The sequence below is a fragment of the Dipodomys spectabilis genome, unplaced genomic scaffold (genome assembly GCF_019054845.1).
Source record: "Dipodomys spectabilis isolate Male_0828 unplaced genomic scaffold, ASM1905484v1 ptg000205l, whole genome shotgun sequence".
In the NCBI taxonomy this organism is placed as follows: domain Eukaryota; kingdom Metazoa; phylum Chordata; class Mammalia; order Rodentia; family Heteromyidae; genus Dipodomys; species Dipodomys spectabilis.
In genome coordinates this window covers 2486434-2558522 of record NW_024870882.1, presented here as the reverse complement: position 1 = coordinate 2558522, position 72089 = coordinate 2486434, and positions in this window count along the sequence as shown.

Below are 72089 nucleotides of genomic sequence, written 5' to 3'. Positions count from 1 at the left end.
AGAAAACAGTGAAGTAGGTTCAAGATAACATGGAAAAGACACATAATAGCCATAACAGGAGATGAGAGTGTGAAGGAATTGTTGGTATAGGTCCATTTACTATCTGAGGAGTGACCTTGGATAGGAGGCTTTTAGAATAATATCTAAAAAAGAGGGACTTGCTGGGCACTAGTGACTCACACCTGTAATCCTAGCTACCCAAGAGGGTGAGATCTGAGTATTATGATTCAAAGCAAGCCCAGGCAGAAAAAGCCAGAAGTAGTGCTGTGGCTCAAGTGGTAGAGCACTAGCCTGCAGCTCAGAGATACTACCTAGGCCCTGAGTTCAAGCTTCAGGATCATCAAAACAACAACAAAACCATAACGTTAAAAAGAAATAAAAGAAAGACTTAAAGATATACGATGGAATGATGATCCTGTGTAACTGTCTAGGGAACATAAAAGGAGACAAAATTTGGAGGAAAATGATACCTATTCATTACTAATCAAGGATGCAATGCAAATGCCAAATTCCTCTTCTCCAAAACTTCCAAACCTGGGATCAGAACATGGCTCATTGGTTGAGTGCTTGCCTTGCAGGCTTGACGCCCTGGGTTCAATTCCTCAGCCAGAAGTGTTGCTATGGCACCAGTGGTAGAGCACTAGCCTTGAGGTGAAGAGGTGAGGGACAGGACCCAGGCCCATAGTTCAGGCCCCATGACCTGCCAAAAAAAGACCCAAAAAACAAAACAAACAAAGCTTCCAAACTTATCTTTTCTCATAATTGAGGAGAGGCTTTTTTTTTAAAACAGGAATTCTTATCTAGTTCAAGGTCATCAGAACTTCAGTAGAGGTTTACTGTTGAGATATAATGCACCTAACTCTGCTGAACTTAATCATGATTAGGAAAGTATGGACATTTATGTGTGTATTACATTTTTCCTTATAAATATATAATTCTTTCAGCTATTATATGTAATATATATTGTACAATATATTATACGTTATATAGTATAATAAATGTATTATAGTATATCATATATTATATATTAACAGACTTCTTAATTTTAGAGTTAGGAACAAGCAACATATTGAAAGTCAAATGCTTGAATCTCTGAGTAATTTCTCTACCACTGGACGATTCCAGGTTTCATTCTTATTACCCAAAGAGCATCATAGGCAAGTGGTGCCCATGGAGGTGGTTCTCTGGATTCTGGAAACTGTGATCTGCACATATATATATGAAATATTATTTTATACTAGTTAATGTGTATAACTATAGCAACAGATAATTAAGTCAACATCTATGTGCACACACACTCAATCACTTTCAAGTATAAGAATTTCTTTTCGGGCTAGGAAGATTGCTCAGTGGTAGATAGCTTGCCTTGCATGCATGAGACCCTGTGTTCAATTCCTCAGCACCACATAAGCAAAAAGAAAAAAGCTGTAAGTGGCACAGTGGCTCAAGTGGTAGAGCACTAGCCTTGAGTTGAAGAGCTGAGGGACAGCACCCAGGCCCAGAGTTCAGGCCCCATGACCGGACCCCCTCAAAAAAAATGTATTTTCTATGTTCCTTACGCACCTACACAGAGAGTACTTGAGTTGCACTTCAATTGTCCTGGGAGTTCTTTATCTGGCTACTGTAGATTCACATCCTTTGTTCTCTTAGTAGCCATATGTCATGTGTTCAACAACAATACTTGTTACAAGCAAAAGTATCTACCTTGGCACACACAGGAACTTGGATTTCAGAAATGCCACAAATAAGTAGGAGGTACAGCAGTACTTTTAAAAATTAAATAGACTACATATTTATTAGGAAGTTTGTCAGAAAAATAAACTTCAGTGCAGAATGAAATACTTGAAGAAAACTACAGTTGAAATTACAAATAGCTAGGTGCTGGTAGCTCATGCCTGTAATCTTCACTAATCTGGAGGCTGATTTCTGAGAATCACAGTTCAAAGCCATCTTGAGCAGAAAAGTTGCCATGAGACGCTTATCTCCAATTAATCAATCAAGACTAAAATTGATACTGTTGCTCAATGTTGTGGAAAGATAACCTTGAGCCAAAACCTCAGGAACAGTGCTCAGGACCCAAGTTCAAACTCTGCAATAGAAAATAAATAAAAATAAAAAATAAATTACATATAATTTATTACCAACTCTGTACAAGGAAAATAGGATATGGCACATGGCAACATTTGACTTCAAGTTACAAAGTTCCAAAGCATTTCCCCACTCGTGAGAACTAGGAGTAATCCATATTGAAAAAATAAAAACATATACCAAATTTCAAAACATACTATATGTTATACAAAGGAAATGCAATAAACATGCATTTCACAATTTAGTAACATCATATAGTAAAAAGAATCTGATTAACTGATTCATAAAAATCAATATAATGCTGATAAAACATCCAATATCTCAGGGATCAAATTAGCAGAATACTTTCCATCTATGATGGCTGTTTTGTAAATTATCCAGCCCTCTCAATCCCACAATTGCAGAAGTCTCTTCCTGAGAATGTCCAGACATCTGTCTACTGTGAGTGCTCAATGTAGACCTGGTCCCATTCTCTATTATTTAGACATGTGATAGACGGAATATCTGATAACTTAATGACATTTTAGTTCTCAGAAAAAAAGGGAAATTGAAGACAGTGGGAAAATCTACCAGATCCCAGAAAGATTTCTATCATTGTGCTAAAACTGTACCCTTTTATTGACACTTGAACAAACTGCAGCAATTTTCACTCCAACAACATGTCCAAAAAATAGCTTTCCAAATATTGAACCACAGTGCCACTTCCAGTTTTCTGGTGTTTAATTGGAGGAAAGAGTGTCAAAGATTTCCTGAAAGGGCTAGATTTGAACTAAGATCTTCAGATCTCAGCTCTTGCATAGCTAGGATTACTGGGATGAACCACTGGCTCCCAGCTAAAATGTGACTTATTTTAAGTTCGATGATTTAGTTGAGGCAGTAGCATGAGTGTGTAGAAAGGAAACTTTCAAGTCATCTCTCTAAATAATTTCAGTTTAATTTTCATAATATTTATTGCAGTGATTAATAATAGACGCTCCCAAAGTAACAGAATGATTCTTTATTTTCTCCTTCCCATAGGTATTATTGGAAGATGAGTGAAATCTAAGTATAAGGCAATATGTACTTGAAACTATAAAAAAATATGTTGATGACACATAAAGAGCCATATTACACAGCTTCTTTTCATTTCATAAAGAAAAGAATGTCATACAAGTGTATTTATTGGCAGGGTTTTACATCTGAAAAAAATATCATAAAAAAGCAGGAGGGGATCAGCAACCATTTAAGTGTGATATAGCATTGGAGACTATAAGACATGAATTTATTCATTAAATAATTATCACTAAATTTATTCATTGTAAATTTTTCTTTTTTTGGGTCCGGTTGTGGGTCCTGAACTCTGGGCCTGGGCGCTGTCCCTCAGCTCTCCAGCTAAAGGTTAGCGCTCTACCACTTGAGCCACAGCGCCACTTCCGGCTTTTTTCTTTTTGCTTATGTGGTTCTGAGGAATTGAACCCAAGGCCTCATGCATGCAAGGCAAGCGCTCTACCACTGAGCCACCTTCCCAGCCTCATTGTAAATTTTATTTTATTTACATGTCACTTAATATATAAATACATACATGTGTGAAGATATATATATATATATAGATATATATGTATATACACACATATATATGCATATATATGTACATATACATATATGTATATATACATATACATATATATGCATATATATATATATATATATATATATATATATATATATATAGCAGCAATATCTGTCCAGTGAACTGCCTGGTTAGGGGTTAGGTAATTTCATCATGTCAAGTTCATCAAAGGGATGGACTTCCATAAACCTTAATAACCCTGCAACACCACTGCACATGCAAACTTAAGTGTTCACAATTGTAAGCCAGACCTGTGTTTTACCAAAGCTTTGTATATAGTGTGTTATTTTTTTCATTTAGGCTTGACACAAAATGTGTTTGCCCTAGAAATAAATGATGGCATTATAACAACAATAAGTTAGTGTAAATCTTTACATTGAACACATGTTCAGTATGAGTTGTTCTTTCTTTCATTTTCTTATTTTTTTTTTAGGATATTGATTTCAGTTTTGATGTAGTATTTGCCAGACAGGTACTCCATCACTGGAGTCACTCCACCAATCCTTTCTTGTTTAAGTTACTTTACTCATAGAGTAGCAATTTTTGCACTCAGCCCCAAAAGCAGGGACAATGATTTCATTCCAATATACCTACCTAGTAGGTTGATATGGGTGATACTTTCCTTCCTAGACTGATTCAGAACTGTGATCCTCTCAAATTTCTACCACTTTAGTTAATAGTGTGTGCTCCAGTTCTGCCTACCTCTAGAAGATATGACAGGAATTAATGATTACAGGTAATTTGAGTGAATCATTGGCTCATAGGTGATTTGATATTAAAATGTAGGGTGAGTTTGAAAGTACAATCACAGTAGTCAGATATTTTGCTAAGTAAATTTTGCTTCACACTAAAAAACACCTCGACCAGAATTCAGGACTTATATTGCTGTCTGTCAACTTGTATGTCATTTGGGAAAATAAACTTGATGTCTTCCATGCGTGGTAAAGATCTTTGAATGGTCTGATGTGCTGGTTCACATCCATAATCATGGTTTGCAATCAGGAATAAATAGATCACAATTTGAACATAGCCTAACCAAAAATTTAGGAAGTCTCAATCTCAACAATCTAGTGGATCATGTTGAATTATGCCATTAATCTCAACACTACAAGAGGCTAAGTCTCTGCCCAGTACCTGTGTCACCTAGGTAACTGGCTCACTTGGAGGCAGTCAACTCTCCTGATGCAGAAACTGGGCTGAGATATAGCCAAGAGGAGGGTGGAGTCTCCCCCACCTTCCCAGGGTGGGCCTCCAGAATGCAGTGAATGTGCTTGCTTTCCTCCTCCAAATGGTTTGAGATTCTGTGCTGCTGAGTGCTCATTATTTGATTCCAGTGACCTGTGGTAGAGGTATAAGGTAAAAGTAAATTAAATTTCACATTTGCCAATTGAGATGTTCTTCACAGCCTGTGAGTTCAACTCACCAATTGTCCATTTTTTCAGAGTTGAGAATACTGAGGTAGGGGAGAGAGGGAGGGTGAGTGAAAGAGAGGAGAGATAGATAGAGGGAGAGAGAACAGAAAGGAAGAAAGGAAGGAAGGAAGGAAGGAAGGAAGGAAGGAAGGAAGGAAGGAAGGAAGGAAGGAAGGAAGGAAGGAAGGAAGAAAGGAAGGAAGGAAGGAAGGAAGGAAGGAAGGAAGGAAGGAAGGAAGGAAGGAAGGAAGGAAGGAAGGGAGGAAGGAAGGAAGGGAGGAAGGAAGAAGAATCGAAGGAAAGGAAAGAAGAAAGAAAGGAAGAAAGAGAGAGAGAAAGAAAGAAAGAAAGAGAGAGAGAGAGAGAGAGAGAGAGAGAAAAGAAAAGAAAGATAATGATTGAGAATGAACGGTTTGGAGTCAGGAGTTACATGGCAGAGGTGCTACCTGTATTTGGTATTAGGTCTGCCCAAGCCATGCAGACCCAATGCAGACACTTCCCCTCTTCTTGGCTAAGTTTCCATCCTTTATGTGTTACCCAGGTATCTAGCATGCCTGGAGGCAGACACTTCCCCTTCCTGCTAAGTCACAACTTGGTCAGCCTCTGGTCATACTTTCCATTTGACCAGAGGAGATTCCCAGACCCTTAGGTTACATCCAGTGTGGCCAAAATTTTCCCCCACCAGGCCATATGTAATCCGGTCCTTGGCCTAGATATGTCCTGGCCCGAGGTTGGGTCAATCCCCTTTTTTACACATGCCTCTCCACCACATATTGCATAGGCAGCAGTTCAGTAAATAAACTATTTTACCTGACTGAATACCATGTGGTTTTCTCTTCATTGGTTACCTAATGAAACTTACCTCATTAATATACCTTACACTTCATAGTTTCTAGTTATGAATTAATGGATATTTTTCTGACATATGTGAGATTAGTATCTACAAAATATATGTACTAACTCATCATTTAACAGTATAATTCTGCCTGGAGTCTTTTTTTTCAATTTTTTAATTTTGAAAATAATATACAGAGAAGTTGCAATTACATTTGCAAGATAATGAGTACATGTCTTATTAAGCATTGGTGCCTCCTCCTTTGTTTCCCCTTTTCATCCTTTCCCATCTCCCACTTCCTCCACCAAACTTGTAAAGTTCCTTTATTGACATAATGTGTTGTACATCTCATTGTTGCTATGGATCCACCTGTATCCCTATTTACATAATTTGTTTTTTCCCTTCCCCTCCACAAAGACTACCAACATCTGAACTTTTAATAGCAGCCTAATTAACCTTAAAGTCTATTTTGTTTGCTTTGCTTTGTTTTGTTTTTAGCTTAAAGTAATCAAAGATTTGGTCGGATAATCTGAAAAGATCTCTGCCATCATATTTTCTAATCACCCTGGGCTACAACCTGTGTCCTACCAGTTCAGATGATGGGACTTTGAAATAATAGAAAGCAGATGCACATTATAAGGTCCATGGCTTTGGGATTTCTCAGATTCTTTTTCAAATGTAATTGTTACTAAGGTGTGTAGAGTGAGTTTACCATATCACAATTCATGTAATGTGTACATTTGCCTTGTAGGCAATGCCATCCTTTCCTGAGCTTTCTCCGAGTTTTTGTTTGTTTTGTTGAAGTTTGTTTTTGTTTTTGTGCCTAACCATCAGCTTCAACTCAGGATTGGTTCCTGCACCTGAGATTTTGTAATCAAGGCGACTTTAACTCTGGAGTCTCATCTCCATTTATGGCTTTTTGGTTGTTAATTGGAGAGAAGAGTCACAGATTTTCTCACTCCTGCTGTCTTTGAACTGTGATCATCAGCCTCCTGAGTAGCTAGTATTATAGGCCTGAGTCTCCAGTGTCCAGCTACTATCGTGTTGGTTTCATGCTTCCCTGGTTGTGTTACAATTTTCCTCAACTCTTGGCACTAATACTACATATTTCCTGGCTCAAATCTGAATTGGTGAAACATGCTTGTATTTTGAGGAAGGCAGGATTAGGAAACTATAGGCCATAAGGACATATAAGCTAAACAAATCATTTGGAACATGGCATAAAGACAAGTAAATTTATTGCCAGTTGACGGTGTCCTGTCTTTACTTTTAATTTTGCATGGCCTGTGAATGATGTTATACACATCCAAATGGCAATTGGCAGAAATAAGGTTTCTCATCCTGTTCTAAAAACAAAACAAAAAGCCACCAAAAACTATTATGTATGAGTCCAGCAATTTCCTCGAATTAGAGACCAATTTGCCCTAGTTTATGAAAAAATGTCCTTTATTCAAGTGCTGCTAATTTTTCTAACTACAAATATAATGAAATCTGTAGTAGTCTGTAGAATTGTATACCACAGCTGTCATTTTAATTTACAAGAAATTGCGACTTTAAAATGTTTATTTATTTTTTTTGACAGTTGTGGGGTTTGGACTCAGGGCCTGGGCACTGTCCCTAAGACTCTGTGCTCAAGGTTGTTATCATTCTACCAATTGAGCCACAGAGTCACTTCTGTTTTATCAGTTGTTAATTGGAGATAAGAGTCTTATGGGGACTTTTCTTCCTGGGCTGGATTTGAACTGCGATCCTCAGATCTCAGCCTCATGAATAGCTGGGATTACAGGCATGAGAGACTGGCACCTGGCTTCAAACAGTCATTTTTAAAATGAACTGCTTGGTGGCTCTGGCTCACATATATAATCCTAGCTATAGTTAGGATTACAGTTATGAGAAAGAAACACTAGTTAAGTGTTGTTCATGATTATTTGTAATGCCATGCTTTAATATTTTTTGTTTCTTATACTACAATGCTCTTATTTTTATTTTCACCTATGTGGGAGTGATAAGTGCTAGCCAGTGTTTAATTTTCTTTGGTTGAGATGAATCCATGTGGACGATCTTTCCTAGAATGGCATGGAATTGTAATCCTCCTGTTCTCAGCTCCCCATGGGCCTAGGATGATAGAAGTATTCCATCACGCATAGCCAGAGGTTGGGGAGCATTGCAGGTAACTCTACACTGATCTGGAACTGATGTCCCAAATACCTACTTTTACAGGCAAAACAATGTTATATTCCATTTCACTTTGGATAGCTTATGTATATACTTAGAGAGTACAATGATAACACACTTCATGTAAAATATAAAAAATAATCAATATAATTAGCAGGTTTATCTCCTAAAACATTCAAGCTAATGTAGTTTGTTAATCCCTGACTCTGCTAGCTATTTGGGAATATACCATAAACACGAATAAACTGACAATGTGCAGAATATTGGAAGTTGATAGAGATAGAGACAAGTTAGACTATGTGTAGTAAATATACATTTATCTATTGCTCTTCTGAAGAATATTATCATATATTCACCATGACAATACCACCATATATTCACCATGACAATAATTTTCCTGCAGTGTAGAATTTCCCATTTCACAATCTGCCATCCTCGTCTTTTACATCTTTTTAAATTATAAGTATGAATGTTTTCCTGTTTATTATAATGTTTTGAAATTTTTATATGATTGAATTAAAAATTTGTAGAGTCTACTGAAATTATTTCATTTTGTTTGGATTTGTAATGCTAAATCATTAAGACCATGGTTTCTTGAAATTTATACTAACAGACTGTATCACTCAATTTTATTCTAATTACATCTTATTATTGTATTGTAGGGTTCTACTGTTACTGTTTTATGATATAAACTGTTGTGAAGCTAGAGTGAAACTTGCAACCCCACTGCCTCCCGTAACAGTTTTATCACCAGGTTATGGAGACTGATAAGTATAACTCCAACTAATCAGGAGTTTGAGACCTGAGATTTAGTTCAGACAGCCTGAGCATGAAATTTTATGAGTCTCTCCTCTCCAGTTCACTACAGAAAGCTTGCAGTGGAACTGTGGCACAATTGGTAGATCACTACAGTCACCAGAAAGATACTCAGGCTTGTCATATAGCCCCTGAATTCAAGACCTAAAACACAGATATGCACAACACACCCTCACACACATACACACACACTCAACACACATGTACACACACAGATTCTCTGGCAATGTTGTATCTTAAATTCTTATCCAGAGATTGGACAACAGGCCACTAATTTGTGAAGGTTTTTTTCCTGATTATTTTGAAGGAGGAGGATAGTTCATGGGACAAAGATGACAAGACTTTAGTAAGGAATTCTTTATAAATGACTAGCTTATAAAAAAAAACAGTAGAACAGTTTTTATATTTAAAACTTACATTCCTTCAACTATAGTATTTTTCTATAATAATCATTGAATTACGAGAAGACAATGCAGCACCTCTTCCCTCCTCCCCCTCCGCTCTGTCATAAAATATGATAAAAGTATCAAAAATACTCTTATCTTACAAGAATGTACATCTATAATAATGTCTGACAATATGTGTAAGGTTTATTTTTCAAAACTTGTATGATTTTCCCACCTCTAAGTACTTTGTTTTTTCCAGATGACAGCACACTGGGGCTTCAAGGGCAAACAAGATTTGGAAACAAAAAACTAACAAAGTCCTTGGATGTAGATGTCAAAAATAGATGCAAGAAGTACATGGCAGGCTGAGAGGGCCCTGAGAGGCAAAATGATTTCTGCAGGATGAAAGGAATAGTGACAAATAAGGCATGGATCTGACCTAGGAAGTGTTCCTTGAGGTTGAGAGCATGCTGATTCCCAGACCTAGCTGAGGATGTTGGGATTTGACAATGTTCACATGTGTATAGAGTGCTGTATGATGCAAGATTTCAGTCTCCAGTATGTCGTTGGGATGGTCTTATGTGAGCCAGCAGCTTAGATCATTGGGCTCTGAGAGATGACACTCTCTACCTGTCAGCTCAAGCCAGCTCAAGTGGCCAGTAGCTCAGGAACAAGAAAGATATTCCTGTGTTGTTTTCAACGTTCAAGAGACTCAGGTCTCAGGCATGAGAGGTGTGAGTGCCTCACTCAATGCTGCAGATATTGGATCAGTGCCAAAACACGAATCCATATTCTTGGGTCTTTTTATAAGAAGAAACCAAGGAAATCACAAGGCAACTCAGGCCAGTTATAACTGATAGGAAACCTAATTAATCTCATCCTAGCCCACAGGACAACCTTCTTCTTGTGTGCTTCATATGTGTATACTGAGAAAATATTTACTATGTACTTTTAAATCCACCCTATTACTCATTTTAAAGTGTACTCCCAATTCCATGTTTCAAAAATCCATTCTTTTCACCACCTCAATGTGACAATGAGTCAGCCCAAACCCTGAATGTGACATATAATATAGGGAGCTTGGACTCGGGCTTGTTTGAAATGCTGGTAATGGACCTGGTCCCTGCCTACCAGAATGGTGATCTTTTCTATGTTGGAAACATCCTTCACCACTATAGAGTAGGAGACAATGGAGCAGTTGCTGGATATTGTTTAAAAAGTGAGTGCTCCTCTTTCAAACAGGGCTGATGAAACACCCTGGCAGATGATTGGAATACTTGGTGCCTCTCTGAGACTCTATCACTGGGGTCTGATCACAGGAGCTTGTCTTGAGACAAAGAAGTTCACTCCCTGGCTAACTCCTTAGGACTGGGCTGCCAGAACACTTCATTTGCCTCAGAAGCTAGTGGAGCCTTAGCAGTTTGCTCGCTGAGAAAGTAGGATTAAAGGAATGAGACAGTGGCACCCAACGTCCACCCTCACCTAGGAAACCACTATCTTGGAGGCCTTTGAAGGAATATAGACAGAAGAAAGAATGCAACTTGAACTTGAATTCGGGGTCTGAGTGCTGTCCGGTTCGTAGCACTCTATAATATGATTCCCAGGTCCAGGTCAGGCATTTGGCTGGTTAATTGAAGTATCTTTAGAATTTTACAAATTAGACTGTGTTCAAACTGTGATCCTCAGATCTCACACTCCTGGTTAGTAGGATTAGAGTCATAAACCATTGTGCACTATTTCGACAGATGCATATAAGCATCCTCACAGAATTTCCTTGAAATTGTGTAGACATATATCCACTTTTTGTCTGTCATGCTTACATTACTCTGTGTGACTTAACCAGTACCATGTGTGTCCTGTTAGTTCAGAACAAGGAGAAGCACAGAGTTAATCTCCTTCTCTCCTCCCATTGGTACAGATCCTTCTACCGAAACTGGGAGGAAGATGAACAAGAAGAAAAAGTAAGTGGACGTTGGGACAAAGAGAAGTTCTGTCCTTGAAAAATGTGTATCTTTGAGGTTTCTGATTCAAAGTCAAAATTCTTCTTTGCACACCAGTTGTGATTTTCACCAGGGGGTTGAGGCTTGGCACTTCAGTGGATAGCAGATTACACATTGTGGATGTGGTTGTTGTTTTGGATTCTCATGGATGACAAGGAGGTCTCTGTATAACAAGTCAGATTCAGTTGGGAAACAAATTTCTCCTCCTATCACGGGGAGAATTTTAAAGTATTGTATTTGAGAAATTGTGAGGAGTATCCTGCTTGCAGGAGTCTCTTCCCACCTCCCAACATGCATGTCCCACGGGAAAAATGCTATAGGCTCAGGATGTGGAGGGCGGTGGGCTCTCATTTTCCTTGTCTGCCCACAGCATGGTTTGTTCCATCTTTCTTATGTGGATGAACTTCTACCATGATGATTTCTATGAGCACAAGTACCATGACACCATGAAAGAACTTACACAGTATGTCAAGCTCAACATGCCTTCTTCAGACTTGCTCTTCTGCTCACATATTCTTCTGGAGCAACTGGAGGAACGCATGATCCTTGAGACCAAGAAAAAGAGGAAGAAGTCCTTGTTTAGATACCTTAGAGCTGGTGAGTACGGATGGAACCTGGGTATCTAGGTCTGCGCCTGATTGGCCAAGAGCCCTTAGTAAAGCACAGCTTGGCAAAATATCCTTTTATTGATATTCTTTGCCAGGTAATGTCTGTTCTCCTTTTGAAAGAACTTGGAAGTAATCACTCATTAGAAACACCCTACCTTCTCATCAGTGTTCAGTCCAAACTCAAGTTCTACAGCTTCCCCCATTAGATCCTCATGAAAGTTTAGTCACACCTTAACTTCTATAGTTCTAAGACTCCTGAACCTATTTCCATGCTCAGGTTTGCATCATCGTAGAACAACTCCTGCAGAACTCCAGATAAAGAACCCATCAGTGATGTCATCTATGGTGACTGATAGGCATTGGAAGCCATCACTAATATCCAGAAAGCATGTGAACATAGAGGGCTTTTTTTTAATTTGTGGAAAGGCCCAAGCAAGTTTTGAGTCTTGTGGACATCTCACTGGTTCTGAACACCACATGTGATGCAGGTGCACCCGCACAGACAAGCAAGGAAGAAGATGATCCAGAATGTCTCCCATTTTTATTCATAATCCACCTAGATCGGCGCCAAACCAGTCAAAAAGACTCATCTTGGTGTGCAGGGTAAATGTGTGCTAATGGAAAATGACCCCAGTCTATGTTCTGGATAAGCAATAAGAGAGGTCCAAAATCTGGATTCAGTTGAGGAAAGACAATCTTACCTCACAGAATACCCAGACCAATCTGTCCTCCTGCAGGGGATCCAATTTCAATTAAAAAATTAGAATCTGTCCCTCCCTGGACTCAGGAAGAAAATCCTGTCTTTAATGAGGAAGTAAATCCCTTTGAGGTCTCAGAGGCAGAATTTCTGCCTGAAGGCAACTTAGAGGCCAATCTAGATTTAGACATTCCATTCCCCCTTCCTGGAAAAATCTTTATTTTTCTTTTTGTTTTGATTGTTGTAAAGTGTTAATTCTATTTATTTTTCTAACTTTATTAAAATATCAATGTTTTTGATATATTGTAGACTCATGAATCCTAAATACGTTTCTTTTTAAGCTTACAATCTGAAGCATCGTGCATATGTGTGCTGTTGGGAGGAAAACACAGAGTGACAGGGGGCTGTAAGAGCCTACTGTGTATAAATGTAACTGTTAAATGCACAGGACGTGGCAAAGAAGCCAGGCCATGCCTGGCTGGGATGATAAGGTGGCTAGAAAAGGTCTTGGACAGCAGATAAAATGTCCTAGAAAGCTATTCTGTCAATTGGGACAAATGACGTAATACTTATAGTGGCATGTGGGACAGTCTTCCAACAGTGAGTTCAAATCTGTATACATTTCCTTTGTGGTATGGGTAGATATGGAAGAAAAATTTGGCTCCAATAATATAAAAATCTACTTATGGTTGATATTTGACAAAATATATAGGAAATATGTATACTGGAAAGTAAAAACCATCATCAATAGAAGAAAGAAGTTTACATAGATGAACAAACACAAAATCAGGAAGGAATATAACACAATTAAATCCGTTGTATGTAAATACATGTTATATTCTTGATGTTATACATAGTATATTATATAATATATAAAATTGAATATAAGTTTTCAAACTACAAAGGCATTTAAATTTTTAGTCTTAAGTAATTATTTCACAAAATATTTGTGTAAAATATTTTTAGGGAAATACAGCTATAATTTGATTCTAATTATATGATTATATGAATATATATTTGTGTGTTCTAGATCTAACACTGATTATTAATAGATGAATAAACATATACATATATTTGTATATATCTGTCTATCAAGTGAATATAATGAAACTGACTACACTATGTATAAAAATGCAGCTATGAGTTGAGTCCAAGAGACTCAGCCCTGTAATCCTAGCGATGTGGGAAGCTGGGTTCTGAGGTTTAGTCTCTCTTACCCACAAAGCCTTAGATTTTCAGAGGATGTCTGGGCCCTTCAGTGTAGCAAAGAGACACATATGCAGTGGGATCACACTCCCCAAACCCAGAGGAAAGTCAGTAGAAATCAGGACAAGCCTCTTATGACACTCTACTCAGTTTCTGTACCAAGATGGCCATCTGTAGGAACATCAGAGAGAAAGTAGGCATTCCCTCCAAAAGAGTCTAAAAAGAGCCTTCTGAACTATAATCTCTTACTATACTGAATTAAACCTTATTTCTCTTCCCAAGCTGCAAACACATAGAAATATGACAAGGGCTCAAGAGAAATGGACAAAGACTTACAAATACATAAAATTATATACTCTGTTTCAGTAATTCAATGACAAATCACCAAAGCATATCTTGAATTTTTCTTTTTTCTTTTTTTTTTAAGGAAATGGAAACATACTCTGAATGTATCAGGAACTCAGTGACAGTTTGGTTGCTGAATTGTTGAATGCACTCCTGGGCAAAGGAGATACATATATGGAAAAAATTATGTGGAGGTGAATATCCTCACACAGCTTCACAAAATAATGCCTATAACTTCTATGATGTCACAGCCACCTTTGCCATAGCAACAAATAGGTGTCAGGCAGTGGTTTTGGCCTGAAGTGGACTCAACCACACCAACAGGCACAAGGAATGAGAGGGAATGACTACTAGCCACCACACTTCAGCTTGAAGAGCTGTCCTGACCAGAAGCTAGGATAAATTGAGCTGGGGAAGGCTAATCTCCATGTAAGACTCCTGAACACTAAGGATTAGGCACTATTGTAGGTTTTGGAGAAACAGAAGTGAATGTGGCTCTCTCCTCACCAATTTCATGTTGAAACGAAGACCAGAAATCATAATGATAATTCCTATATATCAGAGACATGACATTGGTGATTTTGTAGAAACAACTTCACAGTGAGGATGGGAAGAGACAGCCCCGAACAAGAGATAGTTGATATGAGAGCCATCATCCAGGCAATTATCTAGGAGCAGGTACTCCAGGCAGTAAGAACAGCAAGTATATCCCCCATTGAGGGGAATGGACCTGACTTACTTCAGAAAAGGAAAACAGCACTGACATGCTTGCTTGTGAAGTAAGAATGGAAATGTACAATGAAGAAAAAAGAGGGAGGCCAGAAATGAAGATAGGAATAAAATAGATAGATATAGGATACTGTGGATTACAAGAAGAAAAGTTCTGATTTTAGTATAAAACTGACATGACCCACTGGAAACAAAGTGCTAAATTATCAGTCAGACACATCTGATTCACCAAAATAATACTTCTAAAATGTGATTCTTGCTGGGCTCTGGTGGCTCACAATTGGAATCCTATTTACTCAGGAGGCTGATATCTGAGGATGAGTTTTAAGGAAGCCCAAAGAGGAAATTTGGTAAGTCATGTCCAATTAAACACCAAAAATATGGATATGAAGCTATGGTTCAAGTGGAGGATCACTAGCCTTGAGGAAAAAACTAAGAAACAGCACCGAGGCCTAAGGACCAAAACCGAGGGCATCAAAAACAAAGAAGCCAACAAATAAAATTTGGTGCTCAGTCATTCATCACTTAGCATTCTAGTTCAATGTATTTGGTATGAGTCTTGGAAATTATATCCTTAGCAAATGTTCTCCCCAGATAGTTTGCTTCATTACCAACTTTCAAACCCCTGGCAGCACCAATGTCTCCTCCCAGTTAGCATAACAGTCAATCATTGGAAATTTGAAGATATATTTTTATTTACCATAAGAATTCTGATCATCTTTCCACATACATCAAATGAGTAGTAGCCACATTCCACTATTTTGAATGTTTATAATCCTCCTTTGAGTTAATAAGCATTAAAACTTAAAAATTCTAGAATGGTTATCAAATTACTTCAATAGTCATCATTCTTCCACCCAATCTTGTAAAATATGTTTATAAAAGGATAGACTATTTGAAAGTGTATACATGATATCTTCTATCTCTAATAATCTCAAGAAATAAGGTTTTACAGAAACACCCTGATTGTTTTGCCAAAGAAAGGATAAGAGATTTAAATAAGTGACCTAACATCTCAGAAGGAAAATGCTATTGGCTTTAGAAAAATTTCATTTATGTAGAACTGTGGAAATCAGTTTCAGAAATGCCAGAGGCAAAGGGTATTATTCAAATCACATTATCATGAGGTACAAGCAGTCTGTCTAGATCAACCTTCCAGGAAAAAAATCAATGAATGAAAAGCAATGCTTCTAAAACAAGCCGGTTGGTGGTGGTTCATGCTTGTTATCCTACCTACTTAGAAGTCTAAGATGAATGGATCCCAAGTCAAAGCCTGGCCAGGAATAACCTTCCTGTCTGCAACCAGCAGACAGGAAACATTAGCTCTGTTCCTGAAGCCCAGATGGACGGCCTCTGACAACAGACATCCATCACACAACACCCCTATTTGAAATATTATCAAATGCATTCACATAATATCTCCTGTTTGGGAGATAATGTTTAAAAGATGTATCAAAGACAGTTAAAAAAGGCATTTTAAAAAGGCAGAGAGAAATTGGAAATATGTACTCACTGACTGAAATGTAAGTTATTGCCAGAATGATATTAATAGGGCTAGAGGCCCATTTGGAAACTTATCCACTCAACCATCTTTCCTCACATCTTGTCAGCCTGAACAGTGAGACTTTTGAATGCAAGGAATGTGTGTGAGCATTTAATTTGTAAAAGTAATAATGAAAAGCTAGGCATTGGAAGCTCAGGCCGGTAAAACTAGCTACCCAGAACCCTGAGCTATGAGGAACTCAGTTCAAAGCCAACTGAGCAAAGAAGACTCTTACCTCCATTTAAACAGTAAATACAGAAAGCTGAACTGTGCTTCAAATGGTAGAGTGTTAGCATCGCATATAAAAGCTAAGCAGCAGTATCTAGGTCCTGAATTAACCCCAGTACTGCCTCTCATACACAAAATAATCATGATTACACCACAGTATATGCACATGTTAACAAGGGTTGTAGATGAATGGAATGATGACATCAATTACCTCACCTTTAGTCTCAAGCATTCTGTATAGCGTAGCCCAGTCTGTGAAAAGCCATAGGTGAAATCTTTCCTCAAAATCAGCAGATACATCCTCATTTCCCTCTGCACATTTATATTATGTATACATACATATAAGGGCTATGTTTTCTAACTAATTTTCTTTTTTATTGTGAAAATACTGTACAGAGAAATGCATAATCTTACACACATGCTTCAGAATTATGTGCCTTTGTTTAGGTTTCAAAGGGAGCACAATATATCCAGCCTCTGGATCATTCTTGTAATCTTTGCTGTTCACAAGGATGGATTGATGCCAACCCAAGCTAATAAATCCTCAAATTCTTATCTTCAATTAAGTAGAAAAAGCCAGAAGTGGAGATGTTGTTTGAGTGGCACAGTGACAGCATTGAGTAAAGCAATCTAAGCAAGATCTCCAGACCCTCAGTTCAAGCCTGAGTACTGGCCCACTAGTACTACAAAAGCCAACCTCTCCCCAAACACCAAAACTAAAATATGTCAAAATATTTTGTAACTTGTGAAGCAAACTCCAATGAGGCAACATAGTTGCTAGTTTGTTGAAGAGTTGGCGGGGAAACTCCAAATTCAACATGTGTTCAAATGACATAATGAACAAGCAAGCAAGTAAAATTTCCCAGTAAAGAAATTTCCTTAGCATTCACTGGGACCCCTGAAAAAGAGACCTTTTTCTATGCTTTTTGAAAATTGGTGTTTTTTTTTTCAGTAAGGTAAATAGTATAAAACTTTACTGTAAGTTATAGGAGTCATTGGAAGCTCCAAGTGAAGTGAATGTACAACAAAAAGCATACAATATTACAAGTTTCTATGCCTCTGTTGAGACATTAGAAACTTGTTATAGTGTGGCCTCTTGGAAAGAGAAGGGGGATGCTCAGCATCACTGGTCATAAAAGAAATGCAAATCAAAACCAAAATAACATTCAGATCCCACTCACCCCAGTTAGAATGGCCATTATCAAAAAAACAAATAATAACAGATGCTGGGGTGGATATGCCTAAATGATGGTAGGAATATAACCTGGTTTAACCACTCTGGAAGGCAGTATGGAGGTTCCTCAAAAGACTAAATATAGAACTCCCTTAAGATCCAGCAATCCCACTCCTCACAGTTATCCAAATGATCTCAAACTAGGGCAAAATAAGCTACCAGCACAACTATGTTCATTATAGCATTGATTACCATAGCTAATATATAGGGCCAACCCAGTTGCCCCTCAATAGATGAATGGATCAAAAAATATGGTATATTTATAGAATGGAATTTTATGCTTCTATCAGAAAGAATGGCATCGTCCCTTTTGTAAGAAAATGAAAAGACTTGGAAAAAATCATACTAAGTTAATCAAGCCAGTCCCAAAAAACATGAGCACTATGATTTCCCTCACTTGCAATAATTAGCATTAGCCTATTACTCCTGAAAGTGGATCATATTAGAGCAGGAGTTATGAATATATACATGACCATACAAAATGATGCTAACTGAAATGAATGCTAATACATAGAAACGGCAGGTCTTCTTTTGTTTAGTTGCTAAGCTTGATGTAACCAATATACTGCAGATAGTACATTTTTCTTAGTTTATGTTATTTTTCTTCTCCTATTGGTTTTATCCATGGCAATTCCCATCTGTGATTCCGGTACACTGCACTCTGTATATTCATTTATCTGATTGTGGGAAGGAAAGGGAAATAACAAAATGCTGAAAGAAGTTTAAATGGTGATGCATTGCAACAATGATATTCACAGGACACTATGGTGGAATTTAACTTTACAACGTGGGGGGAGGGAATTGGAGGGAAGGGACAGAGGGAGATAAACACTGGAATGGGTAACAATGTTCAATGAGAAATGTAACTTACTCATGTAAATGTAACCCCTCTATACAGCATCTTTATAATAAAATAGATTTTAAAAATATAAAAATTGTATTTTTTTATAAAATCTCAAGCTGATACCAATGGAACTTCTGAGTTCGTGTCAAAGAGTTTTTCAGGACTTTCAAGAAGCTAGTACTAAGTACATATAAGCACAATTAAGAGATAATGAGAAAAGTAGCGCTTTTTACTTTGTTAGATGAATAAAGGAAATTTTGCTTTTGTTTCTGTTAACATAGAATATGTGTTTGTTATCTGCGCTGTTCCCAAGTCAGACTAATCTATTGTCCTTAACTTTCTTTGGTATGTATAACTTAGATATGTAATCTGAGATATAAGTAGTATTCTTTGTTCAATTTGGAGGCACTCCTCCCTGGTCAAGAAGTTAGACTGGAAGACCCTTCACACTTGCTTTTGTTTCTCTTGCACAGCTTACTGTGGAACTTAGGAGTTTGAGAAAATGACTGTATTTAAGGACCTCTTACTAATAATAATTATTGGTGGAATCTGAAAAAATATTTGGGTAATAAATAGACTAGAAAAAGTTTAAGTTTGCTATTTTATGTCACTACATTTCTTTCCGTCTAAGTATAGAAGCCAGACTTACCCTAAAGACCTAGAAGAAGCAAAATGGCTTATAGAGCTCAGATCATTTCTTTCCACAGAAGATGACAGCAGCAGAAGACATACAGGTCCACAAGTGGCACAAGGAAGGGCGAGTTTGATTTCTCCTTAAATCTTAGGATCGAATGCTCAATAAGGAACTCTATGGACTGATGACAGCTTAAGGAGGTAACATTTCCTGTGTCGTTCCATCTTATGAAGCTGTCACCAGTCTCCCATCACACTGTAGGTGCCAAGCCTGACTGGTGACCTTGGCTGTGTCCTGAGAAGGTCCAGCAAGGCTCTGTAATGTTCACTGGAGAGTCAGGATTACACTCTAACAGGACATACAGGAATGTGGCAATAAGGCCTGAGTCAGGGTTTTGTCAGATCTAGATGATTTGTAACAGTCACTACTGTCTTCTGGCTAAGAATGTGGATATATTATCAGGGTCCTGCATACAAATTTATCACAAGTGTTAGTTTGCACCATTTCCTTATGAAAGTCAACAAGAGGTCATTAATGGCATCTAACATATTCTCATCAATATTTACTGGGTTAAAAGCTATATAAAATCAAGTTCATCATGAGGAAAAAACCCAGACAAAAACCAAAACTGTTTTTCTGTACATATCACATGTGACAAAGTATTAAAAGTTATTTAAGCTGGGAAAGTTAAATGGATTTCTTTTTTACTATGGTTGCAACTGTCTTTTACATTTCAACTACTTAACAAAAAGATTGTAGGCCAATCAGGGCCAGTGGTTCACACTTGTAACTCTAGCTGAGATCTGAAGAAAGTGGATTATAGCTAGACCAGGTTAGAAAAATCTGTGAAATTTTGATCTCCAATTAACCATTCAAAATCAAGAAGTGAAGATTGGTTCAAGTCATATACGGCTACTCCTGAGTTAAAAAACTAAAGGTCAGCTCCCTGAGTTCAAGCTCCATTATTCACACACACACACACACACACACACACACACACACACACACACACACACACACACACACAGAGTTACCCTTGAATATAAAGCTAAAAGTCAACTCCCTGATTTCAAGCCCAAGTATATACACACACGCAAACACACACACACAAACACACAAAAACACATTTTATCTCAAAAATAGCCAGTGACCAGGAAACAGAAACAAGATGATATTTTCTTTGTTTTCTTTCATTTTTGTCATGTTTCTTCATTTATCTCTCTTTGAGAAGTTAAAGGGGTCATATTAAAAGACAGACAAATGATGAACATGTGCAACAGTGGTACTCAATTGGTACTATATTGAAAATGACCTATGCAACTTATTTGTGGGGAAGGATGGGATAACTAAGAGATGAAGGGAAAGGGCAACATTGTCCAGAAAGAAATGCACTCAGGGAAGTAGAACTGTGGCTCAATACAAGTGCCATTCTTCAGCAAAAGAGCTCAAAGACAGTGCTCAGGCCCTTGGTTCAAGCTGGAATACTGACTGAAACAAAAACAACTACAAAAGAAATGTAGTAATTACCACACGTATGTAACTATCCCCTCTAAAGTAAAATAATGATAATAATAATAATGAAAATGATAATAATAATAATAATAAGAAGAAGAAGAAGAAGAAGAAGGAGGAGGAGGAGGAGGAGGAGGAGGAGAAGGAGGAAGAGGAGGAGGAGGAGGAGGAGCAGCAGCAGCAGCAGCAGCAGCAGGAGCAGGAGCAGGAGGACAGGAGGAGAAAGTTAATAAAACCAAACCTGTGAGAGAGAAAAATTGAGAGAGCAAGGGAAGGGGTGACATTCCAAAAAAGAAATATATCCATACCTGACTTATATGACTATAAACTCTGTGTAACTCATCTTTGTATTAATAATACAAAAGAAAAAAACAGAAATATAGTGCTGGAGGCATAACTCAAATGGAAGATCCGACTAATATGTATGTGATACGAAGTTCAAAACCCATTATCAATTTCCCCTTGAAAAATGGTTCTTCTCATCATGTGTGCTTTCCCTAGCTTATGAACAGGGGTGCAAACAGTTAAAGAGAGAGAAAAGTAAGCTGTCAGGCACAGAACTGTGCTTTTAAGGAGCAGTACTTGCTAGAACATGTGTTGACTGGAACAGATGATGACTCCATGTTTTCTGAAATAAACAGACCTAGTTGAATACAGGCTCTACTGTATACGAGATAGGGACTCAAAATTAACTAAACTTTCTGGAGCTCAAAGTCTTCATAGTTAAAGTGAGCATAACAATACATATCTCATTATGAGATCTGGATGTCGTCAAACCTGGAATGGGTTTTATCTTAGGTGTGTGTGCAACACTCAAACACTGCTGGAATGAGTATAAACTGGTATGATGTTTACTATATTACTTAACAGTAACACAGCAACTATACAGCTCATGCCTGTTATCTTACAAAAGAGGCAGAGAAAAGACGATCCAAGTTCTAACCCGGAACAGGAAAATGGATCAGACTCATCTCCATTGACCTCTAAAGAAGCTTGAGGTGGGGTTTGGTTCAAGTTGTAGAGTGCTAGACTTGAGCAAAAATCTCAGGAACAGTGTCCAGGCCCTGAGTTCAACCCTAGGACCAGCACAAGCACAAGCGTGCACACACACACACTCACACACACCACACAAACACACACACACAAACACACACACAATTTTGTATGTTCCCATCACCCCACTTAACAATACTTTCCCACTTCCAAGCTCACCAGTTGTTGTTTTGTTTTGTTTTAAGAGGGACTTGCTGTGTAGCTCAGGCTGTTCTTAAGCTTACAATCCTCCTGGGTGTTGTGATTACAGGCATGTCTACCATAATAAACTTCACACAGTAACTCTATCTATAACATTTTTTGCAAGCAATTCATTCATACGCATGAAGATATGTGACTTAAAGCTCTTCATATTACTATTCTACTACTATTCTACTACTATTCTACAAAATGTAAATAATATAGATGGACATGGTATTATTCTACCACATGGTAATGCCAGGCAGAATTAGTTGAGGAAAGCCAGATTTACACTGCAGAACCTTGTCTCCAAGGAAAGAAAATCTATAAATATAAATCTACTATGAGACATACAATATGTTAAATTTATATAATGGAAAAATTGATTATTGTTAATGGAAATAAAATCTTGGCAGAAATTTTAAATACACACATATGTATATATATTTAAATTTTGAGAAATAGAATTTAAAGTGGTATTATCTGCATTTTTCAGTCTGTCACCTACCTATTTACTGACACATTAATTTCTGTTTAGTCTTCACAAAACACTGTTCTCTCACATAAGTACAAAAAACTGCAAAACAAAAAGTACAAAAAGTGCATTATCATAAATGCTAATGTAGTTTATTTCCTAGCATAATAATTTGGTGAAAACATGCATTAAGTTAATGGCACTGAATACTGCTCCAGAAGGGGAGCCAAAGAGAATATAGCTTGTGTGTGTGTGTATGTGTGTGTGTGTGTGTGTGTGTGTGTTTGTGTGTGTGTGTGTGTGTGTGTGTGTGTGTGTGAGTTCCATGAGTAAATAATGGCGTCAGAAGTAGAGCTAATATTCCTGTTTAGTCTTTTTGCGCAAAGCTGACACTCTACTAAGAGAGCCACATCTCCACTTCAGGATTTTGGTTTCTCAATTGGAGCAATATTTCAGATTTTTCTGCATAGGCTGCTTAAAACCAAGATCCTCCAATTTTTCCTCTAAAGTAGCCAGGTTTTAAAATATGAGGCATAGGTCGACAGCAACTACATTAATATTTTTCCATGTTTGAATGAATTTTAGAGTAAGACATAGATGTTACTTTTGAGAATGTAGGAAAATAGTAATTAATATTTAAGAGATTTTTAAAGCATACAAAGCTGAGAATAGAATTTAGCTGATAATATAATGGAATAAATCAAAATTACCTATGACAGTTTTCAGTCTGTGCACAGAAATGATTGCATTGTTGGAGCCCAAGGCCATCAGATAGCTGAGCTCCAGCTGGCTGCTATGCTCATGAGTCCAGCTAGTGCTATTCACAAGAATGTGATGTTGTTGGATGGCAGGGATCAGCTTCAAGTTCAGAACCTGAAATATTTCTATTGATCTAGAAGTGGAAACACACCAGGACAGAATGTGATTAAAATGCTGAATGCAAAATCCGTTGAGTCCGAGGAAGACAGAATAACTCTTTCTATATCTGAAAGGGTATTCTCTCACCAAGAATTCTGAGCTGAATATGGTGGTCAATGTTTGCAAACTCTGAACATGAGAGGACGATTTAGAATTTAGCTTGAGACCAGCCTATGTTTTAGGCCAACAGAAGGACACATAGTAAAATGCTATCTTAAAACAACAACAACAACAACAACAAAAGTCCCAGTAACTGGGAATGTGGTTAGTGGTAGAGAGTTGGTCTCACATGCATGAAGCACTTGATTTGATTCCTCAGTTTGACATAAGCAGAAAAATTGGAATTGGTACTGTTGCTCAATTGGTAGAGTGCTAGTCTGGATCAAAGAAGCTCAGGGAGAGGGCCCAGGCCCTAATTTCAAGCCCCACCACTGGCAAAATTAAACAACAACAACAACAACAACCAAATGCAAAATGTTGTTTGTTGAAATAAATATGTTGAAGAATTGTTGATGCTCACTAGAAAATTTTGCTGTAGCCATTCATGATGAACTTTGTTAGGAAAAAGTAAAATAAATTAATGAAATATCATCTGGCATTTGACAGCACATAGTGAGGTCAAAAAAGGATTGCTGCTTATTTACCATAGCTAAGATATGGAACCAACCCAGATGCCCCTCAGTAGATGAATGGATCAAGAAAATGTGGTATATATACACAAGGGAATTCTATGCCTCCATCAGAAAAAATGACATTGCCCCATTTGTTAGGAAATGGAAAAACTTGGAAAAAAATTATATTAACTGAAGTAAGCCAGGCCCAAAGAAACATAGGTCCCATGGTTTCCCTTATTTGCAATATCTAGTATATGTATGTGTCAAGCGGAAAAGGTCAGATAATGTGATGTCAGGAAAATGAACCCTTAGATATGTATTTTAATGTTTTTTTCTTTCATCTATGTGTTTCTAACGCATTTATAAGATTATCTCTTTGTTGCTTTGTATGTCCCTCCCCCACAGTATAACCCCTGCTTTCACTATATTTGATGTCAGTATAACTTGTGGAGGAGATGGGGAAAAACCAGTTGTTTAAGGATACAGGTGGACCTGTTGCAACAATGAGAAGTACAAGTTGACATGTCCAAAACGAGCTTTACAACGTCGGTGCAGGGGGGAGGGGGAAAGGGGGAGAAGGAGAAGATTGGGATTGGGGGGGGGGAGGCTGGGAAGGGATGTGAAGGGTAAACCAAAGGAGGAGGCTGCAATGCTTGGTAAGAAATGTACGCATTATCCTGCCCATGTAATTGTAACCCCTCTGTACAGTATGTTCACAAATAAAATAAAATTAAATTTAAAAAATAAAAATATAAAAAAATAAAAAAAAATAAAATAAGTAAAAAAAAATAAAAAATAAAAATGATTGCTGCCTATGGTGACTTGACAGAACTAACATTACAGATACACTTTCTAGATTGTAAGTTTTTAAGGACACAATTGTGGGTTTTTTTCTTTTTCAAAATAATTTTACTGCCCGGGGCCAGTGGCTCACACCTGTAATCCTAGCTACTAAAGAGTCTGAGAATTGAGAGTCTCTGTTCAAAGCCAGTCCAGGGAGGAAAGTCTGTGAGACCCTTATCTCCAATCAAAGGTTCAGAAAATGTGAAGTGGCACTGTTGCTCAAGTGGTAGAATGCTAGACTTCAGCTGAACAGCTGAGGGACAATGCCCAGACCCAGAGTTCAAACACCACAAATGACAAAAAAATGATAATAGTAATAACATTAATTTTATTGTTACTATTAAGGTGTTATATATAAAGGCTACTATTTCATAAGTTTGCTTCTTTGCTCAAAGAACACATATGTATCTTCATTGCCAAACACCAGGATTTGGCCATCTGCTTTCCAGCTGATCTCTGCTGTAGAGGGAATGTATAATACAAAGCAATACAAACCAGTTCTGACTATAAATAATTTTTCTCTGCACATCCTAAAAATCAATGATGATAACATGAAATAAAAAATCCCTAAGTTTAAAACATTCTTCTAGACAAGTTAAAGGAATCCTGAGAACAAGTATTTTAAGAATAATTTCACAGAGCTAAATCTCTGGGCCTAGGTGCTGTCTCTGAAATTTATTTCTCAAGGCTAGTGCTTGCACTTTGAGCCACAGTGAGGCTTCCACTTATCTCATGGTTAATTGAACAGAAAAGTCTCACCAACTTTCCTCTTCAACTTGGCTTTGAACTAGGATCTAGAGATCTCAGCCCTCTGAGTAGCTAGGATTATAAGCATGAACCCCTGGCAACTGGCTAGAATAATTGCTTACCTGACACAGGAGCCTGTTAATATTAATTGTCAATCATGTTTAACTTTGTAAAATAAACTTTACTGAAATGCCTTACAGTAGAAATAAGGAATAAAATGTGTGTGTTACAAAGTTTTTACTAAAAGCTACATATTTTACTTGGTTTTTTTCTTTCAAAATTGTGTGTTTTCCAGAATCATACCATATCTTCCCTTGCTGTTTCTTTAGTTTATTTCATACATGCCCACAGCTTCTTCAACTATAATTTCTTTAGGAAAAAGCTTGCACATATTTATTTTCAGTCCAAATTCCTTATATGCATCTATCATCCACATATTCAACTGCCATAAAAACTTGTGAAACAATAGTCACCTCTTTCCATTACTGGATATTAACGTGTAAGTAAAATTTAGGAAAACAAAGAATAACATCAATAAATATAACTAGATTTTAATATTAATGTTAAACATAAATTCAATGTTGATTATTTTCTGAGCAATTTAATAAAAACCTCAAGGAAAAGAAATCAACTATTTTGAGTGCTGATATTGTGGTTTAAACTCCGGATCTTACCTTCTCACTTAAGCTTTTTCCCTAATGGGTGGTGTTCTATACATGAACCGCAGCTCCCCTTCCAACTTTATTTTGGGGATTAAATAGAGATAAGAATCTCATGGAATAAAAAATCAGTAGTGTCCCTATCTTGGGGTTCATTTCAATTAACATCATCTTATATGGTCATATGGTACCATGTACTAGTTACTACAAGTAAAGGAAACAAGGCACCTATGTTTATTTGGGCCTGGCATATTTCACTTAATATAAGTTTTTTCACATCTTTCCATTTCCTTACAAATGGGCTATGTCATTTTTCTGACAGAGGCATAGAATTCCATTATATATATGCACACACGCACATATATATACATATATATACATAAATATACATATATATCACATTTTCTCTTTTTTTTATTGGGAAAATACCGTACAGAAGGTTTGCAATTACATGGGTAATGTAATGAGTAAATTTCTTATCAAGAATTACCTTCTCCTTTGTTTCCCCTTCCCATCCCTTTCCATCTCCCCCCACCCCGTGTTCCCCCACCCCAAGCTAAAGTAGTAAAGTTCTTTTTGACATAATGTCTTGAACATCTCATTGTAGCAATGGGTCCACCTATATCCCTATTTAAACAATTTGGTTTTCCCTTCCCCTTCACAAATTATACCAACATCAAATATAGTGAAAACAGGGGTTATACCATGGGTGAAGGCCATACAAAGCAACAAAAAAAATCTTCTTATAAATATGTTAGAAACAAACAAAAGGAAAAAAAAAGACGTTTGAAGCCTTATCTTGGGGTTCATTTTGCCTCACATCAACTTATATGACGTATTCTACTTGCCTCAGACATGTACTAGTTATTCCAAATAAGGGAAACCATGGGACGTATGTTTCTTTGGGCCTGGCTTATTTCACTTAATATAATTTTTCCAAGTCTTTCCATTTCATAACAAATGGAGCTATGCCATTCTTTCTAATGAGGGATAGGATTCTATTGTGTATATATACCACATTTTCTTGATCAGCTCATCTACTGAGGGGCCCCTGGGTTGGTCCCATATATGAGCTATGTTAAATAATGTTGCAATAAACATTGTTGTGCTGGTAGCTTAGTATGGTTTTGTTTGTGATCATTTGGTAAATGACCCAAAGTGGGATTGCTGGGTCATAGGAGCTCTAAGTGGAGTCTTGGAAAAAGTTATATTACATGAAGTAATCCAACCCAAAGAAACATAGGTCCTATGGTTTCCTTATTTGCAATAACTAGTGTATGCCTGGGACAAGGATAAAAGTTCAAAAGCTATGTATATATGACCAGATAAGATGATGTGAAGTGAAATGAACCCCAAGATAGGGTTTATAATCAACCATGTGATTTTTTTTGTTTCTTTGTATGTTCCTCCCCCACAGTATAACCCCTGTTTTCACTGTATTTGATGTCTGTGCCCCGCATCTTGTATACACATTTGTCTAGATTGGGGAGGAGAAGGGAAAAAACAAAGTGTTTAAATAGGGATACAAGCCAAATCATTGTAACAATGACATGCATAAGAGACTCTTGTGAGAAAACAGGATTACAATTTAAGCAGGGAAGCAGGGAAGAGGGGAGAGGCAGATTGAAGTTGTGGAGGTGGGAGGGAAGGGTCGTAGGGGACAAACAGAGGGGAGGTAACAATGCTTGATAGAAAATGCACTCATTACATTGCTCAAGTAACTATAATCCCTCTATACAGTAGTTTTACAAATAAAAACCTCTTTAAAAAAAGGAAGGTGTCATGTACACCAAGTATAGTAGTCCAATTCTGTAATCCCAACTGATTGGGAAGAAGAAATGACAATGATCATGGTCTGAGGCCAGGCCACAGAAATAATTGCCAAGACAGCCATCTCCCATCTCAACAAATGAGCTGGCCATCGTGATTCACATCTGAAATCCTAGCTACTTATCTGGAAGACATAGGTAATAAAGTCTCAGTCAATCTAAAATCACACCTGTGCAAAAAGTTCAAGACCTCAAGCAAATAATATGGACTAAAAGTATTGCAACAGTGGTTGAGTTGCTTGGTGCTATACAAGCAAAGTCCTGTCTAGCAAGCAGAGAACTCCTGGATAGAACCCCTCTCTTCCACCAAAAAGCCTAAATAAGTTTGTCTTATTTGAACACCTATTTTCAAGGCCACTGACATCAGAGATGGTGACATTCTCTTTAGAATTAGGTATTCAAAAGAGACAAAGTTATTTAGGCTTTGAAAGAATTGAAAAGGAAGGAAAATGCATGTGATTTTGTTAGCTCCAAATTCTTGAAAACATAAAATGCATATATCCATGTATGTATGTATATACATGTATGTAAATATATGTCCAAGTAGTTCATCTCTTTTCTGTGTAGCAAATGGTACAAATGAAACTGCACAATCACTACTCAAAGGCATGAATAGACAAAGAGAAGGAGCAAAGAACTCATATTCAGGAATCTATGGCTAGCCAATAACCTTGAAAATCTTTTACATCAATTTGCATGGGTCAGTTACTGCATTACAGGCACAGTAAGACGACAATGGGATACCAGGCAGAAGAAATGAGAGAAATGAGAGATGAGAGATACAAATGGTTCAATATTCTTTCTGATGGGTAAGTAGAATTCCCAGTGTGTGTGTGTGTGTGTGTGTGTGTGTGTGTGTGTGTGTGTGTGTGTGTATTACATTGTCTTCATTCATTTCTCACTTGAGGGGTATCTGGGATGATTCTGTAAGCATGGTTGTGCTGAAACTAACTATATCCTGGTTTGTAAATTTTCAGGTAAATGCCTAGGAGTAGAGTTGATGGATAATAAGAAAGTAGGTAGTCAAAAGAGAGGTGAAGGGAGAAAAGGTAGAATGAACAAGAGGAATTGGAGGAAGTGCAGAGAGGAATCCAGTAAATTTCCTACAAAATTAAGAAAGGTGAAGGAAGATATTCATAGAGGAGGGATGGATGAAAATATTGAAAGTGTTGGCACTGATCAAAGTATACTGTACGCATTAACTGCTTTATTTAATGATAACTCAAAATAATGATTAAAAATCATGTCCCTAAAATGTTATGCAATTATTAGCAAAGCATGAGAATGTGCTCAGATCATCTCTAGTGTCTATAAATCTTTTTTTGTTACGATGAGTATTAGAACAACAGTAATGATGCCTATCATCTGAAGAAAATTTAATGATTTCCAGCTATTTAAAATAATCATTTTAGGAGATATGGCTCAAGTGACATTGGCTACCACGGGACCAAAGCTCTCAGATATTGAATTCAAGTATTGATCTTGAACATAAGTAAAAACAATCAATAAAATCAAACACTTTCCTGGGCACTGGTAGCTCATGCCTTTAATTCTAACTTTAATCAGAAGGCAGAGATCTGGGGATCTCAGTTCAGTATCAGCTTGGATAGGAAAGTCTGTGTGATTCCAATTCACTGCCAAAGAAAGCTGGAAGTGGATTCGTAGCTTGTACCCTACAGCGTAAAGCTGAGGAACAGAACCCAAGCCTTGAGTTAAAGCCTTAGAATAGTGCGTATATATACAAAAATGAAGTAAGTCACTCAAGTTCTCAACCTTCCATTTCCCTAATCTTTTTTTTTTTCTTTTTTTGCTCGGCCTTGGGGCTTGAACTCTGGGCCTGGGCACTGTCCCTCAGCTCTTCAGTTCAAGGCGAGCGCTCTAACACTTGAGCTACAGCGCCACTTCCGGTTTTCTGGTAGTTTTTTGGAGATAGGAGTTTCACGTTCTCTCCTGCCCTGGCTGGCTTTGAACCGCGATCCTCAGATCTCAGCCTCCTGAGTAGCTAGGATTACAGGTGTGAGCCACCAGCTCCTGGCTCATTTCCCTAATCTTAACTCTAATCCTGGTCAGAACCATAAGAGTAACCTTGATGATAATAGTAACCCAATCCTAAAATTAATGGAAATTACTCGAGTTTAGATGCATCCTTACAGATACCCATTGTATTTGAAATGATTAGCAATTTGATCCAAATCCTACAGATTCCCTAACTTGGACTCTGAAATATAACTTGTTCCATATTAGGAATCATTAACCTCAAATCCTCATATCATGAAAAATACCATAGTTTCCATTGATCTTAACTTTTACTGAACTCCTGTATATCCAAAAAGGAAGCTGTGAGTTTACATAAAATCTACTCTACTTCCAAACCCTAACTATATATCTAAACCTTGCTAGAAACCTAACTCTAAGTTTAACCCTATTGAACCCTGAATAGGAAAATTAGGGAAACTCTGTAGTTTCTGTTAAATTTCGTACTTACTTTACTTGAAAGTGTTAGTAGAAACTCAGTTTTACCTTAAAGCTTACCATTCCCTAACCCTAATCCTAAACTGAATTAGGAAAGTAAACCTAAACCTAGAACTAATGGCCTTTGGAGTTTAAAAGCCACACAAATACATTAGTTTTTATTCATCTTAACTTCAATTCAACTTATCTTTCTAAAGATAGTTTGTCATTTCACTCATTATCTTGTATTTATTGTAACCCTAACCCTAACCCTCATCCTAATCATACTCTAATCTTAATATTATTAGCAGTTTTCTATTTCACATTCATTCCAATTATAACTCTACATGTTATTCGAAGATTTACTTTGTTTGACCCTAAATTTTCCATTCCCCTAATGTTTACACTAAACCTAGCTGGAACTAAATCCTAACTTTCATCCTAATGATAATCCAATTCTAATGTTTAAGAAAAATACTCTAGTTTTTAATCACTCTAATGAATACTTCAGTTTTCACTATGGAAATGAGTTTCAGTTTGCCCTAATTCCCACAGATTTTCTGACTCTACCTCGAAAATTATTTTGTTCCCTAACATGAGCCATTATATTACTTGTCCTCACATTCTCTTACCAGGAAAAATACTGTAGTTTCCATTGATTCTACCTTTTCCTGAACGACTGTATCTGAAAACTTTCAGATTTACTTACCATCTATTCCATTACTTAATGCTAACTCTCAACGTAAACCTGGCTGGAAAACTCTCATTAACCACTACAAAAATGATCACTGAGAATTAAATATAATAATAATGTTATAGTTAATATTCAGCCTCATATATTTGCTTCTACTTGTTACTGAACACAATTTTATACTAAAAGCTTTCTTATTCATAACAGTAAATATAATCAGAAGAAAATATTGACCCTAATCTTAATCTGAATTATATGATAATACTAACACTAACACAAGTACACTAGTTTTCACTCACACTTCCAAAAATAGGTTTCAATTTTTCCAATATCTTAGTCATTTTCTAACCCTAAACTTAATCTTTCTTAACTGGAATATTGAGAATAACCATCAGCCTAATTGTAAGTAGATTCTAATATTAATAGCAATATTCTAGTTTACATTCATTCTAATTCTTACCAGGCTTATATTAAAATTTACCTTCATTTTGACCCTCATTCTTTTTCTTCCTTCACTCTAAGCCTAACCATGCCTGGAATCCTAACCATAACGTTGACACTAATCGTATCCCAATTCTAAAAGTTATGAAAAATGCTCGTTTTGTGCAATCCTAACTGAAATTCCACTGGTAATTCTTGAAATAAATTTCAGGATTTCTGTAAACCCTACAGATTTTTCACTCTTAACTCTGAAAGTATTTTGTTCCATAACAGGAATCATTATACCCATTGATCTCAAATCCTGATTTTATGAAATACATTTTATTTCCATTATCCCAGCTTTTCCTGAATTCCTAGAATTCCTAAAAAAAGTTTCAGCTTTACTTAATATTTAACATTTCTTTTTTTTTTTTCTTTTTGTTGGTCGTGGGGCTTGCACTCTGGGCCAGAGCATGATCCCTGAGTTCTTTAGCTCAAGGTGTGCGTTTTACCAATTGAGCCACAGCACCGCTTTTGTGTTTCATGGTGGTTAATATGAGATAAAAGTCACATGGACTTTCCTACCTGGGCTACCTTTGAACTGCGATCCTCAGAAAACAGCTTCCTGAGTAGCTAGGATAATAGGCATGAGCCACTAGTTTAACCCATTTCTTTACTCTATTCTCAACTCCGGTTAACCAGAAACCTAATCCAAATCACATTCTGATTTAACACCAAATGGTTAATGTAAGGAAAATTGTCTAGATTCTATTCAATCGCACATTTTTTTTTGGCTTCTACTTCTTATTGGAAAACTAAAATTTACCTTAAAGCTTATCCTTCCCTAAACCTAACCGGAACAAAAAAGTATCTCACACTTTAAACCAAATTATATCTGAATGTTTAAAGTAACAGAGACTGGTTTTCATTCATTCTTGCCATTCATTCTTCTTAAAATATGTGGCAGTTTTACACAATGTCTTACATGTTTTCCTCATCCTAACCCCGCTCTAACTGGCACACCTTGCCTAATCCTAAACCTACGTATAACCAAATCATCATGTTAATAGCAAGCAACTTTTTCATATATATCCTAACTCTTGCTTAGCAGTAAGTCTAAATTTTACTTGCATTTTGAACATAAATTCTTAAGTGTTTTTCTATTTCCTGTCAGGTTTTATTTTTCATTATTTTTAAAAATTTTAATTTTGTTGAAAAGATGCTTTAAAAAGGGATTAGTTATATGTGTAAGGTAAGGAGTACGTTTCTTGTTGAGCATTGTTACCCACTTATTTCTTGTTCTCCCACTATCCCGTCCCTCCGCACTTCTCATACCCCTCCCTCCTCATGGTGTAAACTTCATTTTCAACATAGTGTCTTGTGAGTATTATTGTTGCAATGGGTCATCCTGTGATGAACCTAAATTTTCTATTTCTCTAATCTTAATTCTAATTCTGTCTGGAATCCTAACCCTAACCATAATAATAATGATAGCTCAATTCAAAAGTTAACAAAAATATTCCCGTTTTTATTCATTCTAGTAATTCACTGTACATCTTGAATTAACTTGCAGTTTAGCTTAAATGTTCCAAATTAGTTTATATGCGCATATATAAAGATGTAATTTATGTGAAAAACAGAAGATCTTTGGAGGAAGAGTAATGAGAGGGAAATAGAGGGAGTATAATCAAATACATTAAATATATTATGGAATTGTCACTTCTGACAATTAATATCTATTAACAAAATAACTAAAACTTAATAAAGAGCACACTGCCTTCTAGTGTTCATTAAGAGAGCTATGATCTGTCTTCTGAAAAAAAAAAAAAACTCGTGTTAAATAAACTTTGTCCATGCGTAATTTATATTGTTTGCCAATTATTTAACTTGATGAATAAAAATTTTTCGAATAAGATTCCATGACAAAAAATATAAAACAGTTACTTAGCAATTGTTTGAGAAAAAGTTATTGTCATGAGTTTTAAGAAACGGAATTGCTATTTCCCTACAATGCAATGAATTAGGTTTATTAATCCAGTATTTGTAGTAAGTTTAGAGAACATAATTGCCATGAAAAACAACTAACTGTACATCTTGTTTCCTGAATGAGTGATATTTTAAACATTGTCTTTTATTCAAATAAATACTTAGGTTTACATTTCAAAATAAGTGCAATTTTATCTGCTTTCAGAACAAATACTTACCTTGCAATTAAATGTACTAGCATATTCAGGTATTTAGAAGCTAAATTTTCTATGTTTTATATGTAGCTCTACATATTCAGAATGATGATTTTTTATTCATAAATGTCTAACGTCAGATTTTTGCTTCATCAATATAAATTGTCTCATGAGGTTGTAGTGAAGGCTCCAGTAACCAGAGTAGTCAAAACCATTTCCTGAATTCTAAATTTTAAATCAAATCATTTTTAAGCATTGATAATATCATTTATTGTCTCTTCAGAGCAATTAAGCTAAAACAAATACTACTTTTTAAACATTTCACTCACATTGTAAAGGATATTAACATAGGTCAAAAAGAGACTAATTATTTCAGACTCATCATATTTGGTGATCTTAGTGTGAATAATGCAGAGAGTAGAAGTTCCTTATACTCAATAAATAGTATTGGTTAAATTAAATTATATATCTGGATTTCTAATTTAGAAGTTAATCACATGGAAACAAGAAAACAATAAAAAATTACTTTGGGATCAACAGAAAAAGAAAGATATTTGTGAATGTACCACAGTTTCTTTATTAGTTTGTAGGTGAACACTGGACTTCGATTTATATCTTGGCTGTTGTTTTGAATAATGTGAATAACAATGAACTACAGATATAAATATGAGTTACCCAGAGAGAAATGTTCACATGATTGGTGGGTCAGATGATATTTCAACTTTGAATGTCATTAGAAAACTGCATACTACTTTCTACAATGAGAACACTAACCTGTATTTTGACCAAGAGTGGAGAAAATTTCCTTTTCTCCACAGTGTCGCCAGCCAACATTATTACCTTTTGAGTTTGTTTAAAGGGCAGGTTTTTATTGTGTGCAGTACCCAACACTGGCCTTAGACTCAAATCCTTTTACTCCAACCTCCAATCACTTGGAATTATGAGCCTTTACCACCACACCTGGTTCCTGGGATATTTTTGATGAGTTATAACAGTTAAGAAGTAGTATCATAGTAATTTTGAATTGCATTTCTCTAATGACTTCTGCTCACAAAGCATTAAGCCAGCATACAAATTTGTAAATCCACAGGCGATTTTCATGGCTTTTTGGAAAACATGTTTATTCAGAACTTTTGCCCATTTTTAATCAAGTTTCTTGTTAATCTTATCTTTAATCTCTCTATAGAAAATCAATAATTAAATCAAGGTAGTAGAAAGGAAAAAAATTAAACAGCTCCTAACATTTATAATTTTTTAATAACATGATATTGCTTAAATCATTTTCTGTTAACGCTTGAGACTATATAACTCAATTTAGTTAGACCTTTTACAAGGCTATATATATCTTATTTATTTTACTTTGTTCTTTCCAAAGCCTGCATGACTAATTTCACTTGGTTTCTTTCAGTCTCATGTAGTTCCGATTTCAAACTGAAGAATGAATGTAAGGAAGCAAACAAAATATATAGTTCCCTCATCTGATGATGCCTCTACAAGAGTGAGGAAAGTGTTCATCCTTCTAAGGACCTATGATAGAATATCAAAAAGACAATTTATTCTTCTAGGTCTTCCTTATCTTTGCGATGTAACTTAAATGATGTAAAACACAACATGCTGCTCAGATACTTTTATGTTTTATCAGTTTTGCACATTTTCATATGGATTTCACCTCAGTCTACAACCTTCCTTCATCGTTCTGTCTCTGATATTTTTACACTATCACGACATAAGATAACCAGTTTGATTTACAGCATGAGAAGTTATCCACCTGGCTTCCTTGGAAGCAGAGCATCGTCAATAGATATTACTTATGGTTGTTCACACTACATGTAATGTTTTCTGTACTACTTATCACATTCTATTTAGTATTTAAAAAAGAATGCTGGCTAAACTCAAAGCTCATTCATAGGTTTATGTTAAGTGTTTCACAAGTTTTATTCTCTTAATTCTTAAGATAACATTTGCTATAATGCTAATGTTATTACCATTGTAGTGTTGGGAAAAATTGTAATTAAAGACAGTAAGTGCATGGCCCAAAGACACACACAGTGAGGAACGAAATGAGTCAAAATTTCTAAAAGTCTTTCAGCAATAACAAAAAGGTGGGTAAAATCTCTCCATTCTCTTACACTCTCAATTCAATATTCATATTGTCCAAGAAATGATAGCATAGTAAATATTGCCGATGGTGATTGTTTTCTGTCACATTTTTTGAGTTCCAAGTATATTTTAGATATGAGACCCTTGGCTGTTTTTTGGCTAGTGAAGAACTTCTCCCAATCCGTGGGCTTTCTAGTGATCTTGTTAGCTATGTCCTTTGCCAGGCAGAAGCTCTGCAATTGCATGCAATCAAGTTTGTCCAACCTTTTAAAAAATTTTTTGTGTTTCTGGGTCTCTATTAAGAAAAATTTTAATTTTTAATATTTAACTTAAAAAAATTGTTTTCTATTAACTTTTTTCTTCCTCTTCTAATTTTTTTATGTGTGTGCTTATTTTTCATTTTTGTTTAGCTCTACTGACCTTTTGACCCTTTTTTCCTTTCTTTTTCATTCTTTTCACTTTTTCTTCTCTTTCGTTCTTCTTTGCATGATTTAATCGCTGTTCTGCTCATTCTCAGATATACTTGTAGTCTATTATTAGACCTTATCCCCCATTGTATACACACTTAATCCAGAAATTTATTACTGAATTCAAAACCTCTTAGACTTAAATTCCTTAATAGCCGTACTACCTCTATATACCTATATAAAATTTTAAGCATTCTTATTTTTTAACTTTTCACGTCTCCTTTCTATCCCTCCACTTCTGTTATCCTATTCCTGTCCTTCTCTGAATATTACGTTTTTAATTTACATCACTTTTTAATTTTTAAATTTTGTTTTACTATATTTGCTTGTCTGTTTTTTCTCTTTCTTTTTTTTCCAGGTCTCTACTATCATTCTATCGAACCTATTTCCTTATTTGCGATTAGGACTAAGTAGCTCTCCCTCTACCTTTCCACATCCCTTTATTCCTATTTATACCCACACCTCTTGCTAAACCTAATAATTTCTGGTTTGCCAAATTCTTCTTTGTGGTTCATAGCCTATTAATACATAGTTGTTTGATGTTGAAAAATATATCTGTTGAACTAAATTATATCTGCAGGTTTTTGACTGTGAAACTACAGACTTTGTTGATGCTTGCCTTAAGACAGTTTTCTAGCACCAAACTGGTGTTACTCTCATCCCAAATGGGCAGAATAAGCTGGAGAAACACAAGAAAAATGGCAAGTCCGGGTATCTCAACTGCCACTCATGATAATCAGTGGACAGAACAGATAATGAAGCTCTACAAACACTAATGGAAAACATAGTAAATAAAAAGATTGAAAACCTGCAAAGGACTCTGTGTGAGCATGATAGGGAGAGAGAGGAGGCAAACCAAAGATCAAAACAGGAAGCTCATGGGCATGAGGAAGCTACTCAAAGATAGATAAAAGAATTGCATGAGCAGCTTGTGAACACTCAAAGAGAAATAAAGGAATTGTATGAGTAGGCTGAGATCAGTCAAAGAGAACTACAGGAATTGCATGAACGTGAGGAAGCTAATCAAAGAGTAATACAGGAATTGAAAAAGTGGGATGAGCCTACATAAAGATCAATAGAGGCATTCATGGAATACATAAACAGAGAGCTGAAAGAAGCCAGGGAGTCCACAAAGGGAATGCTGAATAGATCCCAACAGGAGGAGTGGGAGTCCAAGGAAACCATAACCAATCAACCAAGTGATCTGAGAATAAACACTGAACACCAAATTAAGGAAGGCAAGAATTTCATACAAGATCTAAAACAAAGATCCAACAAAGAATTAGAAGCCATAAAAACTGACCAACTAGAAGGAAAAGAAAAAAATGTAGAAAGTGTGGATTGTAGGATAGACCATGCAGAAGATTGAATCGCGAGGATAGAAGACAGCCTAGTTATTATAGAGAAAGAACATACAACCATCCAAGACAAATCCAAGAAATATGAGAGAGCTATTCAACATTCAACCCTAGGAAGGCAATATTAGAAGGCCTAATCTGAGGATAATGGGTGTAGAGGAACACCTAGAGACAGAAGTCAATGGTCTAGGAAATTTGTTTAACAGGATCCTAGCAGAGAACTTCCCAAACATGCAAAAGGCTACGTTAATTCAGATACAAGAAGCTTTTAGAACTCCCAATAGACTAGACCAGAACAGGATATCCCATTGTCACATTAAATGCACACAGGATTAATTCAGAACAAGGAAAAGATCCTTAAAGTTGTCATGGAGAAAAGATCAATCACCTATAAAGGGAAACCAATTAGAATCACCTCAGATTTCTCTACAGAGATAATCACAGCAAGAATAGCTTAGAATGATGTAAGCCATGCCCTAAAGACAAACAACTATCAACCAAGAATACTTTACCCAGCTATACTCTCCTTAATAATCGGAGGTCAAATAAAATCCTTCCATAGCAAACAAAAATTGAAACAATATATCCCCACCAAAGCAGCCCTACAAAAGAATCTTAAAGAGGTCCTACACAGAGAAAACCAACAAGACAACAATAAAGGCCAAGAAACAGCACCCAAACTTAGAATCCAAGAACCATAGGAAGGACATAGTTGCAGCAGCCCAGAAGTAGTTGGATAAATGGCAGACATCTACTGAATATTTCACCCAGCAGCATTAGACAATACGTTTTCTCAGCAGCACATGGAACATTTTCCAAAATAGACATTTTAGGCCACATAGAAAACTTGTCCAAATTCAGAAACATTGAAGTTACACCTTGCATTCTCTCAGACCACAAGGGAATATAATTAGAACTCAATACCAAAAGCCACCAAAGAAAGTCATGTAACACATGGATCCTGAACAACACACTGTTGAATCACGAGTGGGTCATGGAAGACATCAGAAAGGAAATTCAAATGTTCATGATATTCAACAAAATGAACACACCAATTACTAGCTCCTCTGGGACACAGCAAACACAGTATTCAGAGGCAAATTTATACCCCTGAATTCCTACATCAACAAATTAGAGAGATCTGAAACCACTTTAATGAGACATCTGAGCCTCCTTGGAAAAGAGCAGCAAATTAAACACAATCCAGTAGCTGGAAATGAATAATTAAAATTAAATCATAATTAAATGAATTGGAATGTAAAAAAAAGAAAGAATCAAGAAACCAAAGTATTGATTCTTCGAAAAAATTAACAAAATTGACACACCCTTAGCAAATCTGATCAGAAAAAAGAGAACACACCCAATTAAACTCAGAGATGAGAATGGAAACATCATCACAGAAACAACTAAGAGTCAGAACATTATAAGGGAATGCTTCTAAAACCTTTCTACTAATAAGTTTGAGAACTTGGCAGAAATGGACCTTATCCTAGCAAATACTGACATGCGAAAATTAAGCCAAGATGAGTCAAACTATCTTAAAAGGCCTATATCAAGCATTGAAATAGAAACAGCAATAAGAGACCTCCCATCTAAGAAAAGCCCAGGACCAAATGGTTTTACAGCGGAATTCTATAAGGCCTTCAAACAGACATCACATCAATACTCCTTCAACTCTTCAATGAAACAGAAAGAGAAAGTTCACTACTGAACTCATCCTATGAGGCCATCATAACACACATCCCAAAACCAGGAAGGGACTCATCAAGGAAAGAGATCTATAGGCCCATTTCTTTGATGAACATTGATGCAAAACTTCTCAACAAAATTTTGGCCAATCTACTTCAACAATTCCTCCAAAAAATTATACACCACGATCAGACAGGATTCATTTCAGGGATGCAAAGCTGCTGTAATATAAGCAAATCAATTAATATATTTCATCACATCAACAGAAGCAAGGATAAGAACCACATGGTTATCTCAATAGATACAGAAAAAGCAATTGACAAGAGATAACATCCCTTTTTATGAAGGTTCTGGAAAAATGAGGAATCCATGGAACATTCCTCAATACAATAAAGGCTGTATATGACAAACCTACAGCCAGCATTATACTTAATGGTAAAAAAAATAAAGCTATTTCCTCTTAACTCAGGAATGAGACAAGGATGCCTACTCTCTCCAATCTAGTATTGGAATAACTAACTACAGCAATAAGACAAGATGCAAATATAAGAAGGATCCAAATAGGGAAAGAAGAAGTAAAACTCTCCCTCTTTGCAGATGAAATGATCTTGTATTTAAAGAATCACACAGAGGCCACTCCAAAATTACTCAAGCTGATTCAAAACTCTAGTAAAGTAGCAGGGTATAAAATTAACCCTCAAAAATCAATGGATTTTCGTTATGCCAACAATAAGAAAAGAGTGGCTGAAATTAGGAATGGAACTCCATTCGTAATAGCCCCACAAAAAATAAAATACCTAGGAATTAACTTAACCAAAGAAGCGGAGGACTTCTATGATGAAAACTTTAAAAAAAATGAAAAAGGTAATCAAAACTGAACTTAGCAAGTGGCAAAAACTCCCATGCTCCTGGATTGGGAAAGATCAACATCGTGAAAATTGCAATACTTCCAAAGGCTATCTACAAATTTCATGCGATATCTATAAATATTCCAACCTTATTCTTCAAGGAAATAGAAGAGGCAATCAGAAAATTCATATGGAACAATAAAAGACTCTGAATAGCAAAAATGATCCTTAACAGAAGAACAGTGCTGGAAGAATATCAACGCCAAATTCAATTCAACTACAAAGCCATAGTAATCAAAAGAGCTTGGTACTGGCACAAGAACAGACCTCCGGAACAATGGAATAGAATTGTAAACACAGAAATGAACTTACAGACCTATAGCCATCTAAACTTCGGTAAAGGAGCTAAAAAGTAGAATGGAAGAAAGACAGTCTCTTCAGTAAATTGTGTTGGCAAATCTGTTTAACAAACTTGTAGAACACTAAAGCTAGATCCTTATATATCACCCTGTACCAGAATCAACTCCAAATGGATCAAAGACCTTGGAGTCAAAGAGGACACTCTGAAAACTTTACAGGATGGAATAGGAGAAACCCTAGTTCTTGTTGGCACAGTCCGAAATTTTCTTAATAGAGACCCAGAAACACAACAAATCAAAGAAAGGTTGGACAAATGGGATTGCATAAAATTGCAGAGCTTCTGCCTGGCAAAGGACATAACTAGCAAGATTAACGGAAAGCCCACGGATTGGGAGAAGTTCTTCAATAGCCATAAAATGGACAAGGGTCTCATATCTAAAATATACCTGTAACTCAAAATTTTAAATCCCGCAACAAATCTTCAAAGAAACAACTGCCCAATAAATAAGTGGGCTAAAGACTTAAAGAGAACCTTCTCTGAAGAGCAAAGAAGGATGGCCAATAGACAAATGAAGAAATGCTCAACCTCCCTAGTCATACAAGAAATGTAAATCAAAACAACATTGTGATACCACCTCACCCCAGTTAGAATGGCTATAATCAAGAACTCTAACAACAACAGATGCTGGAGGGGATGTAGACAGAAGGGAACACTACTGTTTTGTTGATGCGAGTGTAAACTTGTTCAACCAGTTTGGAAATCAGTATTGAAGTTCTTCAAAATTCTACACATAGAGCTCCCCTATGACCCAGCAATCCCACTTTGGGTATTTACCCAAATGTTCACATATAAGACCACAGTAGAGCTTCCAGCACAACTATGTTTATTGCATCATTATTTACCATAGCTAATATATGGAACCAACCCAGATGCCCCTTAGTAGAAGAGAAGATCAAGAAAAGGTGGTATACATACACACTGGAATTCTATGCCTCCATCAGAAAGAATGACATTGTCCCATTTGTTAGGAAATGGAAAGACTTGGAAAAAAAATATTAAGTGACGTAAGCCAGGCCCAAAGAAACATAAGTGCCATGGTTTCTCTTATTTGCAATAACTAGTATATGTCTGAGACACAGAAACTGTCAGAAAAGTTGATGTTAAGGAAATGAACCCTAAGCTATATATTCAAATGTTTTTTTTCCTTTCATGCGATTGTTTCTAACACATTTATAATATTATTTCTTTTTTACTTTGTATGTCCCTCCCCCATGGTACAAACCCTGCTTTCAATGTACTTGATGTTGGTATAATTTTTGGACGGGAAGGGAAAAAACAAACCGTTTAAATAATAGGGATACAGTTGGACCCATTACAACAATGAGATGTACAAGTCATTATGTCGAAAACAAACTTTAAAATTTTGGTGTGGGGGGGAGGTTGGGTGGGGAACGGGGAGAGGACGCGAAATTATGGGAAGGGGAAACAAAGGAGGAGGCTACAATGCTTGATAAGAAATGTACTCATTATCTTGCACATGTAATTGAAACCCCATTGTAAAGTATTTTCACAACATCAAAAAAAATAAAATTAACTATGGAATGAAATTAGTTCCAATAATGCATTTGTATTTAGAAATAACTGAAAAAATTTAAGGTGCATAAGATTTTTTTATTGGAAATGAAGGGATATTGGAATTTGGTTCTCTACATTTTAGGCAATTTGCTTAAAAGAATAGGCAAAATAAAATTTATATTTGCAGCAGACTTGACACATTAAATTTTGTATATTGAAAGGAAAACAAGCCTCAACAATATGTCAATTCTCTCTTCTTATTTATCTCTAAAGGTTTATGCTTCTGGTTTCTTAATATTAAAACTTTAAAAAAATTGAGTTTAGCTAGTTGTGCAAAGGAGTTTTGCTTCATCATGTCAGTGTTGAATAGACTGTATGTGCATTTCAATATACAGTGCATCTGGATCATTGTCAAACTTCACATTTTTCTTCCTTCCCTTACCCCAAACCCACCTATCCCTTCATGTTTCCTACTTATATTCTGACATGTGTACATTGAAGGTTACGAATGTATTAGTCCACCATTTCCCTCTCCATTCTTCTACCCTACTCCCTTTTAGCCCAGATCCCCTTTTAAGACTTGTTTCAACCTCATGGTATTTTGTTAAATATCTCTACTTTGGCATTTGGCTATGGGCTTGCCACATTCTCTCTTCCATATTTGACCTACATAAATGAGTATATTTCTCCACATTTCTAATCTTAGAATGGCTAAGATAGATTTTTGTATTCACCTTCTGTGCTAAATTTAGAATTGGACTTTCAGGGCCATCCAATAGAACATTTTAATTCTCTACACAATGAAAATGGAAGGGAAATAATTTCTATGCTGTCAGCATTATGTTATCCATCATGAATTCCCATCGCTTATCACTTCAGCAGTCTAAATTTAAAGTCATATTTTTGGCATTATATTCACAAAGTATAGGTGAATATCAAGGGTAATTTACCTAGTATTGGACATTTAGGGACGATCTTCAATTTCTGATGATAGAAGCAGGAATCAGTTTCAATTTTCAGTTTCCATTATGTAGTGAGCTCTGTAGTCTTCTAAATTTTTGATAAATTTCGAGTTACTTTTTGTTAATAATTTAAAAAGTTTTATTTCACTATTTGAAATGCTGCTCCAATTATTTTTAAAGTTTCACAATAAGTTAGACTGAATTTTTTCCTCTCATGTTCCCCACTAGTTCAGGTTAAGTCTCCTTTCACTTTATTTTTTGAGAGACCAAGGGATGAGGGTAAACAGAGAGATGATCATTACTCAGATATCTCCTTCCTCTTCTGTTTCTTCTGTTCTTGTTGAGAGGAAGACTGGAGCAGGGAACAAGTGTGATGCTTGACTTCACCATACAAGGGAGCATTCCTGGCATGTCAATTATTCTTTCTCAGAATCACTTAAATTGCTTACTCTTGCCTTCTTTCTGACAGTAACCTAACGGTTTCTTCCTTGGTGCAGAAGGAAGCAAACTAACAGGATATTACCCGTAAATTGGTATTTTATATCTCAGCTTACTACTACCAAACATAAAAAGCTTTGGCTACATAAATGCAAAGGAACTGATTGTCCAACAAAACCTTAGTGAGGAGTAGACAATTCTACTCAGCTACCCCCTCCTCTCATATCCTCCCTTCCACTACCCTCCCCTCTTTTAACCTCCCTTCCTTTCTTCTTTTTTTGTGTCTTTCTCCTGCATATTCATCTCTATCTTCTCTCTTTTTCCTGCAAGTAGCAAGTGCTTTGGTTTATCAGACAACACATAAATAATTGAACACATATTTTTCTCCCCTTTTTGTGATTTTTTATTCTTACGAAGTGAGTTTTAGCATAGCACCAGTGCCTTACACCTAGATAGTCGGTAGGTTCTAATTTGACAATTGCAATTCGAAGCTATTCCAAGGAGATAAACCTAAGAGATTCTTTTCTCCACTTGTGGTAAATGGAAGAAGTGAAGGTGTGGCTCAGGTGGTATAGAGCAAACACTGAGATTTAAAGCCCAGATAGAGCTCAAGGCCAGGAGTGCAAACCCCAGTACCAGCACAATATTAAAAAAAAATGAGTCCTTTGCTTTGAAAAGGGATATTTCTCCAAAAATTCATACCCAGGACAATTTTCAAGGTCCGAGACTCTTTTTAAGGCTCTTTCACATCTTAAACTGATACCTCTGCTTGATTCATATTATGGAAAATAGGAGTCACATTTCATATTAAAAAGATTGCACATTACTGAACAGTTCTTATCATTTTTAATGTAAAGAAAGCATGAGAGAAGAATTCACTTCACTTGGGTGAGTTAGGTTTGACTCACTGACAGACTTTTGCAAGTAAATGAGGGTCTGTTTACATGTAAAGAAGTCTATATAGATGGTTTTTCAGGAGAGAGAACAAGCTACCTGTTTACAAGATTGAATCAGATGAAGTTTATTCCTATGATATGGTAAAGAGAAGCTCATCTCATACAACATTATGCAGACAGTAATTTCAAAAACATTAAAAGCCCTTGTCTATGTTTTGAACAGGTAAGTTTTCACAAACAACAAACAGTTTACTGAGCCAAGAAAATATGTTAGAGCAATAGAAACTATGTTAAATATGGTTAATGTTTCAGTGATATGTGTAAAAGAGTTCTGTAATCACAACTAAACTATAAATTTTTTCATCATGTCCCTAACAATAATCTCTAAGATAGGCCTTGCTAAATCTGTCATAGAGGGCAGTGTTTATGCAATTGTCAGGTTTGTTTAGTGTCCAATATCTTCCACAGTCGCTTGGTTTGCAAACTGCTCACACCACATGCAGTTTCTGGAAACACATGCTGTCTTGCTAGGTACCTAAGGGATTTTTGTGCCACTGAGAATAGTTATTGTTTTTCTTCTTGTAATTATACCTGTCAGTGTGAAGTCCTTTCATAATAAGAATAATACTTTCTGTACCCTTTGTTCCACTAACAATCTCAGATATAAGTATATTCGGGTGTCCGTGGCTCATGTCTATAATCCTAGCTACTCAGGAGGCTGAGATCTGAGGATCATAGTTCAATGCTAGCTCAGGCAGGAAATTCCATGAGATTCTTATTGCCAATAAACTACCAGAAAACTGGAAATAGCGCTATGTCTCAAGCGGTAGAGTTCTTGCCTTGAGCTGAAGAGCACTTGGACAGCACCTAAGCCCATAGTTCAAGCCCCACGACTGACCAAAAAAAAATCTATCTATCTGTCTATCTATCTATCTATCTATCTATCTATCTATCTATCTATCTATCTATCTATCTATCTGTCTGTCTGTATTTCTATGTGTCTATGATGAGATGAATTACATTTAAATATAAATCAATATTTGTGATACACATTTAAAATATAAGTAAATATATGATGTATTTATAATATATACATATATTTACATATATAAGATCATATTATATCTGTATGTTGATAAATATACTTTAAATTTATATCCAAAAAGTACATCTGAAGATTTTGGGGAAAATCTAGAGTGTCTAAAGGCTTACTACTGACCCACCATACTTTCAATCATTTTTTCCACTTATTACAATGTCTGGAGTACTAAGACTGAATGATTATGAAACAGAGTTGTTGTTTTATTCCTTACGATTTTGGATTAGAAACATCTACTTACTTGGTATAAAACCTACCCAAATGTGATCTTGAAATCACGACTCACAAACTGGACATATACATCAATTTAGCAACTTACAGGTCTCAAACTTTTATTTGAATCCTGTATCTAACATATACTCAGTTTCATTCGAGTCAGCTACATGTACAAAAATGCCTAGATATTCATGCTCACATACATCCCCATACTCACATGACATACTAAAGGTAACATTGTAATAAAAATAATATATATATACATACTGAAAAAGAAAACCTTTGCAAATGTAATTATATTTTATTTTTAAATACAATGCATTATTGAAATACTGATGAAAGAGCAGCTGAGAGATGTTTCTTTTTTAAATTTTTTTTATTTTTATTGTGAAAATGCTGTATAGAGGGGTTACACATAGATGGGCAAGATAATGAGTACATTACTTATCAAGAATTGTAGCCTCCTCCTTTGTTTGCCCTTCCCATCACTTCTCAGCCTCCCCCCACCCTCCACCCAATCCTCCTCCCCACCAAAATTGTAAAGTTCGTTTTTGACATGACAACTTGTACTTCTCATTGTTCCAACGGATCCACCTGTATCCTTATAGTAGAGTGCCTGCCTAAAGAGCATGTTTCTTATTCCAAACATCAATATTTCCATCCTTCCTTCTCCCACATAAAAAAGCATAAATAAATACAGAATTAACTATATGTTCCTTAATCACTCATTGAAGAGAGTAACTGTAACATATATGTATATATATATATATATATATATATATATATATATATATATATATGCACACACGCAATGATTTACTATTTAGCCACACATAATTATGAAATCATATCATCTTCAAGAAAATAGAATTGGAAAACTTCTTATTAAAGCAATTAGCGATACTGTGAAAAACAAATATTAGATTTCTCATATGCAAACTCTAGACCCAGAAATTAAAATGAGTGACCCAGCTGTAAATGATGGAACTGATTAAGTCTGGAATAAAGTAAGAGAGGAGATGAAGAGAAATATTGTGGAGTAAATATGTTCAAATATTTCATAAGTTAGTATGATGACATAATAAAATATAAGTATAAAATTAGGATAATGAAATTAATAAAAGGAATAAAATTTAACAAGCTACATTATGTGGATATATGTGTATAACACAATAAAATACTTTTTTGAAATTAATATTTGCTAAAAAAAGTAAAATTCTTTCCAGTTGTTATAGATTCATATGTTAATTTCTATTTTTTAGCTCAGATAGTTCCCTGATAAAGTAAAAGTAGAAATTGGTTTTGCTCACTTAGAAGGACAATCTTTTCCAAATAGCATTAAAGTATTCTAGATAATTATTGTCAATGTGAATTTGTTCAAGTTACTATATAAGAATATTTCCAATTGACTCTTCAAAATATTACCCTATGGTATATACTTTTTGCTATTTATTGAATATATTTCTACTCAATTACCATATACCATTTTCTGAATGCAGTTTGATATATGTAACTAGGATATATTATACCTGACCAGGAAATCAATTATTCAAACAATTTTTATCAAAAATTCCTATAACGAAATAAAGAGGCAAATCCAAATTATGTATATTTGAAGACAATATTTGCTTAGTCCTCTTCTCACATTCTTCATTCCCTTCTTGAGAATAATACACATTGTAAGGGAATGCTTAACATGTTTTAGAGAAATAGGTTGACTTTAGTCAAATGAGTTACTCTTTGCTGCATTTTGGTTTATTTTATATCCAGAAGAGCTAAATTCTTACCTTATTATTTTCCTTAGACTTTATACTCAGGTTTAACCTCTCATGGGTGACAGATAAAGGTATAAGCATTTTTTAACAGTGGCTAAATTTAGGCAGAGGAATCCAGGTACAACTTTACTCATGGAGATAGGCCTGATCAGTCATGAGACCACGTTATCAAAATGTGAACCTATGCTTCCTCAAATCACGCTTATGAGATTTTGTGTATTATAAACGGTGGTTATTAGCATTTGCTTTGTAAACAACATCATTTCATGGGTTAGGAACTGAAGTGAGATATTATACCCAGAACAAAATTTAAGGAGGCATCCAAAATTAGTTACCAAGATATAAATCATTTAACACAATGTTTAAAAAATGCAAGACAAAGGAAATAATTTTTGAAAAAAGCCAACATTTAAAATAAATACAGAATCAGTATGACTGATTTTTCTTTTTATCCCAGTTGCAATACGGATTGCATGATGACTTTTCTAGCTATATATTTAGTTAGGTCTTGATATTTAGTTGGAGAAGTTATGTTCTTTCATATATTCACTTGTCAGATAAAAGAGGAAATAAATTCCATGCCAGAATCAACATCCATATAAATGTTACAGTTGTATTCTACTACTTTCCCAAAGTTTCAAATCAGCTCAAGTAACTTCGATCTTCTTTGGATCTAACTAATTAGGTATACAATTTAGTCAGTACTAGATTTTGACCACCATTTATTAAAACATTATTTTCCAGAAACTACTACTATTCTCTCTTTTCATGAGATTTTTAATTTCATTTATATAATGTGCTGATGTTTTCCTTTAGATAATCCACATTCAGTCTTCTAAAAACAGTATAATTTGGAGCATTTTAAAATTATGTACACTCATGTACACTGCTCAGATTCTATTATTTGCGCATTTTGTTCTTGTTAAGTCAGTAGTGATTAGTTCTCATTATGGATATTTTGAAATTACTGGTTGCATTTCAGAATTTTTAAGAATGTTATGATTTTTGTGATTTAATACTGTAGGATTTTTTCTTTTAAGTATGTGCAGATCTTACTTTACATGCAATTACATTTGTTTTAACAATTTGAACCATTCAAGGGATTTTCTATATTAGGTTGATCCAGATGAATTTAATTACAAATTAACACAACCTTATTTCTGAGAGACAGTTATACTTATAGCTCTATTTAAATTAACATGTGTTTGAACGTTTTGTAGTTTAAAAAAATAAACTCGGCACAACATGTTTTTGTTCCTGTGGAAGTTCCAATTTGTTGGTTGTTTTTCCAGCTGTGATGACTTCAACATATGTGTACATTTTATTTCAATAGTTTTGTGCCTATATTTTGTTTCATATAACAGAAAATACAAAAAGAATCAGTGATTTAGAACTTTTCCAAATAGAATTCAAAGAGAGATACTTGAAGTTTTGTGACAACTGGGAAAAGGAGGTCTTCTTAGTGGAGGGGTTAGCAGAATAAAAGAGACATTGTGTGATGAAATTTGAATTCTGCCACTTACTGCCTCACTATTTCCAATGGTATTACTTCAATACATTTAGTGGAAAGAAAATAATTTTGTCTGTATGAATTCACAATTTTTGGTTTAATTGGGCCACACTACACATTCATATTTGATTTTACCTCTAAAATCTTTTCTCCTTAGTTTAAAACCACAGATGTGAATTTATAATGTAAAATAGCACCTAGAATTTATGTGAAATGGTCCAAACTATTTAGAATGTAATGATTACGGTGTGTGAGATAGTATGTAATAATTGATTTTGGGGAAAGGCAATTACAGTGGATTTTTGGGAAATACTGAGTAATAGAATTATATTTGGTTCTATAAAAAATTCACGGTTACATCTAAAAATAACTCAGTTATAAGCTAATACTGAAAAAATAAGATTGTGTACTGGAAAAAGCTAGAAGTTTCAATAAGCTTGATTTTTAAAAATTGACTTGGATCTGGACTTTGGTGGCTCATACCTGTAATCCTCGCTACTCAGGAGTCTGAGATATGAGCATAGTGGCTGAAAGCCAGCCTGGGCAGAAAAGTCTATGAGACTTTTATCTCCAATAAACCACCATAAAACCAGAAATGGTACTGTGGCTCAAGTGGTACAGTGGTAGCCTTGAGCTGAAGAGCTGAGGGACAGTGCCCAGGCTCAGAGTTCAAGGCCTACAAACAACAAAAAATAGTTGACATGGAGTTTTACTATATTATTTCATGATTTTTTATGAGTGGTTGTTCAGTGAAAATATCATTGGTTTTTATATTTTATGTTTTCATAAAATGAGCCTACTATTGTCTTAAATTAATCAAAAAAATTCTTATTCTATGACTGCATAAATTTTGTGGGTAATAGTTAAAACCAAGTTTCCTTTTTGAAATAAAATATTTATATCACCCCCCAAAAAAGAGGAACAAAATAAAATATATGCCAGACACTTACTCTGTAAATCTTCATGGACTAATAGCCTGTCAGTTTGTTTTAACTTTTAATCAAAAATTAAAGTAATACTGGATAATATGAACCCACTTAAATTTCTTCATCCTTGTCATTTAAGATTCACTTTAAAAAGAAGTTCAACATTTAAGTGTTTTTTCCTTACTTTTCCAAAGAAATGATCATTTCATCATTATAGCGTATAGCAATATACCCAGAAAGCATTTCTTAAGGAAAATGATTTTTTCCCATTCTTTGGTTTGCCTCAGTCTGTATTTAAACTGCATACCACAACTTACCCACCCTATTTGTCTTTTCATTTGAAACATTTCAAAAGTTTTCCTTCCCTGGTGTGTCAGCCAGCAAAGTTTTACAAAACAGCGTGCTTTCATTTATTGTGTTTTCCAAAATATATCTCACCAATGCCAACAATGAAACACAATCTGAAACATCTGTCGACTTTTCCACTTATAGTGGAAAAATCACTTTCCATACACCTTAGAAACAGCTGTTTACAGGCATTAATTTCTCTGTCAGTTCCATGCTTTTTCCTGCATTTGACAATGGCATACACGTTAATTTGTTTACCACATCTGGTTTGTTTTCAGGAAGGACTGTGTTTGTGGAAGATGGTAATAGATGAGTTTTGCAATTATGTAGTTTAATATTGTTCTGAGTTGTGTATATAGAACATCCATTTCAGTGACTAAATATTTAAATTAAATCCCATAATGTATATTCCTTCAATTTTCTGGGTAGAGTGTTCTACAATCTAGGTATTTTTAAAGAAATATTATATGTTGTTTCCTTGGTGAAACGTAATTAGAGGACTTAAAATTTTATAATGGGCCATCTTAAATGAGGTAGATGTACCTGGGTTGGCGTGCAAAACTTTTGGTAAGTAAGGTAAGTGCTCTACCATTGAGCCATCTTCCCAGCCCTTCATGCATGCAAAACATTTGGGACAGCATTAATGTTTGAATTTTGGATAGGATTTGATTGGGAATTGTGGCAGACTTTCATATGATAAGATGTAAAATGAAAGGCCATACTAATACTGTTTTTTTTGGGGGGGGGGTCTGGTTGTGGGGCCTGAACTCTGGACCTGGGCGTTGTCACTCAGCTATTCAGCTCAAGGTTAGTGCTCTACTACTTGAGCCACTGCGCCACTTCTGACTTTTTTATTTTTGTTTATGAGGTGCTGAGGAATCGAACCTAGGACCTCATGCATGCAAGGCAAGGGCTCCACAACTAAGCCACTTCCTCAGCCCCAGTAATACTTTTCTCTGCTACACTGTTATATTAGTTTATTCAAACACACACATACACACATACAAATATACAGATACACACATTTCTATTATAAAGACCCACTCTGTCTGCAAGAAAATATTTTAATAGGAATTCCATAAAATATTTAGTCTGCTGAGTTCTGATTAGAATTTACAGAAATATCTACTTGCTTCTTCCCCTGGACAAGTCATTATCATTTGTGAAGGTGTGGCCAATTGAATTTAGAATGCCCCAGAATGATCTATGTGTTAAAGAAAAATGACTTTCTATTTCCTCACAGACTATGGAGAATATCTCAACAGGTCTGGAGAATAAGTTCTTCAGCGTGAAAGCTATGAGAACATAGACTCTCAACTACTTTCTTATTTTATCTTTTAATCCGTCTAGGTAAAAAAAAAAAAAAAAAAACTTTTCTCTTTGACATAATCCCCATCTTGCCATTGTCTTGTCACAGGCTCCCAAAGCAATAAAACCAACTCAATATATACTGAATCCTTCAAACTTGTAAATCTGAATAAGCATTTCTGTTCAATAAGTCGACAACATCCCTTATTATGGTAGGTTATAAAGCTAACCCAGAAGTCTAGTCTTTCTAACAATGTAGAGTATATTAAATTATGTGTCTTTATAAAATATCTAACTCCATGTTTTATTTTATATTTTTGTTTCTGTTGATCCCAGGGCTTAAACTCAGGGGCTGGATGGTGTTTTTGTGTTCTAAGCCAGTGCTTGACATACAATCTGAACTGGAACTCCATTTGCCCTGTTGGTTAAAAGGAGATAAGAATCTAATGAACTTTCCTATGCAGGCTGGATTTGAACTGTGATCTTCAGATCTTAGCCTCTTAACTAGCCAAGATTACATCCTTGAGCCACCAGTGCTTACCCATGTTGCATATTTTCTGTAATTCAAATATTCAGCATTGTATAGATGCTCCTACTAAAATATATTAAAAAAACTTAACCGAGTTTTCACTGTATTTGATGTTGGGATAATTTGTGGAGGGGAAGGGAAAAACCAAATTGTTTAAATATGGATACAGGTGGACCCAGTGCAAGAATGAGATGTACAAGATATTATGTAGAAAAATGAAATTTACAACTTTGGCTCAAGATGGGAGAGAGGGTCGGGAGGGGAGATGGAAAGGGTTGATAAAGGTAGAAAGGAGGTGGTAACAATGCTTGATAAGAAATGTATTCATTACATTGTTCCTGTAATTGTAACCCCTCTGTATGGTATTTTCACAAAAAAACTTAAAATATAATAAGGATATTTATAAAGTATATATTGAAGGAAGAATTTTCATCCCTTTACAAAATCTATGCAAAATCTATGCTAAACTATCGATATTTTACTGTACCTTTCCTGCAACCAGTTTGATATAGTTTAATACCTGTAATGCCAAGTTTCTCTATATTCTACTGGAGATTTAATTATTCATGTATGCATGTATATGTAAATGTATATCTATATGTATATATCTGTCTATCTGTATATGTTCCAACGTGGATCATCAAACTTGAAACTTTGCTTTTTTTGTTGTTCAGCAATTAACCTGGTCAGCTCAATCTGTGATATTATCTGTGCTCATTCTGATTATTCCTTTATTTACCACACCATCAGCCTTTTAAAATCAGCTTTATTTCCAGAGATTATTACCAATCAGTCCAACCAATATACACACAGAGGGTTTTAATAAAACAAGCTTTAAGGAAGGAAGATATCATGAAGGGACAACTACAAAATTTCTACAGAGACCTGACATCTTTCACATTTCTGCCTTCCTCCTGATACTTACGCAGTTATTGACTAACACTATTAATAATACTGCAATTATAACTTAGAGATCAGTGTTTTTTCCAACCTGAAGCCTTCTTTCCATGATTTTTGACATAAACTTTTGTGAGACTTTTTTGATTGTGGTGGGATTCCATCCAAAACAAAGCTATGTATTTCAAGAAAGCTAATGGTTTCAACTCAGAGTACAAAACAAAAGAGGGAGAAAATTAAGGTTAGCTATATATGTTAAGCACAAAAATAGGCAATATCAAGATATTTTGAAATTGTATATTTTTACTGGTTAAAGTGGCTCAAATCTATAATATTATCTACTTGGAAAACAGAGCTTAGAGAATTCTAGTTCCAGGCAAAATGTTTTATGCTTGTGTTAGGAGGACCTCAGTCCTAGCAGACCCAGGCATAGTGATACTACCTCAAAGTAAGAAATCATATTATAATCTGCAGGTATGGTAGTAGTAGAGACGCTGTTTCACAAGTATAGGGTTTGAGTTCAATCCTCCAGTAGCGCTGGGAATTTAAAAGTGACATGTCTAAGGTCAAGATTTTATACTTGTGTTACAAGCTCTAATAAAACCTTTACCTATTTTGCTATTTTTATAAAGTACAACCATAACTTCCATGTACGAAAAAATAATTTCATATTACACATTTTCTTGTATCTATTATTTTGTTATGTCCCACTGAAATCAGACTAACGATAAAAAAAAACCCATTGTCTTACAAAGTGACTGCAAATGGAAACAGAATCTCAAAGGTAGCATTTAAATTGAAGTCTACTCCAAGAGAAGCAGAATGCCTTAAATATACCAAGGAAAGAGGAATCAGAAGCCAACTCTAATCTTGGTGTTCTAATTCCACCAACACAGAGACAATGTATTTACAATGTTAATGCTACCCAATCTGTGGTAGTTTATTATTGCAATTACTAGCAAACATATGGAAGCTGTAAGACAGGAAAAGTCATTGACTCTTCGGATCCAAGACTCATCTCTATAATCCTAGTGATTAAGAAGTAGGAGACTTGGGGGATAATGGTTTTCAGGCTGGTAGGAAAGTTCATGAGGTTCTATCTCCAATTAACTACAAAAATTTCTCTGCTGGTGCATGGTTCAAATAGTAGACTGACTACTGTTAACAAAAACAAAAAAACAAAAAACTGAGAGGATGATGTATGTTCAAGTCCCAATCTGGCAGAAAGAAAAAGTCCTTAGAAGAATACTATGAGAAGCAGAATTATGAATAGGACAGCAGAAACAAAAGAAATAAACTTATTGGTATAAACAAAGCTTCTCAATGTGAAATATGGAATAAATTGTAATATTTAGGGTTTTCCTTCCTATACAGTAGAAATAAATGCCAATTTTACTAGACAAAACTAAAATATAAAATTGTATGCAATAAATAGTCACATTATTTTTATCTTTCCATAATTTAACTTGTTTTCCTAAGTATTTCTCGAATAATGTAGCTTTGGAAAATCAATAAATGTTGCATTTTCATGTGATTACACATCCTTCCAAGTGTTGTCGAGAATTGATCAACACTGAAATGATTGCCATTGACATCTTTCTCAAGATATTTATACTTTAAGCTGAACTTCCACAAAACTCATACCCAAAATATAAATTTTTAGTTTGTTCATGCAAATATAGGAACATAAACATATGTCTCAAAATGTTAAATACTTTTATCTGCTGTCAGTAATCAAGTATAACTAATAGAATTAAGTTTATATCCTGAGGGAAATAAGATACTTCCCTCTAAATACAGACTTGCTGGCACTCACACAATCACACACGCACACATATATATTTACCACTCTGACTCAGGTTAGATTCCTGACATTGGCTGTCAGCAGTGATCTAATAAAAAAATTTTCCGCCCAGACATAAAATACATTCATAATTTCACACAGACAAAAACACCAGATCATTCAAAATAATGAGAATATTTAACAGAACCAACCAGCACTGAGCCATCTACTCCCTGATTTCATTCATTCATGATGATGCATTTTACATATCATATTTAAAAATATTTTTGTCTCTGATTAGCAGAAAAAATATGCTATCATATAATAGATATTGTAGATAAAATTACTTGTAATCTTTAATATATCTTTTCAAAGACTTGTGTTTCTTCTTGCAGAGTGTTTCGGGAATTTTGCCCTAATGTCTATAATTAAATTACAAAGATCATGCCATATACCTTAATTCACTTTTCCTAAAGGTTATGCTATGGAGTTGGATCTGATTTGTTTGCTTATTCTAAATTAAATATTCTCAACAACTTGCATTATTGTTTATGTTACTCCTAATCCTTTTGAAATATCAAATAGAACTAGAAATTCCCCTCGGCAAAGATTTGTGAATGCCATTAATGGTTGTGGAGGGATGAAAGATTTGAATTATCTAGAATGCATTAAAAATGGCACTGTTATTCAAAGGGCTGATCATTTAGTCAGCTTTTAAAGTGTAGTCTTCTTATTTTATCTAAGAAGATAACACTATGCTTTCCTTCACATTCTTGCGTGTAAAGCAGTAGAATTATTTCCTTTGTATGGTTGATGTCCAGCTGCGACTTTAGTGAAACCTACAAACAACTGAGCAGCTATATTAGCTGCTCTAGATTTTGAAATTTTCTTCCTGTAGCCCTTGTGATATGAGCCCAGATTCATGGGATAGTCACATAATCCACAATAACAAAGCACCACAATATACAAAGACCACGTGCAAAATGAGGTTCAATTTTTTCTTTGTTGTTTCCTTATTTTATTGATTGTCTTTTAAGGAGCTAAGTGTGTTTATTTCTCATTATTTTTTATGTGACTTGAATAAATTTTCCAGATTTTTCAAATAAAATAAAGAGATATAAAATAGACCTATTTAGTCACAAAATACAGCTAACCATTTGAGTGATTGTTTTATTATAATCCTGTTCTCAGTTATCTTCAAATAACATTGAGATGAGCCTAGCATATGTGTAAATTGACATGTATAAAGCACAGAGAATTCTGGAATCTTTGGACTATGATTTCTATATAACTTCTCTTAGAAAAGAAAATTATCACTTGCTTCATGTCTTAAGTAATCTACTTAAAAGAAGTTTTATTAATTTTATTAATAGATGTCATAATCTATGGTACTGATGCATTGCATAAGTAATTGATTCCTTATGTCCACTGAATTAACATTACATTTATTTTACCTTTTTACACATTAAATAATGACATTCGTGAGGACAAAACATGCCTGTTTTTAATTTTGGTTGCCAAAAAGGAATTATTAGGCATTTGGAACATTCAAATCTGAACTTTCAAATTTCTAGGACTTGAATTGTGTTACTTACAACTTTAATATTGAAATAAACGCATTATTAGATAGAAAGCAAAATTATGTTATCATGCCTTAATCCTGAATTGACTTCATGATAAAAAACAATTAGGTTTATATAACAAGATATACATACTTAAATGAACTATGAGAAATGGAAACAGAAAACTTCTTTTTTGTTTTGTGTTTGTTGTTGTTTATAGTTTGTGATAATTCTGTCTTTTTTACCTTATGCCTGGTATATTCATTGTATGCCTTCAGGAAGGTGAGGGGAGGGCACAGAGCTTTAGGGAAAAGAGTGAAAAATTGAAGCAGTGGAGATCATTGGACATTGATGAAAGTGAACTATTTGACACATGGGTGGGGACAGGAGGGTGGGACTGGGAACAAGTGAGGGAACTGAAGACATTTCATAAAAGGAAATGTACTCATTACCTGACCTTTGTAATTATAAGCCATCTATAAATCACCTTAATAAGAACAACAGAGAAAATTTCTGTTAAAAAGGCAAACAAAATGTTTCTTAGAATCCCAGAAGTTTGTTTTGTTCACTGGTTTGAGCTGGTTGAGTTTATCTCTGAAAATAGCTACATTGACATTCATTGGGCAAATTTTTGAGCTACTAGTAGATAAAAGTCAATTATGATTATACGTTTTTTGAGACTGATTCATTTATTACTTTAATCTAATTTGTATTATTTCTGTCTACTGGTTTTTGGTTTTGTTTTTCCTGTTTTGTCAAAGACTTAGTGGTGCATCATTTTTGCTGATTTAAGATTGTTCTAATTGTTGATGTACATACTCAAAGATATAAATATTCCTCTGAGTATTGTCTGTGCTGCTGCTGTGTCTCATAGGAGGTAGTATTTTGTGTGTTCACTTGCACTGATTTCCATAAACGTTGGAACTTCCCTGTATATCTCTTCAGTGACTCACTGATGATTTAGCAATGTATTATTCAGTCTCTGTGAGTTTCAGAATGTTATGAGATGCCTTTTGATGTCGAGGTCTAATTTGGTCCCATCATGGTCTGACAGGATACAAAGAGTAATTTCATTTTTATTTTTGAATTTTGAAAGATTTTCCTTGTGATCTAAGATATGGTCTACTTTGGAGAACATTCCATGGGCTGCTGAGTGGAATATATATTGTGACACTGGTAGGTGAAATACTCTGTAGATATCTCTTAGGTATAGCTTGTCAGTACAGTTATTTAGCTCTAAAAATTTTTGCTAAGTTTTCACCTAGATGGCCTGTCCAGAGGTAACAATGATTTGTTCAAGCAACCAACAATTTATTTGGATATATGCATGTTTTTAGGGTAAGTAGTATTTCTCTGATGACTTTGTGAGCTCTAGGATTCAGGACATTGATATTTAGAATTGTTAGATCCCTCAGATGGAGAGTTTTCTTTTTCAATATTTACTGTCCTTCTTTGTCTCTTTTTACTTTCATAACACTTTTATTTTAAAGCCAATTTTATCTAACATTAGTATAGCTACTCTAGCCTGTTTATGAGGTCCATTCTTAATTTTAGAGATGATGTACAGAAGGGTTACAATTACATAAGTCAGATGATGAGCACATTTCTTTTTGAACAGTGGCACCTCTTCACAAATGTTCTGCCAGTTTTTCCATTTCAACCTCCTTCTCGCATCAGTTGTATAGTTCATTTACAATGTAGTGTCTATTGAGTAGCACTGCTGCATTTAAGCCTTTGTCCCACCATTTCTGTATTCCCCTTGCCCTATCCAAACGTACATATAAGACCAAAGGTGCAGAAATTAAAAAAAATGGCATCAGAACACTGAAGGAAAAAGCAAAATAATATAGAAACTCTCATAATCATTTCTTGGAGATGATTTTAATGAACATTATTTTATATGATGATATTTGTACAGCTATTGATCCTTTGTGATCTTCTCCAAAGGGCATCCTCCTTTGATCTCACTGTATAAGTGTTTAGAATCGCATGTAATTTATCATGTCCAAGTGTAATGTTTTCTCTTTTACCATCCAATTGTGTTTACTTGTAGAATTAGTGGCACATTCTACTACAACAAATGAGGGAAATTAGGCAACCTATGTTTCTTTGAGTCTGTATTTCTTCACTTCATATAAGTTTGTTCCAAGTCTTTCCATTTCCTTATGAATGGTGTAACATCACTCTTTCTGGATCAATAGAATCGCAACATACAGAAGAGTTTCTACATGGCAATGGAAAAAGTTAGCAGGATATATAGAAAGAGAACAGAATGGAAGAAGATTTTTACTAGCTAAGCATTAGACAAGTGTTTTCATAACTAACCCATATTTAGAGATCAAAAAGTTAAACCCAACAAAAATGAACCCTCAAAAAAACAAGAATCCAATTAATATATGGAATAAAGGCTTAAAGATAAATTCTTAGAAGAAGAAGCAAGAATTACAAATATATGCATCTCTCTCCATAAAAGAAATGCAATTCCAAACAACACTGAGATTCATCTCACCCCTCTTACAATGTCATTATGAAAAAACGAACTATCACAGATAGTCATAGGGATTTGGCCCAAAGGAAACTCTATTACACTGTTGGTGGGAATGTAATCTTGTTCAATCACTTTGGAAAACACTATGGAAATTGCTCACAGAACTGAATAGAGAGCTACCTACCTATGATCCAGCAATTCCACTTATGGTCATTTATCCAGTAGAGCAGAAACAAGGCCACACTGAAGCTACCAGCATAATCATCTTCTTTATTGCATTATTTTCTGTAGCCAACATGGAATCTGCCCAGATGCCTCTCATTGTAAAAAGTGATCAAGAATTATATATGTATATATAAATTATATATATATATATATATATATATAATTTTATTGGTCCCAATTTTCAAGTGTATTTGTACGTATATAAATGTATGTATACAAACATATATACACATGTATACAAACATATAAATACATACATAATAGAATTCTGTTCATTCATCAGAAAGAATAATATTGCACCATTCTTAAGGAAAAACGAAACACTTAGAAATAATATTAAGTGAGGAGAGTTCCGGGAAGATGGCGGAGGAGAAGCTGGAGTCTAAACAAGCTCTCGCATAGAAAGCAATTTTAGAGTTCCAGTGAAGAGTCCTAAGCCAGAGAATCAATCACACCAAGTGTGCCATCACAAGACAGAGAGTCAGGCCAGAGAAATAATCCAGACAAGGAGTCACATCCGAGCTCTCGGTGGCAGCAGCGATTGCAGTCGCCACACCTGAGCCACAGAGAGTCTGGGACAAGGAGACAGATGCAGCGGGTGAGTGGATTCTACTCAACACCAGCAAGAACTGACAAGGAGCGGACATCTTCATCCTGCAGTTCGCAGACCAGAGACGACCCAGGAACCAAGACTCAGTGTGAGTAGAAGTCCAATGTCCTCACTCCTTCTCAGGGACTAGAGGAGGGAAAGCCACCCCTCCCTCCCCCCCAGTACCGGAGATCTCCATCTTGGATACCGACAAAGCTCGGTGGAGCTGCTAGCTCCAGCTCAGGCCTTGGAATAAAATGAGTCATTTAGCAGGTCACAAAAACTTAAGGGCGGAGTGACCTGCCAGACTCAGCTCCACCCAGGGAAAAGTCACCCAGCTCGGGCGCCAGCCCTAAGAGTGGCATTCTTCACTGCGTAATCAGAACCAGAGGCTGCCCATCCCTGTAGCAGCCTGGACAATCAATTGAAATTCAGTAAATAGAAACCCTGAGAATGGCTCCAGGCTGGGCTCTATGAGTATGAGTTTTTCACAAACTAGCCCCCGGGAAAAGCTACTGTTTGTTGAAAGGCCTCAACACTACCCATAACCTAGCCTCATCACTGCACCTCCCTCTTTTGTGATACTCAAAGCAGATCTGCTTCCCATTGAACTAGCCTGGGAGGAGGATCGCAAAATCCTGGGTAAAGCAAAGCATTTTTCTGCCTGTTTGAACAAACTAACTTAAGAAACCAACCAAGCCACAGGACCACAAGCAGAGCAGAGACTCCAACAAGAGGCTGGTTAGGACACAAGGGAGGTACAGGATTTTTCCCACCCCTCCCAAAAAAATTAAAGAACATTTTTTTCTTCTTCTTCTCCTTCTTCTTCTTCTTCTTCTTCTTCTTTTTTTTTTTTTTTTTTTTGGTACCTTATATAAAAAAATTTTTTTCTTTTCTAAAACATTTTTTAATTTTTATTTTTTGCCTTTTTTTGAAAAAAATTTTTTTCCAGTAACTTTTTTTCCTCTTATAATTTTTATTTTAGTGATACGTTAGTGTGCGTTTTTTTGTTTTGTTTTCTTTCTCTTTTTTTTTCTTTTTTAATTATCTTTTTGTTTTTTGTTTAGCTCTACTGCACTTCTGATCTTTTTTTCGTCCTTTCCTATCCTTTTCACCTATTCCTCTCTTTCGTTCTTTTTTATGTGACTTAACCCTTATCCTGCACATCCTCAGATAAACACGTAGTTGATTATTAGACCCTATCCCCCATTGTGTAAACACTTAATCCACAAATTTATTACTCAATTCAAATCCTCTGAGACTTAAATTCCTTAATAGCAGTACTACCTCTTTATACCTATATAATATTTTAAGTATTTTTATTTTTAATTTTTTCACATCTCCTGTATATCTCTCCCCTTCTCTCGATGTATTCACGCTCTTCTCTAAACAGATTGTTTTCATTTCTGCATAATATTATTAATTATTACTTTTCTATTTTTTTCTGTTTTCTTTTCTTTTCCCTTTCTTCTTTTTTTCTCTCTCTCTACTCTCATCTTACCCAACCTATTTCCTGCTTTGAGATTAGGACTTAGTTAACTCTCCCTGTGCCTCCCCACATCAATCTATTCCTATTTTTTTACCCACATCTCTACCTAACCCTAATAATTTCTGGTATTCCAAATTTTTCTTTGCTGTTCGTAGCCCATTAACATGTAATTATTTGATATTGAATAGATATATCTGTTGAACTAGCTTGTATCTGCAGACTATTGACTGTGCAAATTCAGACTTTCGTTGATGCTTGCATTAAGATAGAGTTCAAGCACAAAACTGGTGCTATTTTCATCTCAAATGGGCAGAATAAGCCGGAAAAAACACAAGAAAAATGGCAAATCTGAGTATCTCAATTCCCAATCTTGATAATCAGGGGACAGAACAAATAATGAATAATCCAGAGGACAGTTCCCAAATAGCTCTAAAACACTGCTGGCAAATATGATAAATGAAAAGATTGAAAACATACAAAGGACTCTGTATGAGCGTGATAGGGAGAGAGAGGAGGCAATCCAAAAGTTTATAGAGGAATATCATAAGTGTGAGGAAGCTACTCAAAAACTGATACGGGATTTGCGTGAGTAGCTTGAGAATACTCAAAGAGAAAGGCAGGAATGGCATGAGCAGGTTAAGAACACTCAAGAGAACTACAGGAATCCCATGAACGGGAGGAAGCTAATCAGAGTAATACAGGAATTGAGAGAGCAGGAAGAGAATACACCAAGATCACTAAAGGCATTCATGGAATTCATTAACAAAGAGCTGAAGGAAGTCAGGGAGACCACAAAGGGAATGCTGAATGGAACCCAACAGAAGGAATGGGAGTCCAAGGAAACCATAACCAGTCAACTAAGGGATTTGAGAATAAACACTGAACACCAAATTAAGGAAATAAAGAAGTTCATACAAGATCTAAAACAAAGCTTCACCAAAGAGTTTGAAGCCATCAAAGCTGACCAATCCGAAGGAAAAGAGATATAAAACAATGTAGAAAGTCTTGACAGCAGGTTAGACCTTGCAGAAGATCAAATCTCAGAAATTGAAGACATCCTAGATAATATAAAGAGAGAACATACAACCATCCAAGACAAGTCCAAGAAATATGATAGATCTATCATACACTTGGAAGACACCATCAGAAGGCCTAATATAAGGATAATGGGTGTAGAGGAGCACCTAGCAACAGGAGTTAATGGTCTAGGAAATTTGTTTAACAGGATCCTAGCAGAGAACTTCCCAAACATACAAAAAGATTTTCTTATTCACATACATGAAATTTAGAACCCCAAATAGACCAGACCAGAATAGGACATCCCACCTTCACATTATAATCCAAAAAAGATCAACTCAGACCAAGGAAAAGATCCTTAAAGCTGTCAAGGAGAAAAGATTAATAACCTATAAAGGGAAACCGATTAGATTCACCTCAGATTTCTCAGCAGAGACAATCAAAACAAGAGGATCCTGGAATGATGTATGCCATGCCCTAAAAACAAACAACTATCAACCAATAATACTGTACTCAGATAAACTTTCCTTCATAACTGAATGCCAAATAAAAACCTTCCATAACAAAGAAAAATTGGAACAATACATCTCCACCAAACCAGCCCTACAAAAGATTCTTAAAGATGTCCTACACATAGAAAACCAACAAGACAACAATAAAGGCCAAGAAACTGCACCCAAACTGAGAATCCAAGAACCATAAGAAGCACCCAGTTTTTGCAGCCCCCAAGAAGCTGGATAACATGGCAGGAACTCCCAAATACCTCTCAGGTCTATCTCTTACGTTAACGGACTTAACTCTCCAATTAAGCGACATAGACTATCTAGCTGGATTAAAAAACAAGACCTTTCTATCTGCTGCAATCAGGAGTCACATCTTGCCCGTAAAAACAAACACATTTTCAATGTTAAAGGCTGGAACAAAATCTACCAAGCATACGGGCCCCATAATGAGGCAGGAGTTGCAATCCTAATATCAGATAAAATAGACTTCAAATTAAAATTCGTGAGAAGAGATAAAGAAGATTGGTACATATTAATTAAGGGATCTCTCCTTCAGGAGGATATTACAATTCTAAATATCTATTCGCCAAACAAAGGAGAACCCAGATTTATCCAAGACACACTACTTTCCCTCAAATCCCATATAGATCCAAAGACATTAATTGTTGGGGATTTTCACACAGCACTCTCCCCACTAGATAGATCAACTTGGCAAAAACACAATAGAGAAACCACAAATCTAAACAGCTGCATAGATCAACTAGATTTAACAGACATCTACCAAACATTTCACCCAGCAGCATCAGAATACACGTTTTTCTCAGCAGCACATGGAACATTTTCTAAAATAGACCACATTTTAGGCCACAAAGCAAACTTGTCTAAATTCAGAAATATTGAAGTTATACCTTGCATTCTCTCTGACCACAAGTGAAGAGAAATATAACTCAACACTAAAAGCCACCAAAGAAGTCTGGTATCACATGGAGGCAGAAGAACACACTGCTGAATCACGAGTAGGTCATGGAAGAGATTAGAAAGGAAATTCAAATGTTCATGCTATTCAACAAAAATGAACACACAAATTACCAGCTCCTCTGGGACACAGCAAAGGCAGTACTCAGAGGCAAGTTTATACCTCTGAGCTCCTACATCTACAAATTGGAGAGATTTGAAACCAAAAATTTAATGACATATCTAAACCTCGTTGAAAATACACAGCAAGATAAACCCCAATCCAGTAGACAGAAAAAAATAATTAAAACTAAATCAGTATTAAATGAATTAGAATCCAAAAAAACTATAGAAACAATCAACAAAACAAAGAGTTGGTTCTTTGAAAAACTTAACAAAATTGACAGACCCTTAGCAAATCTTATCAGAAAAAGAAGAGAACACACCCAAATAAATAAACTCAGAGAGGAGAATGGAAACATCACCACGGAAACAACCAAGATTCAGAACATTACAAGGGAATACTTCTCAAATCTTTATGCGAATAAGATTGAGAACTTGACAGAAATGGACCTTTTCCTAGCAAATATTGACATGCCAAAACTAAACCAAGATGAGTTAAACCATCTTAACAGGCCCATATGAAGCATTGAAATAGAAACAGCAATAAGAGACCTCCCAGCGAAGAAAAGTCCAAGACCAGATGGTTTTACAGCGGAATTTTACAAGGACTTCAAAGCAGAGCTCAGACCAATACTCCTCCAACTCTTCAATGAAATTGAAAGAGAAATTTCACTACCGAACACATTCTATGAAGCCATCATAACCCTCATCCCAAAATTAGGCAGGGACTCATCAAAGAAAGAGAACTATAGACTCATTTCTTTAAAGAACATTGATCCAAAACATCTCAACAAAATTTTAGCCAATCGACTTCAACAATTCATCCAAGAAATCATACACCACGATCAAAAAGGATTCATTTCAAGGATGCAAAGTGGGTTCAATATACGCAAATCAATTAATATTATTCATCACCTCAAAAGGAGCAAGAATAAGATCCACATTGTTATCTCAATAGATACAGAAAAAACATTCGACAAGATCCAACACCCCTTTATGATGAAGGTTTTGGAAAAATTAGGAATCTTTGGAACATTCCTCAATATAATAAAGGCTGTATATGACAAACCTACAGCCAGCATTATACTCAATGGTGAATAAATAAAGCCATTTCCTCTAAACTCAGGAACAAGACAAGAATGTCCAATCTCTCCACTTCTCTTCAATCTAGTTTTAGAATGCCTAGTTACAGCAATAAGAAAAGATGCAGACATAAAAGGGATCCAAAAAGGGAATGAAGAAATAAAACTCTTCCTCTTTGCAGACGACATGATCTTGTATTTAAAGAATCCCATAGACTCCACTCCCAAATTACTCAAGCTGATTCAAAACTTTGGCAATGTAGCAGGGTATAAAATTAACCCCCACAAATGAAAGGCTTTTCTGTATGCCAACAATGGGAAGAGTGTGGCTGAATTAAGGAAAAGAACTCCATTTGTAATAGCCACAGAAAAAATAAAATACCTCGGAATTAACTTAACCAAAGAAGTGAAGGACCTCTATGAAGAAAACTTTAAACACTTGAAAAAGGAAATCAAAACAGAACTTAGAAAATGGCAAAACCTCCCATGCTCCTGGATTGGAAGGATCAACATCATGAAAATGGCAATACTTCCCAAGGCTATCTACAAATTCAGTGAGATACCTACCAAAATTCCAAACTCATTCTTCAAGGAAATAGAAAAGGCAATCCAAAAATTCATATGGAGCAATAAAAGACCCCGAATAGCAAAAACGCTCCTCAACGTAAAGAACACTGCTGGAGGAATATCAAAACCAAATTTCACACTCTACTGTAAAGCCATAGTATTCAAAACAGCTTGGTATTGGCATAAGAACAGACCTCAGGACCAACGGAATAGAATTGAAAACCCAAAAATGAACCTACAGACCTATAGCCATCTAATTTTTGATAAGGGATCTAAAACAATAGAATGGAAGAAAGACAGCCTCTTCAGTAAATGGTGTTGCCAAAATTGGTTAACTACTTGTAGAAAACTAAAGCTATATCCTTATATATCATCCTGCACCAGAATCAACTCCAAATGCATCAATGACCTCGAAGTCAAAGCAGACACTCTGAAAATATTACAGGATGGAATAGGAGAAACCCTAGGTCTCTTTGGCTCCGGCCGAAATTTCCTTAATAGAGACCCAGAAACACAACAAATCTAAGAAAGGTAGGACAAATGGTATAGCATGAAGTTGTAGAGCTTCTGCATGGCAAAGAACATAGCTAGCAAGATCAATAGAAAGCCCACAGATTGGGAGAAGATCTTCACTAACCATACAACAGACAAGGGTCTCATATATAAAATATTCTTGGAACTCAAAAAATTAAATCCCCCAACAACAAATCCTCAATGAAACAACAGCCCAATAAATAAGTGGGCTAAAGACTTAAAGAGAAACTTCTCTGAAGAAGAAAGAAGGATGGCCAATAAACACATGAAGAAATGCTCAACTTCCATAGCCATAAAAGAAATGCAAATCAAAACAACATTGAGATACCACCTCACCCCAGTTAGAATGGCAAAAATAAAGAACTCTAACAACAACAAATGCTGGAGAGGATGTGGACAGAAGGGAACCCTACTTCATTGTTGGTGCGAATGTAATCTTGATTCAACCACTTTGGAAAGCAGTATGGAAGTTCCTGAAAGACTTCACATAGAGCTCCCCTATGACCCAGCAATCCCACTTTTGGGCATTTACCCAAATGTTTACAAACAAGACAACACGAAACCTACCATCACAACTATGTTTATTGTAGCATTATTTACCATAGCTGGAACCAACTAAGATGCCCCTCAGTAGATGAATGGATCAAGAGAATGTGCTATATATACACAATGGAATTCTATGCCTCCATCAGAAAGATTGACAATGCCCCATTTGTTAGGAAATGGAAAAGCTTGGAAAAAATTATATTAAATGAAGTAAGCCAGGCCCAAAGAAACATAGGTCCCATGGTTTCCCTCATTTGCAATACCTAGTATATGGGGAAAAACGAGTCGTTTAAGGATATAGGTGGACCTGTTGCAACAATGAGAAGTACAAGTTTTCATGTTGAAAACGAGCTTTACAACGTTGGTGCGGGGGGGGGGGGGTGGGAGGATTGCGTGGGGGGGTGGGTGCGGAGGCTGGAAAGGGATGTGAAGGGTAAACAAAGGAGGAGGCTGCAATGCTTGATAAGAAATGTATGCATTATCCTGCCCATGTAATTTTAACCCCTCTGTAGAGTACGTTCACAAAAAAATAAAATAAAATTAAGAAATAATATTAAGTGAAATAAAGCAGACCCAGAGAAACTTAGTTTGCATGACTTTCCTCACTTGTGGTACATAGGAGTGTCTATAAATGTAAAAGTAAACACACTGGATGTTATGCAAAGAGGTACAAATGAATTATTTGAAGTGTCAGAATCTATGGAGAGAGAAAATACTATAATTCTCTTAAAAGGCTAAGTCATAGCCCAACAAAATAAATACCATTAAATGTGTAGTGCAAGAGAGGATAGTGGGGGGCAATGTGAGAGGGGTAGGAAATTGAAGGAGAAAAGGATAGAATACAGGCAAGAATCCATTGTATACTTCCCAGAATTGAAATATGCAAAGCAAGCTGTAGTGTGAAATGGGGTTGAAGATGTTGAAATGGTAACACAATTCCATGTGCATTGTACAATAAACTGCTTTGTTAAATTGCAAGAAATTCCATAACATAATATTGAGATACATAAGGATTGGGGGTGATTGGTAGGGGTGGATGAGAGTGTTGAAAGGGGTGACATTGATCAAGATGCACTGTATCCATACACTGTTTCAGTGAATGGCAACTCCTTTGTACAACTAAAGATAATAAAAATATTCAAAAATTAGTTATTATAGTTGAATAGAGAGTTGAATCTCAAATCAATTCCCATTAAAAACGTGGAAACTTGGAGAATAAAATTCAAATAATAAAACCTTATTAATCTTTTTTATCAGAATTTGTGAATTTTAAATCTAAACTTTACTTTTGTCAGCCATTGGGCTGTTAAAATATTTCAAAGTAAGTGGCTTAAAAACATCAGGAGTATATTATCCATACTCCAGAAGCTTAAACATTGATTTTAAAAATGGTTATTCAAAGCAAATCTTTGTCTAATGGGGGTCTACTTTCTGGTTCATTATAATCTGTTTGCTGGACATTCACATGGCAGACTAGTTATATTGGGCTTCTTTTATCAGGGTCATTATTGCAGGGTCATCTCTGAAAGACTGATTCTAATGTCATCAGACAGAGGAATAGAATTTCAATACGTGTAATCGGAAGGAGTTACAATGTCCAATACATTTTGCAACGTCTTCTTTAACTCAGTGTAGTGTATCATTTGGATATTATTTCATAGAACATAATAACTTAAGGACAAGATTATATCATGCAAATTATGTGAATGATTCTTCTTACAATAGGAATAATTTTAGTGATGGCAACATAAAGTATGATTGTTTAGTGTCTCTTGAATCACATCATAGGTAACCATGTTAACGTAGTACAGCCTTTCTAAGGCCCTTCTGATGTATTTGAACAATCTCCAATGACTTAATTGCTTTCAGAAATATTCGTTTGTGCCAACAAATACAGATCTCCTTTCATTTTAATTACTGTCCGCTATTAGGACTCCCACAAACACCAAAATCAGAGTATGCTAATTTATCTGATAAAATACATAATAAAAATGTTATAATGAATATAACATGAAGACTAATATTAATAGCATTATATTTACTAGTATTCACATTATATAATATATTGACATCCCTTGGTTACCTCGATTTTTAGAATATTTATAACTAAATGTAAACTGTTTGCAAATAATTATTTGATGATGTATGGAAAATGAGAAAAAGAATTGCATACATATTTACTACAGATGCAAACAGATTCACCTGGTTATTTCTGAACCTTCATTTGTTGGTTTCATTCATGCATGGGGAACAGGCAGAGAAATGAAAATTGCAAACTTGCATTTACTAAAGGGTTAATTAAAAGTTTATGTTGGGCTAAATAGCACATTTTATAAATTAAATTGTTTTGTCCCTTCCTTCCTCCCTCCCTTTCTTCGTTTCTTTGTTCCTTAATTCCTTAATACCTTCCTTTTTTTCCTTCCTTCCTTCTTTTCTTCTTTCCTTTTTCCCTCCTTCCCTCCATACCTACCCCTCTCTTTCTCTCTTCCTTCCTTTTCTTTCCTTCTTTCTTTCCTTCTTTTTCTTCCTTTCTTCCTTTCTTTCTTTTATTCAGACTATTTCTTATGGCTATAGAAAAATACCAACTTTTATATTCCAAGGTGTTAAGAGTAATTATAAATATACTATATTAATATTAATTTTAATAACCTAAGTTATATCTTAAGACAAATTGTAATGAAAACATCTTCACAAAATTTCAGGATATGTAAGAAATATTACTTTCCATGATATTGTCTATTTCTTCCAACTAAAATAAAAATTTATACATAATATTATGTGTGTGTTGTTCTTGTGATTTGAACTCCAGACCTATCCCTTGATTTTTTTCCTAGCAAGGACATTGCTCTAACATTTGAGCCACAACTCCACTTCTGGCTTTGTGTGTGTGTGCGTGTGTTTTGATGTTTGTGTGTGTGTGTGTGTGTGTGTGTGTGTGTGTGTGATTAATTGAGATGAGACTCACAAACTCTTGCCAAGTCTGGTTTTTTTAAATTTTTTTATTGTGAAAATACCGTACACAGGGGTTATAATTACATGAGCAAGGTAATGAGTACATTTCTTATCAAGCATTGTTGCCTCCTCCTTTGTTTCCCCTACCCAACCCTTCCAATCTATCCCCCCTCCGCCCCTCACGCCACCAAAGTTGTAAAGTTCGTTTTTCAACATAACGACTTTTACACCTCATACTTGCAATGGGTTCACCTCTATACTTATTTCAACCATTTGTTTTTTCCCTTCCCCTCCACAAATTACACCAACATCAAATACAATGAAAACAGAGGGGGATGGACATGTCTGAGAAAAGCAGCAAATGTCAGATAAGTTGATGTTAGTTGAAATGGACCCCAAAATAAGTATTCAAATGTTTTTTTTCTTGTAATTGTTTCTAACATATTTATAAGATGATATCTTTGTTGTCAAGGCTGGCTTTGAACCTCAGCTTCCTGAGTAGTGAGGATTACAACCTTGAGATACCCATATTCAGCACTGATATAATGTATGTAAGAATAAAATAATTTTTTATTATTTGAATTCTAGAGGTTCAATTTAACAAATTAACATTTAGTGTGAAAAAAAGTTTTCATTTTTATGAAAAAAATACACTCAAAGTTTTAAATGACAGAATCTTTGCACAAATTGAAATACTCTAATATTCAAAAGTGATGAAGGGATCGTTAATGAAATTTCTCATGTAAACTAAAAGCAATAGGCTGTGTCAGGGTGAATGAAGTAATTTTTCATTAAATTAAATAATATCTACTGTGGTCACATGATTTTCTCTTCTTTTAAACTTAAACTTTTTTGACATAAAATATAGATTCATATATTTTTTGAGTATACAAAAAATCTTAATTACTGGTTATATATTTCTGAAGTTTGAGTACCGAGACATTTCAGAGAAACACGGAATTTCATGTATTTTATGTCAACAGTGATTTTTAGAAATTGAATCAAACTCCATATGAGATAAAGCAAGACATTCCATGACTTATGCAATTATTCCTATAGATTTGAATATAACTTATTTTTGAATGGTAGGAAATTCATATTATTCCTACTCTATAGAATAATTAAGAAATAACTGATTGTGATAGTGTTTACTTTTTCTTCAACTACAAAGAAAGAATCTAACTATAGATGACAAAACTTGAATATAAATGTCATAAAATTATGATAAATTAAAGTCATTTTGAGTTAGATGAAATAGTCATTTTTGAAGGTCACAAAATGAAATCTCTGAAACTTCCTTATCTGTTAAATAAAATGTATTTGCACTCAAAATATTTTTCCAGGAATGGTATAACCAAACCACCTCCATGCCAAATAGCTTCTTTGATTAATTCAATTAAATATTTAGGAACAGAAGTTATCACAATGTATAGAAATATCTACCCAACACTCTAGAAATTAAATCTGAAATCATTAAAGATTGAGATTAATAATTAGCTTTCACTAAGTTGCCATAAAGAGGTGAAACCTTTCATGTGGGCATAGTTGTAGAGATTTGGTCACTGAGAACTTATGATCAAAGGTGTTAGGATCAAAGTCCTTTCCTCCTCTTCTTTCTTTTTCTTCTCTATCTCCTTCTCCTTCTTCTTTTCCTTCTCCCTCTCTCTCTTCCCTCTTCCTCCTTGTCCCTCTCCCACTCCTATTCCTCTTCTTCTTTACTCCCTGGCTTTCATGAATACACATTTTCCAACACATATTCTTGACATGGGGTACTGTCCCATCCCCCAACCCAGTCAATAAGGATAAGAAACATAATCTGAAATGTATAAAATCAGAAGTCAAGTTTAATCTTTCCCCCTTTTAAGTCGATTTTATAAAGTATATTTTCATATTAATAGGAGACTGTCATACCATGCTCTCATTTATTATAGGGGATAAGATTTACTGGAAAAAAATCTAACCAACATCACGCTAATGAAATGATTGATTAAATAAATATTATATTAGGACAAATCTACTTTAAAATATCAGATATAGTTCAATACATGGCAAAAAAATCACCTCTATTATTTTGTATACAAGACAGCAGAATACAAACTGTTCCTCAAGGAAATTGACCTATAATTGGCAGTATTGTCAATTTCATAAGTGATTTAAGAAGACTATAGAACAAATTTCAACTCAAACTGCATGATATAACATTTACTTTGTCCCGTGTATACTATCTTTGTCTGGTTTCCAAAATGACCTGTATTTTATCATTTTTTAATTAACTTTAAGTAGTTGTGTGGGACTTGCTGTTTGACAAAGCAGTATATTAACAGTGTATAGTGAGGTTTTTTTTTTTTTTCTTTTTCCTCTCCAGAGGTTTGAACTCTGTGTCTGGGGGCTGTCCCTGAGCTCCTTTGCATG